General features: G+C 31.7%; 6 protein-coding genes across 8 annotated transcripts; all 6 read right to left on the bottom strand.

Moving 5' to 3' along the window:
• Positions 1 to 13846: 13846 nt before the first annotated feature.
• Positions 13847 to 18998, bottom strand: LOC109815352 (uncharacterized). Its single transcript, XM_020380063.2, has 8 exons — positions 18765 to 18998; positions 18373 to 18457; positions 18181 to 18249; positions 17892 to 18004; positions 16320 to 16431; positions 16106 to 16249; positions 15084 to 15258; positions 13847 to 14150 (listed from the first exon to the last, which is right to left on the bottom strand). The coding sequence occupies exons 1-8, from the start codon at positions 18817 to 18819 to the stop codon at positions 14013 to 14015; spliced, it is 891 nt and encodes a 296-aa protein (XP_020235652.1). The 5' UTR covers positions 18820 to 18998; the 3' UTR covers positions 13847 to 14012.
• Positions 18999 to 21346: 2348 nt separating this feature from the next.
• On the bottom strand, positions 21347 to 27672 carry LOC145952026 (uncharacterized). The gene is made up of 6 exons (XM_083064247.1): positions 27592 to 27672; positions 25130 to 25302; positions 24005 to 24125; positions 23347 to 23466; positions 21519 to 21650; positions 21347 to 21424 (listed from the first exon to the last, which is right to left on the bottom strand). Exons 1-6 carry the CDS (start codon positions 27670 to 27672, stop codon positions 21347 to 21349), a joined length of 705 nt encoding a protein of 234 aa, XP_082920373.1.
• Positions 23172 to 30953, bottom strand: LOC109815337 (protein PHOX1). Of its 3 annotated transcripts, none has more exons than XM_029274762.2 (5): positions 28803 to 30953; positions 28462 to 28696; positions 25130 to 25302; positions 24328 to 24446; positions 23172 to 23466 (listed from the first exon to the last, which is right to left on the bottom strand). In XM_029274762.2, exons 1-2 carry the CDS (start codon positions 30745 to 30747, stop codon positions 28560 to 28562), a joined length of 2082 nt encoding a protein of 693 aa, XP_029130595.1. In that variant the 5' UTR covers positions 30748 to 30953; the 3' UTR covers positions 23172 to 23466; positions 24328 to 24446; positions 25130 to 25302; positions 28462 to 28559. The 3 variants fall into 3 exon arrangements, with proteins under 3 accessions (XP_029130595.1, XP_082919846.1, XP_029130593.1); XM_083063720.1 differs by lacking the exon at positions 23172 to 23466 and adding an exon at positions 24230 to 24256; XM_029274760.2 differs by lacking the exon at positions 23172 to 23466 and having other exon boundaries at positions 24230 to 24446.
• Positions 30954 to 35247: 4294 nt separating this feature from the next.
• Positions 35248 to 41451, bottom strand: LOC109815336 (calcium uptake protein, mitochondrial). Its single transcript, XM_020380037.3, has 7 exons — positions 40973 to 41451; positions 40795 to 40862; positions 40002 to 40225; positions 39410 to 39493; positions 38858 to 39071; positions 36420 to 36716; positions 35248 to 36148 (listed from the first exon to the last, which is right to left on the bottom strand). The coding sequence occupies exons 1-7, from the start codon at positions 41442 to 41444 to the stop codon at positions 35933 to 35935; spliced, it is 1575 nt and encodes a 524-aa protein (XP_020235626.3). The 5' UTR covers positions 41445 to 41451; the 3' UTR covers positions 35248 to 35932.
• A 6335-nt stretch (positions 41452 to 47786) lies between these two features.
• Positions 47787 to 49173, bottom strand: LOC109815347 (uncharacterized). Its single transcript, XM_020380057.3, has 3 exons — positions 48340 to 49173; positions 48027 to 48178; positions 47787 to 47932 (listed from the first exon to the last, which is right to left on the bottom strand). The coding sequence occupies exon 1, from the start codon at positions 49060 to 49062 to the stop codon at positions 48475 to 48477; it is 588 nt and encodes a 195-aa protein (XP_020235646.1). The 5' UTR covers positions 49063 to 49173; the 3' UTR covers positions 47787 to 47932; positions 48027 to 48178; positions 48340 to 48474.
• Positions 49174 to 64224: 15051 nt separating this feature from the next.
• Positions 64225 to 69583, bottom strand: LOC145951894 (uncharacterized). Its single transcript, XM_083064069.1, has 2 exons — positions 68219 to 69583; positions 64225 to 67005 (listed from the first exon to the last, which is right to left on the bottom strand). Exon 2 carries the CDS (start codon positions 66267 to 66269, stop codon positions 64872 to 64874), a length of 1398 nt encoding a protein of 465 aa, XP_082920195.1. The 5' UTR covers positions 66270 to 67005; positions 68219 to 69583; the 3' UTR covers positions 64225 to 64871.
• Between the last annotated feature and the right edge of the window lie 2506 nt (positions 69584 to 72089).

The following is a 72089-nucleotide window of genomic DNA, read 5'->3' as shown; positions in this document are numbered from 1 at the left end:
ATTCACAAAAGAGGTTCATAGAATACAACTACACCACAACCCTAGAATAAAATATTTAGCTACACATGACAGGTGAAAACCCTAACATCGCACTTAAAATTATAGACATGGGAGAAAGATTTAACCATATAGTCCTTCCCTATAGATTTCTCTTAACCTCTTACAAAACCACAATTGAGAATCAAAAACTTAGTAGAAAGGAAATACTTAAAACTAAAGCTAAAAAATGAGATAAAAATGTGTTTATAATTTGTCTTATTTTTAAGAAAAATAAGAGCTTAACCCTCAGCATAACCGTTTTTAATTTTCACTATTTAGAGTTGCATGGTTGTGCTTAATTTTAACCACATAGAGTTTCATAATTGTGCTTCCCAACATGACCATGATTACTTTTAACCGAGGGCGAGTCCTTCAAAGCAGCACAATCATGCTTAATATTAACCAGGAGTGCATAATGGAATACATCCCAACATGGTCATGCTTACTTTTAACTAGGGAGTGCTTTAGGGCAGCACAATCTTGCTTAATTTGAACCAGGGGAGTGCTTCATGGGTGTGTTTCCCAACATTGACATACTTTGAGTTATCACGATTGTGTTGCATCCTTTAGCTCTAAATTAAGTTCTTTAGGCCCCATTTTACACCAATTCTCTCATTTATATTCTTTGTCACCTGCTTGCTACACATTTAATAAAAACATGAGTTTTTCCAAAGAATGTATGCATTAAATATGACAAAACATCGATTTATAGCATGTTAAAGTGCAACATATAGGGGGTTAACATAAATAAGTTGGGAATAAAGTAATTAAGATGCAATTGTATTTAGAAAATAGGTTACAGAATGGTGTAAAATAGATTTACTTAGCACTTGCATGTGTTATTACAAATTTAAAAATTATTTGAAACTATGAGTTACTAGTAACTGACATTGTTACAAAATGCATGGCACATTAGAAAATTGCTAGTTACTTGTTCTTAAGCAAAATGTTGAGGTTCTCTTGCATTCATTGCACAAGAAAGCAAAAACGTTAGCCAACATACTTGATTTGTAACTTTATAATTCATATGCATTTTCTTTGTCATTATTTTAATGATCATGAATTCAATAATTAATGCATTTTAATTTCCACTAATTATCAAATAGCTATAGATGCATATCAAAGGCTGAAAAGGATGTTGAGTTCATCTAGGAGGAAGTTTTCAAATTCGGCATCATATAAGTTAATTGCCAAACTCACATTCAAATATACTTTAAAATACATTCTCATTGATTATATGCAATTTGTAGTGCCTAGTTAGTGTGGGTATTACGTGATGAAGCATATGATCAAAATTTTCTTTATGGATATTTATGAGTCATAGAAAGAGATAATACATTTATAAACCAAATTGCTTATTTAAATTAATGAGTGTTAATTGATGAAGTGATTGAACTTGTAGATATTCAATAACCATGATCCACTAGTAAAAAAAAGAGTTGAATGACATTTGCACATATTGGATTTCACATTTTTAAGTTTAGATTGTTTATATAGTTTATATTTATAGAATTTATAGTGTAATTTAGATTATTTATAGTTTTTTAGGACATTTATATTATTAATATTGATAATATATTGCTAGTGGTGAGTCTTACATTTGATGACATTTGCACATATTGGATTTCACATTTTTAAGTTTAGATTGTTTATGTAGTTTATTTTTATAGACTTTATGGTGTAATTTAGATTATTTATAGTTTTTTAGGATATCTATATTACTAATATTGATAATATATTGGTAGTGGTAAATCTTACATTTGATGACATTCGTTGATATGAGCCCAACTAAGAATATCCGAGGCAGACGTCCTCCTAGGTGTCTACGAGACTATGTGATTTAATTGGGCTTAGGCCCTTTTTGTGTTTGTTGGACTGTTTTGATGCTACATGTTTTTTGTGTTCTTTTCCTTCCAAGAAGTCTCTCTAGGTCTGAAACTCTTTTTTAGGGTTAGTATGCATCATATATATTATCCCTATATTGTGGTGAGGAACCAATGAAAAATTTTGCAGTCTTATACACTTGTTTCCTTCTTAGGTTAATACTATTATGGTCTTTACGTATCAATTGGTGCTTTCATTGATCCTCATGCTCCCCAAACACAAACCTTGAGGAGGTTGTTCAGGCTCTCATGGAACACCTCAACAACATCACCCAACAGCATGATCAACGTTTAGACCAATTGTAGGCTACCATGGCTCACCGTCACGATGCTTCTACTAGTATTATTGCTACTCTAATTGAAAAGATTCAGGCCCTTTCCACCTCTCACCACAACCTCGGAGCCCCTTTACATTATTTTACCTAACACACGACTACCCCCTTCATCTATTTATTCCCATCACCCCAGATAACACTACCACCACTACCCATCTCCCGGGCTTTAGCCCTTTTCCACCTTTCTTTACACCTTTTTCCAACACCACCGACCCTCCCCACAATCCCTTTCACCAGTTTCCTTCGTTTCCCCAAACCTCACAACCCAACCCCATCATTTGTTTTCCCAAGCTCTAGCTTCCCCTTTTGAACCCCTGACCAACGCCTACCCTTAATTTCATTTTATATGAAGGGTTTAAATGGATGCATTTTAATCATACGTTTCATGATTGGGATTCTTTTACCCGTTCGTTGGAACTCTTATTCAGTCCTTCATCCTATGAGAATCACCAACGCATGTTACTCAACTACTTCCTCTTCACTTCCCATTAAACGTTTGACCCAAGCCAAACTATAAGAAGGTCGCGCTCTTGGTTTATGTTATAACTGCGATAAAAAATTTTACCCCAACCACCATTGTAAACCTAAACAGTTTCTCCTCCTCCTGCTAGATGATGAGGACTCCCCCACACCACCTGTTTTTGATCTGTCTCCCCCTTCTTTACCAAATCACACAACTTCCCATATTATATCCTTACAACTTTCTCCCCAAGCCCTTATTGGTTTAAAATAACCTAAGACCCTTAGATTTGAAGGTTCTATTGTTGGTCTTATGATTACCGTCTTGGTTGACACGGGCAGTTCCCATAATATACTCCAACCCCGCTTAGCTAAACACCTACACTTCTCTACTCACCAGATTCCTCATTTCCAAGTCATGGTTGGCAACAATGAAACCATACAATGTTTAGGTTTTTGCCCTAATGTGGATTTGAGCATGCAATCCCATTTATTTTCCAACCCTTGGTTCGATTATGTCTGACTTTTCAGTTCCTTCCATGACTTTTCACCATTCTAAGTCCCTCATTACCTTATTGGGCTCCCCTCACCTTTCTCCCTAATTAGCTTCTTACCAGTAATTTTGCCAATTCCTTCATCATGATGCTATCACTTTCATTCACCTACTGGCTTTTACAAACACCCCGTCTACACTTAATGACCATAACCACCTTCAGCCTTCTACATCCCATCTCTCCCGGATTTCCAACAAACCATTCTACCATTTTTTTCTAAATCTCACGGTCTACCCCCAATTTGTACACACGATCATCATATTAACTTGTTACCAAATTCTTACCCAGTTAACGTCAAACCATACCGTTATCCCTACAACCAAAAACACATCATTTCTACTATTGTTTTTGAGTTGTTACAAGATGGTCTCATTACTCCTAGCCACAGCCCTTTTTCCTCACCGATTTTATTGGTTCGCAAGAAAGATAATACATGGCCTTTTTGTGTGGATTATCGGGCCCTCAAGGATATTACTATTAAAGACCATTTTCCCATTCCTACAATTGATGAATTACTAAAGGAGTTGGGTCAAGCTATTATTTTCTTTAAGATTCGGGATATCATCAAATCTGAATGAATCCCGGCAACACTCATAAGATTTCTTTCTACACCCACGGAGGTCATTACGAGTTCTTAGTGATGCCCTTTGGGCTAACTAATGCTCATGCATCATTTCAAATGGCCATGAATGATTTGTTACGTCCTTATTTATGCAAATTTGTGTTGGTTTTTTTAAGATATTTTGATTTAGTTCTTCTGTTGCTGATCATCTTGTTCATGTTGATTTAGTCATATAGTTATTGGTCACTCATTCTTATTTTGCTAAGTTACATAAATGCTCTTTTACGGTGTCCTTCATTCACTATTTGGGCCACAACATTTCAGCCTAGGGAGTCCAACCTGATCCAGTGAAAATTCAAGCTATCCTAGGTTGGCCTCCCCCACAAAACCTGACTCACATGCGTGGCTTTCTAGGCCTTACAGGTTTCTATAGGAGATTCATCCACTCCACCATTATGCAGCTTAGCCCGCTCCTCTCACAAATCTATTATGAAATTCTAATCAATTTAGGTCGTCTCATATAGAATTGGAAGCTTTCAAAAATTTACAACAAGCCCTGACTACTACTCCAGTTCTAGCCTTGCCTGATTTTTGGGCTCCTTTTAATATTTAAACAAATGCTTATTTATCAGTTGTGGGCGCAATCCTTCTTCAATTCAACCATCTCATCGCCTACTTTAGCAAGAAACTTTGTCCCAAGCTTCAATCCTCATCCACATATGCAAGGGAAATGTATGCAATAATAGAGTTAGTAAAGAAATGGAGACAGTATTTAATCGGAAACATTTTTTCATATTCACTGATCAGCAAAGTCCAAGACATGTTTTCTCAAGTTTTTCAAACACTAGAACAACAGAAATGGGCTTCAAAATTACAAGGGTTTTCTTAATTATCAGATTTTATACAAACCTGGCAAACAAAATTGTGTTGCTGACGCTTTGTCCCGTATTCTAGATTCGCTGAAGCAACTACTATTGATCGTCTCCACCATTGCGCCTGATATTGTGAGCCAATTGCATAATTTCTTCTCCACCAACCCGGGGGGTTAGCCTTAATCCAGAAGCTCACCTCTATTCCATCCTCCATGCCCCCACTTCACCTTCACTCACGGCTTAGTGTTTTTCAAGAATCGAATGTTTGTTCCTGAAGTTCCTTCCCTACGCACAACTATTTTGCACGAATATCATGTGTCCCCCGTGGCAGGCCACTCTGACATCAAAGCGACTCTAGCTCACTTGGCCACATCCTTTTCTTGGCCAGGCATGGCCAAAGAGGTCAAACAATTCGTTCAATAATGTCATACCTGCCAAGATAACAAATCTGTTAATTCCAAGAAGCAAGGCTTTTTAACACCCCTCTCATTACCTTCCAAAGTCTGGAGTGACATCAGTATGGATTTCCTTACCTATTTGCCATCGTCAGCTAGCCACATCGTCATCTGGGTAGTCATGGACTGTCTTTCCAAGTACGCCCATTTCATCGCCCTGCCTTCTAGTTTCACTGCTGCATCCTTGGCCTCCTGGTTTTTGACAAAGATCTTTTGTCTTCATGGCTTCCCACAAACCATCGTCTTTGACCGTGACCAAGTATTTCTCAGCTCCTTTTGGCAAGAACTGTTTCGTCTTCATAGGACCCAGCTTCGTTTCTCATATGCATATCACCTGAAAATATATGGTCAGATAGAGGTCGTTAATCGTGTTTTAACGGCTTACCTTTGCTATTTTGCTGGAGATTTTCTACGCCAGTGGTATCTTGTCTTGCACATGGCAAAGTATAAAGTTTAGCAAAAAACACACAAAAGGAGGGGGGTTGAATGTGCGTGGAGGAATGTTTTTGCTAGGAATGGCTTCGTCTGACTCAACAGAGTATTAGTACAATACTATCATGTATTCAATAACTTTAGCTTTAGCCCCAATGATTGTGTTTTGCTACGCCTCCCACCACATCGTCAACTCTCCTTGGGTCGCTTTCCTTCGCAGAAGCTTCGCCAATGCTTCCAAGGTCCTTTTCAGGTGAAATGCCACATTGGCGCCATCGCATATTAACTTGCTCTACCTCCCTCGGTAGCCATTCACACCCGTTTTCCATGTCTCTCTTCTCCGGCGTTTTCACGGCGAACCACCTACGATCGTTGCCACACTCCAAGCGAACCCACCAGAACATTCTCTGGAACTCCCTCTCTCTTTTGACACAAATGAAGTAAATGCAAACCCCAACTGTTCGCACGTAGCCATTCAACTTCCCACTTTCGCGCCCCTCGAAAGGCCTGTGGCACCTTAGCCGTTAGATCAAGCCACGATCTGTGCGCCTCATACTCAGCCCTCATCCAGACCATTCCCTACAAGCATAAGTGCCACCTCTACTCTTCTCATGGACCTCAAGGACGAAGTCCAACTTCATGGGTCGAGCATTGAAACGAGCCCAACTAAGAATACCCAGGGCAAATGTCCTCTTGGGTGGCTATGAGACTGTGATTTAATTGGATTTAGGCCCGTTTCGTTTTTGTTGGACTGTTTTGAGGCAGATGATAAACACACCTCCACTCTCATATAAATACACCTCCTTTTTAAAAATATATATATAAAATGTCTAAATTACCCTTAAAAAAAATTTAAAATTTACACCCCCTCTCCTTTGAAATTGATGTGGCTGAGATTTGCCTGAAACAACCTATGGTTTGCAATCCTCTTAGGCAAGGGATGTTGAGGCTCCGGTATCACAGGCCGTAAAAAGAGAAGTAGTATAAAATATTAGGCATTATACTCTGACTCATATATTCCGGGAATTTTTTCTAGATCTTTCCGGCGAATGTTTATAATGGTCTGCTCATGAAACTTCGGGTACCTTGACTATCGATAAATGATGTTCCCCAGGAGCAAAGCCATCTAAGCCAAGATCGTCAATTCCTTTCACTACCAGCCGCCGCTCAACAGCATCGGAATTAGGGAAGGCGACACTCTCTTCCCCGCACCTCCTTCCCCTCACCCTACACCCCCCTTCTCCGCGCAATATATAATAAATAGGAGCAGCTATATATAGGTTTAATTACTGCTACATTTCATGGCTTCTCTCTCGTCCTCACCACTGTCCAACTTGCTACATCCACGATTCTTACATTGGGGTTCGCGTGGTAGTCCAGCAGCATCGCCACCATGTCCGGCGACACCATCTTCGCCGCAATGTGGAGCGGCGTCTTCCCGGCGGGGCCGGAGGGGTAGTTCACGGCGGAGGGGTAGTTCACAGATCCCAAAAACTGAAGCAGAGGGGGTACGAATTCCGAAGAGCTAGGCATGAAACATAGGAAAGAAGAAAACCTGAGTGAGCAATGCGAGCTGTTCAACGCCGAAGTATCTAGCTGGGTGTCGAGGGCGAGATCAACGGCGGAGGTGCAATGCGTGTGCCATTGAGCGGAAAGAGGTTTAGGAAGAAGGGGGGTGTGGGGTGCGGGGTGCGAGAAAGGGAGGTGTGAGGTGCGGAGAACGGAGGTGCAGAAAATTGAGATACGGAGAAGGAGATATAAATTTAGGAATTTTTTTTTTAAGGATAATTTAGACATTTTATATATATTTTTTTAAAAAGGAGGTGTGTTCATACAAGAGTGGAGGTGTGTTTATCATCTGCCCTGTTTTGATGCTACATGTTTTATGTGTTGTTTTCCTTCCAAGAAGTTTCTCTAGGTCTGAAACTCTTTTTTAGGGTTAGTATGTATCATATATATTAAGCTAAAAACTTATTTTGGTCCTTTATAATAATTATTTGTTTCAATTTAGTCTCACTTTTATTTTTTGTCTCAATTTGGTCCCTAATAAATTAATTGGCTGCAATATTGGACTTCTGTCCAAATTATTTAGACGGAGTTAACTGGATGCCACGTGGAAGTTACGTAGATGCCACGTGGATGTCAAATTTTGTCATGGATCTGGAACCAGAACGGCCCATTCTGAAATCGGAACGGCCCGTTCCGGTTGCACTCATGGTGTGTAAATTTTGCATCTAGAACGACCCATTCCAAATGCATTATTTAACACCAACACGTGCAGCAAAACGAGCTATTCTGAAAGCAGAACAGGTCGTTCTAGCTTCCAAAACGGGCCGTTCTAGATTCAGAACGGGCCATTCCAGAATGCCAACCAACATAGTGCACCAATGTGGTTAAAAAATCGAAAGCAAACCATTTACATATCAACAATTTTTTTTATCTAAAAAATAATATTTTAAAAAATAAAAAAGTATATTATAATATATATATATATATATATTTAAATTATCGTATGTATAAAATATAAATTTCGAGGAGTTATTCATTTATCTGATATTTGTCAAACTTTTGTACTTTCTATTTATTGTTTATGTTGATAAAAAAATTAAAATTGTAAAAATTTGTATCACATACTAAAAACATCTTTATATGATAAATAAATTAAACTTAATTTTTATAATATTTAACATATTTATTTATATGTTTTTATTAGTGTTAAATTATTATTAAGTAGGTTTTTAAGATTGTTATGTAACCAAACATTTTAAAAAATGTTTATGACAGATAAATATATAATATTTATAACGTATTTTTAATAAAAAAAATTAGGTTTAAATCTGTTAAATTATAATATAACATAATCTGACCTAGTTTATTTTCATCCTTAATCATAATTGTAGATATAAAAACTTGTAAAAAATAACTATAATATATATTTATACTTTTAAAAATTATATAGAAAATTTTTAATATTACAAATATATGAATAAGCATTGGCTTCACGATCTAAAATTTCTAGATATAATCATCGACTGCATGTGTGGCATTCTGGAACCAAAACGGGTCATTCTGGTTCTAGATGCATGACAAAAATTTGACATCTACGTGACATCTACGTAGCTTCCACGTGTTCCACGTAGCATCCACGTGGCTAACAGTTAACTCCATCTAAATTGAGACCAAAAATAAAAGTGAGACTAAATTGAAACAAACAATTATTATAAGGAACCAAAATAGGTTTTCAGCCTATATATTATCTTTGTATTGTGATGAGTAGGCAATGAAAAATTCTACAGTCTCATACACTTGTTTCCTTCTTAGGTTAATAGTATTATGGTCCTTTTGTATCATTCGCACATATTGGATTTCACATTTTTTAAGTTTCGCACATATTGGATTTCACATTTTTTAAGTTTAGATTGTTTATGTAGTTTATTTTTATAGACTTTATGGTGTAATTTAGATTATTTATAATTTTTTAGGATATTTATATTATTAATATTGATAATTAGATTATTTATAGTTTTTTAAGATATTTGTATTATTAATATTGATAATATATTGCTACTGTTAAGTCTTACATTTGTGAAATGATTAAGAAAATTATAAAATAAATGTTCTTAATATATAGATTAAGTTTACAAATTTTAAAGAAATTAGAAAACTATTTGATAATTTTTTTATTAATTCAAATTGATAGATAATCATAAAATTATTTTATATATTTATTTGAATTTATATAACAAAGTATTATATTGTTTTCTATTTTTGTAAAGATTTGTAAACTTATTCCATACATAAGAAGTTTTAATTTAATCGTTAGATCATTCAAATTTGATATAAAACATGAATCATTTAGTCGTGAAAATGAATCCCTCCTCATAAATTTATATATATTTAATCCCTTAATTCACACCTTAAGCACTTTGTAAGAAAAGAAAAAAAAAATAAATTGAATTTTTCTCGTGACTTAAAATCAACTTCTGTATTATACTGTTTTAAAAAGTTAAGTGAGAAAAAAGAAATATCTATATATATATATATAACTTCATAAACAAAACAATGTAAAATTGTAAAACGAATTGAATTCATCCGGTAAACTAATGATCTTGTTTAAATAAATTTCTTAATATGCTTATAAGAAATGAATGGACACATTATATATAAGTTAAATTTGTTTATGCAAAATTTAAAGTCAAAATTTGAAAAATTAAATAAATATTTTATAAACATTAGGATAAATTGTATTTTTAGTTCTTTTTTATTTATAATTTTGATTCTTCTATTTTAAAATAAAGATATTTAATCTCTTTATTTTTAAAAATATAAAATTTTAGTTTTATAATCAATTTGAGGTACGTTAATCATCAAATTTTAACATTGTATAGTGATCCATCATCATTTAAGTAATGTGATATTTATTAACATAATATATAAGAATAAAAATTAATAATAAAAAAAATAACTTACAAAAGATCTTGGTTAATTTATATTTATTTTAATAACTGATGGATACTTATTTTATTAATAAATCTTATTTTATGCTTTTTTATCTTAAAATATCACTAAATTTTACATCATTTAAATAGGAGTAAACGTTAAAATTTAATAATTAACATATGTCAATTTAACAAGAGGACTAAAATTTTATATTTTTAAAATTAAAAGAATTAAATATTTCAATTTTAAAATAAAAAAAGAAAAACTAAAATTGTGAATGAATAAAAAAATAGATGGACTAAAATACAATTTAACCTTAAAAATTATCTAACCAGAACCTAAATATTTTGTCCGAACTTTAAAGTGGTTCTTTGTAGTTCTATAACCCATGTTTGGTTGTTTTAGTAACAAACATCTGGAAGAATGGGGTTACATTTTAAGCCATATTACACAACTAATGCACTAGTCAACATATCTATAACTATTTGTTCGTAAAATAAACTATGTAGCGCACACACTCCATTATAAACTAATCGCATGATGCAAAATCTAATGCCTTAAAAACACTCGATCAGGGCCGTCGCAGTGAGAAGACCATTCAGACCATTATTTTAGACCTCTCAATAAATAAATATAAAGAGGGTTCAAATGATATCGATATAATTTTTACTAAGTGTTATACCGCTCAATAATTTTATATTAAATGTGAATTTTAAAAATCCAACTGTTAGATTGAAAGTTCATATCTCTTAGATCATATATATCAAAATTTTATATTAATCTAAGATGATTTGATACTTCATTCTCATAAAACAAAATTGACGTAATATATACATTTCAAAATATACTAAAATATAAATACTTTGATTACATTCAAGTTGTTGTTCAATTTTAACAAAATTTGGTATATATGATCTAGGAGATATGAACTTTCAATCTAACGGTTGAGTTTTCAAAATTCACATTTAATATAAAGTTATTGAGCGGTGTAACACTTAGTAAAAGTTACACCGGTGTCATTTTGCACCCTCCTCAATAAATATAAATATATATATATATATATATATATATATATATTAATTGAAATATTAGTTTTTTATTTAAAAAATTATAAAAGAAATAGTTTAATTTTTCTTTAAATTCAAAATAAAAATGACATTAGAATGAATATATTAATTAAATTTTATAAAAATAGTATTATTTGTAAAAAAAATATTTTGATGAAAGTGAAGGTGATAAAATCACATATTATTTAAAGATTAATATATTTTATTCTTATTAAAAATGTATTACTTTTTATTATTTTGTACATATATTAAATAATTTTATTTTCTTATACTCATAGTATATTTTAACAAATTTTAAAATATGAAATTAAATTAAATTTTTTATATCAATTCCAATAATAATCAACGTATATAAGGTGGATATTCTCCTTTCAGTATAATCTATTTTATACATATGATATTCTCCTAAATATACTGGTTAAAAGATATAAGTTGCTAACACTTATGCCAACTAATGTCAGTTAGTAAGCATTAATTTGATATTAGTAGTATATATTTGTTTTCTAAATTGAAAATATTAAAAGAAATATTAACAAAAGAAATTAATGTCTTATTAAAAATATTAAACTATATTAAAAAAATTATATCAATGTAATATGGAATAATTTAAATTATTTGTAATCATTGTCACTGTAAAAGAATTTTCTTAAAATTAATTTGTTTATATTCAATTCATATAAATTATATATGTTATGAGATAATGATCAAATCAATTATCACTAAGTAAAATTTTAAAATTATTTGATTATTAAAATTTAACTAAAAATTTGTAAATCAAAAAATTAAAATAAGTAAATAGATATAATCAAATATATTAAAATAGGACTCAAATTTATTTATGACCTCAAATTTTCTTGACACAACCCTACACTCGATACATAATACTCCTACGTGTCTTCTATTTTATAAATCATTGAGATACAATAAATAGAAACAAATAACTCGTTCATCGTAATTAATAAAAGTATTAAAAAATAGTTAGTTTTCATTAATAATACCATAAATTTAAATTTTGTTCTAATCACTTTGAATTAAATGATTTAAATAATAATTATATTTAATGATACCATCTTAATTTAAGAAATAACTTTTTTTTATCATTGTTAATAGATACTCCCTCTTTCCATAACTTTTGGTATTTTAGATTTTCTTTTCTTCTTAAAATTTGTAATGTTTCACGCATTCCAAGTAATATTAAATAACTTTTTTCACATATATTTTTATTGAACAATTTTTATTTTTACTTTATAATTACTCTTCTTAAACATATTAAATGAGAGTATTTTAGATTTACATTATGATATTAGAGGAATACTACCAACACATTTTCTAACACACTCTTCCTAACACACTTTTATTAGTTAGAATTTATTAAAAATTATAAAATTAAGAGAAAAAGAAAAAATTATTAAATAGGATGTAGACCCACCAAATTTTGTGTCTTTTAATAAATATCTATCAATTAGAATGTGTTGTTTACATTTCTCTTGGTATTAAATGTTAATTTGTTCCTATATATATAAAAAATATTTAATCCAAGACTAATGAAAGTAGTTAAATTAGTTAGTTGTAATTAATAACGTCACAATTTAAAATTTTATTTAAAAAATACTCATTGAATTACTCCTTCAGTTTTTTATTCATATTCGTTTTAGCACTATTTTTTTATTTCTTTTTTACTGTCATTTTTCTAAAATCAATAATTTATTAAATTTTTTTTCATTTTTATCCTTTATAGATAATGTATGTTTACTGAACAATATATTTATTCACTTCCAATGTACTTATTTCTTCTCCAACTACCTAAAGGATATAACAGAAAAATAAATAATAAATATTTTTAAAAACTAAAATATTAATAATTTTCTTAATTTGTGTACATAAACCTTAAACGTCAAACAAAAAAAATAGAGGGAATAACTTATATTATTAATTATCCAATAAATACATACACTTTTATAATAAATAAATAAATAATAAATAATTCATTAATAGACTCATAATAAGTTAAAAATATAAAAGATAATCATCAATTAATACATTTAAAAATAATCATAAATTTCTTATAAATAGGACCGAAATAAAACACTTCTTATATATAAAATCGAATGGAGGTAGTATTTATTTAGAGATGTACAAAAACCTTAATTATAAAAAATTATGAACCAACGAAGGTAATATCTCTTTAATCGTACGAACCTTAAATTTCAAAAACTATGAATCAAAGAGAATAATTTGCATGAGATGATTATGTCTTATTAATAAATTTAACAAAAATAAATGGTATCATTAGAAATTAACAATTAAAACACCTTAAAATAGATCTATAATTTATCTTGAAATAGATCTATAATTCATCTTAAAGTGTATCTATGTTTATTATAATTAGGACTAGAAAGAGTACCCATTTGTTTCTTATATAAAAGACTTCAAAAACCCATATAGAGTAATTTTTAATACTACTTCTGCTCATTTTTTATAATAAATAAATTATAGAGGTAGCACTTATTTTGTAAAACAAAACAAATTCAATAGCATTAGCATTACAAATGCAGTTAAGTTGTTCCACCGTATCACTGGCAAATGCCACCGAAAGCACCAACACTTCATTACCACAGAAGACTACATTAAAACAAAGCTGATTTTGACACAGATTAAGAATGTAACAGTTGCAACCAAAACATGATCAAATTACATGTTCATAGTCACAACGATCCAAGCATGTTAGCTAGGGACGCCAACCAGAAGTGTAAGAAATTTGATTATTTGACAACTTCCCCGGATAAAGATAAGCAATATATATGTTAGTGAGAATGATGTACAGACATGGTACATAATATCCAATTGTTCAAAAGCTTAAATATAAATAGTCAATTTAAAGAAAATGAAATTGCTGAATGCCACCTCAAATGAATCAACTGGAACTTGACTCGTCAATTTTTGCTGCTGCAGATGCATAACTAACACTACTATCCCTGGTACTTTTGCACTGACTGGACTGCTCATAGCGAAGAAATTTGACTTTTATCTTTGTGGAGCAATTCCTCAGCATCTGATAAAATTGCAAAGGTTGAAAGTAAATATAAGATCAACATCGGACAGATAAACTCATTTCATTGATAAGGTGCAACATATATGGATCAAGCAAACCATATACAGATATTAAAGAATTTCAATCTGCCCCCAGAAAAATTCCAACTAATATTGGTAATATTACATGAAGCAATAAATTTTTGGAACTAGGAGCTGGAGAAACTAATAAAAAGCCAGTTAAGTGTAACTAGTGATCACATTCTCCAATCTTGCCAGTTTCACAATAGATGCCTCAAACTAGTTCAAATACAGTACAATAGTGTAAACATAAGTGATGCTTCACCAAATCCTGAGATCAACAGTAATAATAATCAGACTAACTTTGAACAATTACCTATTGATGGACTCACAAAATGGTTCATTTCAGGCTGATCCTGTCAATCAGAGCTCAACATACAAAATTAAGGAAACTTTTGAAAGTTGGTTCATTATTTAGATTAACAAATAAAACCAGAATGAAATTGAAAACCAAGTCAATAACCTATGTGTTTTCCTCTAAAAAAATCACAATAATTTCAAACAATTCCCAACACCTTTGATCAATGAACTGCTAATTGGATTATTAAAGGCTTCTCAAGCATCAAAATACACAATTAAGGAAAACTTGTGCAAGGTATCGAACAGCATTCAAGGAGACAACATAGTACAACTGTACAAGTGATCTTTTTGCATCTTTAATACCACTTTCTGTTTTTGTTTGGAAAGGTGAAGGTGTGATGAAGTTCTCAAATAAATTAATCAACTCCATATTGTGTGATAAGAAAACATGATGTTATAATAACTAACAATGATTCGATAATATTATTGTTCTTTTTTTCAAGTATAGTGAGATTCTCAAATTTGGCAAGAGCTACTTTCATAAGAATATTGTGACAAATTATAAGGAACCTACATGAAGAAAAACACTAATTGGATGTCGTCCACAGATTGTATTGTCATACTCCAACAGATATTGTTTAAATGAATCTGGATCTCCTGTTTCTATGATATCCATGCCCATCTTGTCTAAGGCCTCAATAGATTTGTATATAGGCCCATGTTTCTTGTCATAGTGCATGTAATTGAATCTGACACAAAACATCAGTCAGAAGGTTATAGGAATGAATAAAAAACCTAAAATGCACAATAATCAGCATCTGCTTCAAACTAATGAGACAAGATATCCATAACAATACATAACCATGAACCATAAGCAGAGATTGTGTAAAACATTCAAACCAATAAGCATATATGTTGAGAAGCCATTGCGGTTGCCAGTCACCCTTCTCTTTGGAGCATCTTTGTTGTGTAGGGTGTGTTAGTCCCAAATAGACGAGATAAAGTCTAACTAGTGTTTCTAAAGTTTGGGAAACCTCCGTTTTTGTGGGATTGTTTGGCTCTAAATCAAAATTCTTAAATGGTATCAAAATCCATCATAAATTCATTGTTAAGTCACCCAAATTGCCACGCTCTAGGCTAATAGCCCTAGACATGACGGGTGTATTGGAAAGTTGCCTTAATTGCAATCACCCCTTACCCGCCTAAATACAACTTCTTTGGCAGACCTTCATTGTCCAAGGATTGAGGGGGGTGTTTGGCCCCACATTGACTAGAGACAAGGTTTAAGTGGTGCATATAAAACTCGGCAATACTTACCTTACAAATCAATTTGTGGGATTGAATTAAGCTTGAAGCCCAAATTCTAAGAATATCTTAACAAGAACTTCCATAATTACCAATTAAGCATGTTATTTGAACAACATAAATCATCTCACAAGTAATGTCGAATATATAAGCCTAAATCAAACACTACCGGACTGTGAATGTTTTTATATGTGTGTTTGTTAGCACATCTCGGAACAACTATAAGAGCATACTTTCATAAGATCTTTGGGGATGAGGAAAGGCAGATGATGGTGTAAAAATAGAACATACCGAGATCCCCAGTGGCAAAAGTCTGATGAAATCGAGAAGAAGTTGTTGGGATTATCTACATATTTAGCAAGAATCTGCCCATACATAGCTTCATTTTCAGCACTAACAGCACCAACTAAAATGGGTACAATTTTCACCTGGTGCCTACATCAATATTCAAATTCAGTCCCTGTTACATAGTTTCAAAACAGTGCGCTCTGTATAACAAACTTACCCTTCAAATACTTTGGCAAGATATGGCAGGTGCATTTCCATGCTATGTTCAGCTTCATCAACACGAATATCCATCAGTTCAAATTTCCCTGTAGCTTTAAGCTCCTCGATTACTGGAAAAATAACAAAAGTTAAATGTGTGCTGTGAGGAAAGAACGGATCAAAATGCAAGTCAAATGAAATGAATCAGTTCTCAGAAAGTCAATTCAAATAATCTACCAGCTTCACAACTCAAAGAAAACCAACATCACATAAATTTGACTTTGCATGTCAATATCATAATTTATTTCCACTTTCACAATTCATAGATTACTCATCATATTATGCAAAGAAAAGCTTACCTTCACAATAAAATCACACATTCTAATTCTTGATAAGAATATAAGCAAGAATGACCAATACAGTAACAACAAAAGCCTTGTCACACTAAGTGAAATCACCTATATGGATCACACAATGCCATTTGCCATGGTAATTATAGACCAAATGAAATACATTAATATAAGGTTTTCAATAATAGATAATGGTCTATGGTGATAAGCCAAAAATTCGCCATAAACACATGGCAGATAGTGTGGCAGCTTATGGCAGACAAAAATAATATATATATATATATATATATATATATATATACACACATACACAGACACACATTAAAGACAAAAACAAAAATAAATAAAGAGTTTTAGGAAGCACTAATTTAATGTTGGGTGCTCACTGCTTAACATTGTGCTATAAGTGAAACAGAATTGGGAACAACATTATAGATTTAATAAAGAAAACAACATAACAGAGAACATGATAATGAAATTCTAAAATACAGAGAACTAAATTCCAAAATTTTGAAAAACAGAGAACAAAAACATTGAATAGATGAAGAACAAGAACAGTCACACAGAGAATGAGAGAGAGAGAGAGAGAGAGAGATGAGGAACATCTTAAGAAATGAAGAAAAGATGAAAAACAAACAAAGAAAAAGAAAGAAAGAAAGAAAGAAATGGAAGGAAGAAGAAAAAACAAACAGAAAACAAAAGGAACTCTTATAGGTCGGCAGATTTGCTTGCCGGAAAACTTTCCAGAGCTGGTGGCCTAACTTTCCAGAGCTGGTGGCCTAAGAAGGCTCACCGTAGTTTTTTGTTTGCCACTTAGGAGCTTCACAAGAGAGAAAACGAGAAAAGAAGGAAAAAAAAAAAAAAAAAAAAGGATGAGGAGTTCTGCCATCAGCACCACAAAGCTATGGCCATGGCAGATATGGGGGGTGCCATGGTGGATATGGCAGACGCTATCATATAACAGGAAATAACGGATAGTGAATGGTGGAGGGGTTCAAAAATGCCACATTATACCCTTGCGGCAGCATCATAACGGTTATTTGATAACATTGCATTAATAAGGTTTTAAACTTTAGACAACATCATGTAATTGAGCAGGAACATCTCAGTTGCATTGACTGGACAAGCGCCCCAGCCACAAGGCCATGATTGCAAACCACATTGGCCATAATTGGCCCATTTCAGCCAACAATATAAAACACAATTAAAATCCTTTAAGATTTTATACAGTTAACCAGTACCTTCCAAATCTATAGGCAGGTCCCCTATGGGTGTCTTGTAGACAGTTGCAGTTGAAAGCGCACATTTTGGAGTGTAATAGTGGTGAGAAGGACCAAGAAGGAACACGCGCATACTGAAACCACCATAAAATACAACAAAGAAAAAACAACAATAATCCATAAGTTAGCAGGAACAACAGCAGCACAAGAAAAAGGGCAAGGAAGCTAATCATGTTTCCACAATCAAGGAAGAGGGCACACAAGAACTTGAGAGCAGTAAGAGAAGGAAGCAAACAAGAAACAAACCCACATGTTTGATGGATCAATGTTTCCAAAGGCATAAGCTGCGGCTCTTCCTGAATAGGAATAACCTGCATGTCTAACATCGTAACATTCCAGTTGCAGCACAAGCACACATTAGAATTGTTACTTTATCTCAAAAACCAAAATCATCAAAACTCAAAAACCAAAATCATTTAAGGAAAAAGGCCCTTTCACTTACGGTGCTATCACTCCCCGCACATCAGAAGACTTGGTCAAACCACACGACTGCAACCACCCTTCAAGTTCCTCTGAAAGCTGCTTAGCTGAAAATGAAAATTAAATAATGAGAATTAAAAGAAAATTATTAAAGTGGGACTTTCCTCTCTGACTGAGAAGTAGAAGAGTGATAATAACTGATGAGTAAACCAAAAGAATAGAAAGTTGAGAACTTTCACTGTTCTGGAAGAAGTTCCAAACAATCAAACCGTTTATTTTATTAAAAAGTTTCGACCCAATTGCGTAAATCGAGAGAAACAACGATTGAAAGATTAAAAATCCGATCTTTTGAACCTGATCAGCGAAATTCAACTCGAAATTGATGAATCGTGAATGTTAATTTGAGGGACTTACGATTGTCAGTGTACCAGGAACCAGCATGGGAGGGTCTCCTGACCTTGGTACCCATGATTGAGGATTTGAGTTTGCGATAAAACCCTAGAATTGAATAGAAGGGGGTGAAGGATTGAGCGAGGGTGTATGTGACACGCTTCACGATTCGTTTCTTTCAAAATGGTTACTTGGGCAACAAAGTGACTGACTACAATGTTCTTGTAAGCTGTTTTATTCCTGTTTCTCTTTTCCAGTGCTGCTCCAAGTTTAAAACAAGTTGTTTTTAGAAAATTTATGTGCCCATGAAGTTATTTTTTTTTATGTTTTCTTATAATACCTTAAGATTGGGTTTAGAAAAGTAAGATAGATTAAAATGTATGGGATTTTAATATAGGGCGGTGTGGTATGTGAAAATAAGAAAATAAATTATTAAAATGTTTAATAATATAATTAGATTTTCTAATCTAAATTTTAAAAGCAATTCCTAATTATAAAATTAATGAATTTCTTTCATTATATTATTATGCATCTTGTGGTGTTAATACCTAAATTTGTTTTAACTTTAACAAGAAATATCTAATTTGATTGAGTACAAATATGAGTACGAATAATACCTGAACTATTAAATCTGGGATTGGGATGAGGATTGGTATATACTTACTTGTCCTATACTCCTACATGTATTTGTTTTAAATTTTTTAAAACACTTACACTACCCTTAGTCCCTTGCACAATTTATGAATTTAGTGGAGAAGGTGGAATTTGAATCCACTCAACTAGCTTCATTGCTCGTCCAATATCCATGGACTCAAACTTCTTCAAAATGAAATGAAAATGGTGGAAAGGATAAAGGAGTGTTTACCTTCAAGAGAAGGACAAACAAGAATGATGAACTTGCTATAAGAAGAAATTTTTTAATAAAAGTTCTTAAGAACAAGGTTCTTTAAGAAGAGAATTAAGCTTTTGAAGAAAGAAATTTAGGAGTATAATTCTCATTCACATCAAAAGTGATGAATTACAAGTTGGAAATATGTATATAGAGTTTGTTAGCTTGTTGTACAAGTTAAACTAATTATGGTTACATGTAATCAGGGTTATGTTAACTTGTACTCTCAAGATAACTAACTCTAGTTATATTTTCATATTTGAATTTCTCTCCTAAAAATGTCACTATCCTAGATCTAAAAGAGTTAATGGAAACATGCTACATGGCAAGGTACAAAAGGTGTGACTAGAGGTCAACATCCTAAATCTAGAAGAGTCAATGGGAGCATGTCACATGGCAAGATGCTAAAAGTGTGACTAATATGTAGAATATGTGACTTGTTGGAATTTGTATGAACTATGCGAGCAATCGACCACCTAGTGGACATGCACTTTGAGCTTCACAAGCTCCTCACTCTCTTATGGTCAAACAAACTCATTAAGCATATATCTAATTACTAGTTGCACTTCCTAGAATATTAATTATATCCCTAAAAAGAAAATTACAAGAAGATAAAAATTTTCACTATTTGATCCAAAAATACAATATCAACAATAAGAACATATTTACAAGGAAAATATATATAAAGAAAATTATGCACAAAGAATATATGGACTATGAAATTAACTTATAATTCAAAAGGAGTTTATGTCTTTTACCTTTATCATGAGTGTACATTCCTCTTGGATAAGGAGGCATAGAATACATATGATGAGCTACAACAATGGTCAAAGAGCCTAACATAGCTAGGTTAATAGATAATTGAGCATGTCATGAGGTTGTTAAGATCTTATATAATATCTTTTTTAACTTAGTCCTTGTAATAGGACCTTTAGGAGGCAATATGTCATCATACTCTCCCTCTTTAAGAGGTAGGAAATATTTCTTTTACACTAGTTAATAATAAAGATAATATGTTGTTGTGGTGTCCATATTTTTCAGACTCTTTTACCTTTTAACTAATATTTACAACTACCTACTATTGCAAAATTACATTCACTCATTTTATCATCTCTTTATTATTATTATTATTATTATTATTATTATTATTATTATTATTATTACTTTTTAAAATAATAGCAAGGCACGTAGTACATTATTTTTCCTAGTCATAATAATAATAAGGCTTAAATATGTTTTTAATCTCTTAAATTTAAAATTAACTTTTTTAATCCTATAATTTTAAAAAAGTATTGTTATAGTTCTTATACTTAATTTTCTTTAGGGTGTCAAATATTGTCATACAAAATTTATTTACTAGTATCTTTATTAATGAAAATATAACATTAAATCCAATTGATATTATATAATTGTCTCAATTTGTCACTTTTAGATATGTTATTAGTGATCTAAGAAATTAAAATAAATTTTTTGAAAATTATATAAATTAAAAAAATAATTTTAAATTTGAGGAACCAAAAATAAATTTATACTAAATTTACACTAAATATGAGGGATTAAAATATATTTAGGCCTAATAATAATAATAAACTACACAAATGGATTTAGTATATAGCAAGTTAATTTTGTATATATTGACCAATATTTTAATAAATACATAGCAATGAAAGGTACTGGTTGTATAAAATAGTGAAGCATCATCAATTAAGACCATATATCAAGCATGAGATACATAATCCTTTAGTTGTAGAGGATTTGGAACCACGGTTGCAAACAGAAGGAACTCATTGTCTTGCTGCAACATGATCATCTCATCTTCATTTAAATAAATCCAAACTTCAATACCTTTTTCGCAAAGGTGAGGATGACCAAATTGTCCAGTGACTCACCGAAACAAGACACCCAAATTGGCTTTCCTCATCCCAAATCAACACATATAGACCAAAATTACGCCAACTCAAATAACAATGATAATTAACCCCACTTGGGCTCACTGCAACCCTCGAAGTTGTTTCCATTACCTGTTTTAAACTTTCACAAAAGCTAACAAGCTCTCTTTCATCTTTGAAGCTTTTCACAAAGTCACAGTTGATAAATGTCACTATTTCTCATAATTCAGTAACCAATTCAGTTAACTCATTATTTACACTTATTAAAGTCATAGCCAACCAAAGAAAGTTTCCCATACAGAGTTTGGAAAATCAGGAAAATTAGGAGATGTCATTCGATGCATGTTTACTGCATGAATTACCAAAGTTGGCCTTGGAAGCTTTTGAAATACATTTGCATATAGGGATGCTACCACCTCCACTCAAGCAGGTTTTTGCACAGTTGAACTTGACCCTTGAGCCCTAGCTTCTTTTTTAAACAAAAACCTCCTCGTAGCAAGCCTACCCTTGTTCAAAAATTGGCAACATAAATGCATTGCATTCTTGCCTTATGGGCATGCATTATTTCGAGGGTGGTGTGTAAGTTGGGAAATTCAAATGCATGTTGAAACTCACCGATATGAGAGTTAGAACCCCAATTGTTAATAAGAAACTTGCACCTGCTCCATCTACTACCATGTGAGATATCAAGGTACTTATCACCATGCCACCGCATGCAAAACAAGTCATTTTTGTTATAATTGTGTACCCTTCGGCTAATACTTCTATAATTGCTTGCTTTGGAAGAAGTTTGTAGATTAATGATGATAAATTAGGTTGGTTGAAAAATTCAACACGGCAACAACTTACTTTGGCCTTGGTATAATGAACTCATTCATTGTTGCAATTGATGGTAACCTTGTCTTTAACCCTTCCAACAAATGGGTAAAATATAGTCAACGCATGTGATAAAGATTCCTTTATTTGTTTTGTTCTTTGTTGTGTGATCATATCAATGATTGCTTAAGTATTCTGATCAGTGGAGTAAAAAAGCAACATTGGAATATATACAGAAGGCATGAGCTAGTCTAAGATTGAGAGCTTATCGGATTTTGGGTGTGTTGTTGTTGGGTAAGAGGGTTTGATGAATTCGGAGGAGATTATTTCGACTTGCATATTCCCGGTTGGTGCAAAGGTGATTGAGAAAGAAAATAGTATAATCTATTCTCTCACTCTACATGCATATATAAGAAGTTAAATTGTCAAACTAGGTTTCTTTTATTTTTAATCTGTTATTCATTATTGCTCTTAATAAATTTGAAAATATATTTTTGAATGTAGCCGTGAAATGCTCCAACATTGTTTTTCCTCCCACGACTATATCTTAATTCATCGAGTCAAAAGCTAATTTTGCTTATAATAACCGTTTGAGCATTTCAATACTAATTGATGTTTTTGTGGACTCAATTCTTAGCTTTTTAAATAGATACTAACCATAGGTGAAAAAATATATATCGAAAATTGTTATTCTAAGTAGATTGACATTTAATCTTTAATCAAAGACAGAGTATTTGCACTTTTTTTTTTAAATTATTCGGTATTATTATTTCCCAGATTTCTATGATTCTTTTCTTTGCTTTAAATAAATAAGCAATGAAACCACGTCATAGGAAGTATCAAGAAACAAAATCTCGTCTTATAAAGCTTAGACTAAAAGCTCTCAGTTTTACTGGCTCTTCTCGTCCACGAAACCAAATGCTATTTACAGAACATACCGAAACGCTTTTAAATTCTTCCACGGTTACATCCTCCTACAAACCTACACATGACAACGTGTCTTCGTGCATACTCCAATCTTAGCGATTTCCCTAACAACTTCATGGGTGCAAACTAAGTTGTCTGAGGCTTTAGTACAAATGGTACAATTCAAAACCAGCTCAAATTGATTCTTTCCACCCTCAGCATGTAACTACAATATCACAGAAAAGATAAGCTCAAAAAGTGGGCCATAGGTGACAACTAGAAAAGAAGTACCAAGCAAGTCTTCAACCATGCTAGTGGGGATGATCCTTTAAACAAATTTTTTTTTTTTTATAAAGATAGTAAAGATTACAAAAATGGTCGTAATAAAGATTGAATTTAAGTCTTTATGTTTCTAACTATCTCAATTCCTCTCCACCCAACCACTAAATTAACCCTAATGATTTTTAAATGACCTTTGTTGAACATACTTATACCCAAATTATTCATGTTTGTTGGGCTTTTCAATGCTTACATTCAATTTTAAGAATATATCGTTTTGGTAGTGTCCTGGTAATCACTATTACTTCTGGTTACAGATTGTCATTTGGTTCAAGTTCAAAGTAATTTTTGGTCTTATTTATGTGAAACAGTTTGAAAGCAATTTTAAGAAGACAAAAAATGTATCCAATGAAAACTATAAAAAGCCGTATCATGTCTTCATTTACAATTTGATCATTTCAAAAATTTCTTTTAACCCGTTCTACCGAAATGCCCAAGGATTGAAAAGCACCAGCAACTTCACGAAGTATGGGGGAAGCAGCATCAAATGCTGATGAGGAGCAGTATGGACTCGAGTCAAATGGTACCCATTCCTCTTCCCCTTCCCTGAATTTTTTTTCTTTCAATTTTTTAACTAATTGCCACAGTTAATTGCACTATTCAGATCACAAGATAGATAATATGACATATCCTACCTTTAAGAGAATAAATTCATTCTCAAATCCTGCATTCATTTCCTGGAAGTGGAAGCAGAGAAAAGTTAAACATGATATACATCCCAACAAATAAGACAAATTCTGATTCCTACCAAGTCAAATTCATCTTTCAAAATTTTAGAAACTCTTCTTAAGGCATCTCTTGAGTAATATTCCCAAGCTTCACCCGGTTTAACACACATCAGCTAAAACCATTTCATCTAGCTTGTTCCTATACAAAAGAAAGTTGCATTAGTTCACGAAATTTGATTTCTCAAGATCTGCAAAACAAAAAACGTTACAACTTGATATATTCCATTAAGGAAGACAAGGTCTTATTCTATGAAATTGCTATTTACTTGATAAATATGACAACAATCAAATACAAAGATTATCTAACAGAAAGAAGAAAAAGAAATATGATACTTACATAACAAGATAAACTAAAAAATTGTGAAACAAATTAATGATGCAAAATTGAATTGAGAACAAGACATAAGGAAATGAAAAATGCAGGATATCTGCTCCCAAATATTTAATGATATGAGATGGAATAAAATGCCAGTTGAGAGAGGGAAATGGGAAGGTGCACGCTGTTTTGAGAGCTTCATACAATTTATACAGACTAAAAACAACTACAGAGCATAAGCCCCCACCCACAACCTAAAAAGAATGAAGGAAAGAAAGAAACACTGATCTAAGTAACCAAGTTATCGTAATTCAACTATAATTTAAGTATATCTCAATTTTTTTTTTTCGGGGGGAACCTAAGTAGTAATTCAACTGTAATTCACCATATTGATCCCTTTATTTAAAGGGAAGACAAGAAATTTTCCATTCAGCTTTTCATTGTTATCGCAAAACAAGTTGAAATTATGAATGCTCAGATATCCTCTTAAGAAAAAAACTGTTTACCATGGTATTCTCCTTATAGTAGACAAATCAGGCATTAATCTTGTTTCACCAACGGCAATTAGACCACACCCGTCTGCAGGTCCATCCATATGAGAAGCGAATCCCATAGTCACAAATGCTAAAGCAATCCCATTCTTTGCAACAATTTCATTGAGGCGCTTTTTGGGAATCGCCTGAAATAGAATATGACTGCATCTCAAAATGTAATTTAAAGAAATGAATTCCTAAAATGTCTACATTGATCTTTTATAGGCCCCAGACAACCAGAAGTTTTAAGTGCCAAAAAGGCATAAATTTCAACTCCCGGTATGTGCACAAGGAATGAAGGGCTCAGCATCAAAACTTCTAACAAAGTTACTCAGCTGAATATTCTATATTACGAGTGAGAAAAGGATTAAAGAGGTAAAAAAGGACAGCAAGAAGTCACGAACATTTTTCTGTGATTTCAAGGCTTTTTGACCATTGGAGGGAGTTTTTCAAACTAATTACCTAAATGAAACATTTTTAAAACTATTTACATCTTTGGAACTGTTTGTTATAATGTCATTATGGATCGTAGCAACTCAAGTGACATGTGACAAAATTTTTTAAAAAAAATTAGTGGAGCCCTTTTAGTCATCTTGAAGTCGTTGTCATTATTGATTGTAACGACTTGCTAAATGACACCATGTGTAGACAACGACTTTTTATTTTTAACTTTTAACACGTGGTACGTTCCAACTGGAGGTACGTGTGGTCACAATGTGTGTCGACTCATAATGACTTGAAGTCCATTATAAGTCATAGCTACACTCTTTTTTAAAAAAAAATTAAAAGTATTATCATTTGTTTAAAAAATAATATTTATCAGATAAATTAATAAAATTGTTACTTAGTTATTTATTTATATTCTTTAAAAAATATTAAATAAAACCTATTAACCTTTTTTTAAAAATAATATTTATAATTTTTTACTATTTTTTTTCTGATAATAATTTATTGATATTGTTACAAAAAAGTTTATAAAAAATTCTTTTGATTTATTTTTTAAAATATTTATCAGATTAATTTTTAAAATTTTTAATTAGTTATTTATTAATATTCTTTAATTTTTTTAAAAGAAACCTGTTAACATTTTATAAAAAAAAAAGTATTTTCATGTTTTTTTAAATAAATAATATGTTTCAGATTATTTTTTAAAATTTGTTATGTATTTATTTATATTTTAAAAAATTATAAAAATAAAATCTGTTTAGGATTGAATAATTTGTAATCTTAAATTAATTTTTTTTTGTAGCTAACATCCCCTTTAAAAATTAAAAAGAAATATATATTTTTGGGTCGCTATGATCCATAACTACACTCTTTTTAAAATTTTAACACGTGGGATGTTCCAACTGGGGGGTACACACAGTTAAAGTATGTGGCGCTATGGTTCATAACGATTTGAAGCTGCTATGACCCACAGCTACACTTTTTTTTTTAATTTTAACATGTGGCGTGCCCCAATCAGTGGTACACGCGATCATAGTGTGAGGTGTTATGCCCCATAACGACTTCAAGTCACTATAAGCCCTAGCTACTTAAAATCGTTATAACCTATAACTACTTAAAATCGCTATGGCCCATAGTTACTTGAAGTCGTTATGACCCATAACTGCACCTTTTTTTTATTTTAACATTGCCATGTTGCAACTGAGGGTACGCAAAGTCATATTGTGTGGTGCTATGGATCATAGTGACCTTTTTTTTCACTTCAGTCAACTTGTGTCGTTACAACTAATAACGACTTAAATTGGGTCACTAGAGGTTGTAGGGACCTTAACTTCATGGCTCTCATGGCTCAAAAAAAAATGTCACATGTCACTTAGGTCATTATGACCCATGGAGACACCGTAGCAAACAACTCCAAAGGCATAAATAATTTGAAAACAGCCTCATTTGCATAAAATGTTTGGAAAACTACCCTACAATGGTTAAAGAGCCTGATTTCAAATTATGTTCACATTTGAAGATAATGACTCAGTCAATGGGGGAAAATCTCCATTCTATTTTTTCACTTTGAGACATAGAACCAGAACTAAGTATCACATGTGTCTATAAGTCCAGCAAGGGGTTATGTAAACCAGCTACATAACGAGTGTCAGCAAAAGTCTATCTGAATTGCTGAACATCTTGATAATCTTGAAGTTCAAAATCAGAGTGGACAGAAGTGATAGGTTCTGGAATTGATGATGATAATGACTTTGAAAAGGGGTTGAGGCATTGTAAAGATTAAAAGATGAAAAGGAGTGTGAAAATGGTAAGGGAGGTTTGAGGTTAAAGAGGAAAAAGGGAGTGAAAAGGGTACGAGGAGGTTTCAGGTTAAAGAGGAAAAGGAGAGTGAAAAGGGTAAAGAGAGATTGGAGCTTTAAGACTTCGTCATCAAAGTTCCCAACTTCATCAATAAACACCGGACGTCTTTTACCCTTTTCGTCTCTAACCTCACATATACATTTACTCTTTACACTCTCCTTTTCCTCTTTAACATCAAATTGTGATTCCATGAAAGACGCAGCTATCATTTGTCAATTAATTGTAGTATTCCAGGATATAGGTCAGCCACATACACGTATAGTTGTACAACTTGTATGTATAAAAGCTTTCAGAATTTTTTGTTACTATCTTTTTTACCGTGAGTAGAAACATTCACTATACGTATCGAGGGCAAGACTTGGCATGGTGCGCAACAGTAAAGTTACTGCTTTTGTGACCTAGTGATTAGGGGTTCAAATCCTGGAAACAGCCTCTCTGCTTGTGAGGGTAAGGCTGCGTACATCTACCTTGTCTAGACCCACCAAGTGGAAGCATTGTTTACTAGGCTTCCCTTTGAATCTCTATTCTAAATACATAAATCAGGATCTTGAGCTCTCAACTTTGAGAGCCTAACAACACAAAAGATAAATCCTATCATGAGCCAGTCCAGAAAGATACTCTTACAGAACACACTTTTTTTTGGTTCATCCCTGGAGTATCCACCGCTGACAGCGGTGACTAAGCACCTCAAAGGGTGGGATAGCTGGCCCCAAGATTTAACACGGCTGCATACACAAGGCAGGATTCGAACCCCTGACCTTGCTTAAGCGTGGATCAACCCCTACCACTGAACTACACGCTTGGAGTTAACAACAGAACACACTTGGTATACAATTCCATTGTTCATGAAAATAAAAAATCAAAATTTCACTTAGAGGAATAAACGTGTAAAACTTTCAGATTCTACCAAATCTCCCTAAATTTTCTAGACAATTTAAAAGATCTTGTGCAATAGGAACATGCAAACAGAACTGTAGTAGAAGCACGGTCTTACTTACCTGTCTTGGAATGGAATGAAGAAGCCTTCAAAAACTTATAAAGAAAATAGAAGCACTAATATTGCCTCTATAAAGAATAACAAACACAAGAAGAAAACTCAAAATTGCTCCAGGATGTAATGGAGTTTTGGAACACGCCGACGAAACAATGGTTCAAGTCGAAATGATGGGACATCAAACTGCCACCCATCATACATCTCATTCCATGCTTGCACTATCTCATCAATTTTGAACCCTGGCATTATGAGAATTGGTTTGTTAGTTCCCTGAAATATTTGAAACTTAAAAAGGAGTTTGAAAAATACACAAGGCACGATGGAATATATTTTCCCATTTCATACCTTCCATTGCTGTTTCATTAGAACAGTGGTTCTTTATCATGACCCCAATGTCAGTGGAAGAAGCTCCAGCCAGTTCAAATTTTTCAACAGCAACCTCCAAACATTCCTCCCATGTTGGCAGGCCTAGCTTATACTCCACAACAGAGCGCTCATAGAGCAAGGTTCCCCACAAAAGATATACCTGCAACCTCATCCTCGAAGCCTGCTCTTCAGCTTCATCAGCAGAAACATCCCTGAAAAGACCATGCAAACCCATTTTCTCTAACTGCTCTTTATACTTGTCTGATTTGGACAATCCATTCAAACGCCGCTCCTCAATCTCCTCCCACATCAACATGCCTTTCTCCATGTTGTCCTCCGCCTTGTTATAGAGCTGCAGAACCTCATCCGAAGGTCCAGCTTCCAAATCCTTCTCGTTTGCAATCAAATAACACCAGCTGAGCCTCGCTTGCTCAAACTGCTGATGCCCAAGTGCAAGACGCCCCTCATAAAAATCCGGTTTGATCTTCACAGCCTCTTCAAATCTCTTCTCTGCATTCTTGTACTCCTTCTGAGCCCACTCATACGCAGCCTTAACACACTCAAACAAAGACTCCTTTGGCCCATCCTCCATCAAATTCACCCGCTTCCTCGCCCTTGACATATGCACACTCCCCCAATTGAACAACGCCAAAGCCGCCATCTCCTGAAACCTATCCGCCGCAATCTCAAACAGCTCCTGAGCAGCCTCACTGGTCACCGCTTCCTCCATGGCCTCCGAATACAGCTTCATCCCAACCTCATGAATGTCCAAATACACATCCGAATCAAACCCAACATGATTCTTAAACAGCCTCGCGAACTGCACAAGCCAATCCTCCACAGTAGTACTCATCCTGCCTTCATTCTCAACCCGCTTCAACTTCAGACCCTCCCCCACCCCCACCCCCACCTCATCATCGTCATAACACAGCTCATGTTCCGGCTCAACCTGCGAAACAAAAAGCTTAATCGACCCAAGCACATGACAAGTCTCCGCCAACCTCAATTCAGCAGTACTAGTTATAGTAACCAAATCCCCCTCCCTATCTCTATACTTGACAAGAACACCCTTCAACCCAGGAAACCTATCCTTTATCACATCCCTCACAAACCTCATCCCACAATTCACAGGCAATTGCGCCCACCTTATATCCTCTCCATATACCAACTTCACAGTCCTAGTAACCACCCCTTTTTCCTCCTTCTCTTTTTCTTTCTCCTTCATTTTAACATTCTCCTTCTCCTCAATTATGACATTCTTTGACGACCCTTCATCCTCACCCTTGAAATCCTTCTTTTTCTTAATCTTCTCCCTCACCACCTTCCGGAGGCGGGAAGAGGCGCCGGCCTCCGGCTGCTGCTGCAGCGCGGCGAGGGCGATCTCGGTCTCGTCGACGACGATCCCCTTCTCATCTATGGTCTTCCTCAAGCTATCCAAAACCTCCAAGGCGGTGGAGTTGTTAGGCTCCCAATTGAGGACGACGCGCACATCGCGCATGGCCAAATCGACGCGGTTCAAGGCCTCGTAGCACTTGGCGCGCTTCAGAAGGGCCTTGCTGTACCTGGGCGAGACCTGGAGCGCCATGGTGCACTCGCTGATGGCGCGTGGGTACTCGCCGAGGCCGAGGTGCATGTAGCAGACGGCCATGTTGGTGCGCAGGTGCGCCACGTCGATGTGGTTCTTGGGCAACAGCTTGAGGGCCTTCTCGTACTTGAGCATCGCCCCCTCGTGGTCCTTCCTCTGGAACAGCCTGTTCCCTTCCTCCCGAAGCTCCTGCGACATGTTTATGAACATCGCCGTGTCCTCGTCCAGAGCCTTCGACGACCCCCGCTTCTCCTCCCATGACTTGGAGTGCCCGTGGTGCCCGTTCGCCCTCGCAGGACCTGCCTCCTGATCTTTCTTTTTCCCCGTCGGCTTCCCCATCTTATGTTATGATGCTATGATTATGCCTATCTCGTGTCGTCAGGAATCAACAAGGCTAGGCCAATGCTTTATCATAAAACCAACACAGCACAAAAGCATGTGGATTGTGGAGTTCCAACCCTTGGGGTCATGCCATCTCAATTTTCTACCCTAAAATACGGAGGAAACCACGTTCTTGGCCCCCACTTCTTTCTTTACCTCCAATATTCGCATTCAATCATTATTTTATTTTTCCTTCATTCTAACGTGTGGTCTCCACTTCTTTCCTCGCACTCTTTTTTTTTTTTTTTTTCTTTGGTTACTATTTTCCTTACATTTGACGACTTCTTAATCAGACCACACGCGCCAATGGAGATACATAGATACTTCTCGACCGTTTTTTGTTATTGTCCTTTCTTGGCGGTTATACGGATGAGGTTGCTAAATTTAGCCTAAAACTCTATTTTGGACCCGATATTTTTTTGTTTTAATATAGTCTTTTTTTTATTTTTTATCTTAATTTAGTCCCAAACTAATTAATTAGTTTCAATTTCGTCCCATATTAATTAATTAGTTTCAATATGGGACTTCTGTCCAAATTATTTAAACGGAGTTAACTTTTGGCACGTAGATGCCACGTAGATGCATATGTGAATGCCACGTGGATGATAATTTTTTTGAAAACACCTGGGCCCAAAACGGGCCGTTCCGGTTTCATTTTTCTTTATATATAAAATATTAATAATTTTATAAAATATATATTATTAATTATATTTTAATTATGTTGTTATATCTAATAAAATAAATATATTAATATTTTTTTATATTTTATTTTATTATGTTTATCTTATTAATTTTTATCATTTTATTCCTCTAATTTTAAATAAGTTGCAAAAAATTATAAAGTGATACTTAAATATTTCTTCAAACAGAAAGAGAAAAAGAAAAAATTATTACTCTATTTATAACACAATTGTATTTTATAAAAATAAGTAATTCTAAAATTTTTACTACAAAAAAAAATTTTTCAAAATTATTATATTTTTTAATAAAATTAATAAAGAATATTGGTTTAGTTGCATTTTTTATCCCTCAAGTATTACAATTGTGCAGTTTTGATCCACAAGATTTTAATTGGGTAATTTTAGTCCTTAAAGAATTTCAATTCGCGATTTTGGTCCTTCAATTTTTAATTGAACAATTTTAGTCCCTCGAATATCATAATAGTACGATTTTAGTTTCTCCTATTAAAAATTAATAATAAATATATATCATTTGATACATTAAAAAAAATTATAATATACGGTAATTTAAATAAACAAACAATTATATAATTTTAAAACATTATATATATATATATATTAAAATTTTAAAATTATTAAATTTTTAATGAGAAAGACTAAAATTGCACAATTATGATATTTGAGAGATTAAAATTGTTCAATTAAAAATTGTGAGACTAAAATTACACAACTAAAATCTTTTAAGGACTGAAATTACTCAATTAAAATCTTAGGGATCAAAATTGCATAATTATAATACTTGAGCAACCAAAAACACAATTAAGCAAACAATATTCTATTATCAGTTTTGGAACGGACCGTTCTGAATCCAGAACGGCCCGTTCTGAAACCAGAACGGTCCGTTCTGTTTTCATAACGACCCATTCTGCTGCACTGGTGGTGTGTTAATTTTCGCATCTGGAACGGCCTGTTTCCGTTGCAAAATTAACACACGAAAAGTGCAACCAGAACGGCCCGTTCTGGTTTCAGAACGGGCCGTTCTGGGTCCAGGTGTTTTCAAAAAAATTGTCATCCACGTGGCATCCACGTATGCATCTACGTGGCATCCACGTGTCCAAAAGTTAACTCCGTTTAAATAATTTGGACGGAAGTCCTACATTGAAACCAATTAATAATTTGGGACTAAATTGAAACCAATTAATTAGTTTGGGACCAAATTGAGACCAAAAATAAATGGGGGACTACATTGAAACAAAAAAATATTATAAGGGACCAAAATAGGGTTTTAACCCTAAATTTATTAACTATTTAGGAACATCTTTTCTATTAGCTATTATCATTTATAATTTATATTTATAATATATACTTTTTAGGTTAAATACTTTTTTGTTCCCTTACAATGTTTTTTTTTTTTAATTTAGTCCCAATTTAACTTTTTGTCTCAATTTAGTCCTCAATAACTTAAATTAGTGCAATTTGGGACTTCCGTCCAAATGATTTAGACGGAGTTAACTGTTGACCACGTAACATCTACGTGGATGCCACGTGGATGCGACGCCAAATTTTTTGAAAAAAACCTGAAACCAGAACGGCCCGTTCTGAAACCAAAAACCCCATTCTGAAACCAGAACGGCCCGTTCTGGTTTCAGAACGTCCCGTTCCGGAACTCCATGCTTTTTATTATATTTTTTTTATTATATCTATATTAATAAATATATAATAAATAAAAGATACAATAAATTAATATTCATTTATGAATAAAACTAAAAAAAATCAAATAAGATAAGACCTTCCAAAATATTTCTTTGATTTGAATTTATCCAAATCAAAATCTTGACTAAAATGCCGCAATGTATTTCAAAAATTGAAAATAAAATTCAGGGTTTAAGGGTACCTCCTCAAGAACAGGTTGTTATTGTTGGGGTACATCGTCAATGACTTTAAGGAAAAATACTGTTTCGTTTTATCTTTGACTGTATAGTGACAATTTAGTAGTAAGTGGTTCACTCCGGTTTGACTAACAATGAAATAAAACTTGTTACCATTGTCCTTAGTGATACACTGCATCATCTTTAATAATATACTGTATAGCCCAAATGTTTAGCGATTGAAGTTATTAATCCTCATTAACAATATTACTAAATCTAGTGTTTGAAATGCTTTATATTTTCCCTAAAAAAAATGCTTTGTATTTTGGTTTTTTTGCACGAAATTCTGGACCAAAACGGCCCGTTCTGGTTACACTGTTGATGTGTAAATTTTGGACCTGGAACGGCCCGTTCCAGGTGCAAATTTTACACACCAATAATGTAACCAGAACGGGCCGTTCTGGTTTCAGAACGGGTCGTTCTGGTTTCAGAACGGGTGGTTCTGGTTCCAGGTCAATTCAAGTATTTTGGATCCACCTACGTGGCATCTACATGACATTCACCTGGCATCCACGTCGCCACCAGTTAACTCCGTTTAAATCATTTAGACGGAAGTCCCAAATTAAGACAAAAAATTAAAGTGAGACTAAATTGAAAAAAAAAACATTATAAAAGATCAAAAGAGATATTTAACCTACTTTTTATTATTTGCCCATTGACTAATATCATAAGAGTTTAATATTTATGCATAGAAAATGTAAATAAATAAAAAACTATAAATTAATTAAAAATTAATGTTGGCGTGATTTTAAAATAATTATCATAAAAGTTAATAAATTTATCGTATAAAATTACATGTAACATAGCTTTCTTCTCGTTATAAAATACATCACTATTATGTTTTAAGTTCATATTAAAAAAAAAATCACCTGCGCCTAACTTATTGCGCACTCCGACTCGTGTCATGCTGTGTTAAAGGCACTAACACTTTCCAGAAGTATCTGATCATCACCAATAAATTCAAGGTCTCCTCGGACTTAATTTGGGTAGTGCAACTTCACCATAATTTGACAGAGGAACTTATGTGCCGAGTTTCTGACCAAGAAAGGTGCCTCACATGACTGATTTTGTCTACTGGATTTGGCCCACTCCACTCACCAAGCTCTAATGCATTGGGTGTTCAATTTCCTAATGGTGTACTTTTTCCTCCCTTTTCTTCTGCTCGTTTTTCCTCATCTACCAAAAACTATATTTTTCCCATTATATGCATTTAGTAGTTAAATAATAGTGAATAGTTTCAATTAGTAAGTGTCACTATGCAGAGTTGGACTCTGATTTCATCAAGTAAAGGGCTATAAAAATGTGAAACAATATAAATAAATAAATAAACATTTTATTATAATATTAGTATTTAGTGTAATGATTTTTTATGCTGTAATTTATTTACATATTTTTATATATGATAAACTTGTTTATTTTTACATTAAATATTTTAACAGGCATACCCCTAAGATTATTTTTTATTAGTTAACGTATTTTTACCCAAACGATACATTAAAATTAAACTCATTAATGATACTCCCTTTACACCATATCTTTTTAATTGTTTCAAGATTAGTGCCGCTCTTATAAATTTTCAGGGTGTTCAGGTAAGTCCTTCGCACACCACCCTACCAAATACTTAGTCACATGTTCAGAAGAGTAAAATGGACAGTTGAAAAAAAAATGATACCGAAATCTACAATGCAGCTCATGATTTTTAGTTAGAAAAGAAGATTAAATACATGTACTAATTATACCTGTGTATTGTTAGAAAATTAATTTCCAAGTTCGTGTGTACCAAAAAATACTATTGAAAGAAATCAATCCCTTGAAAATATTAGTCTGACAAGTGACAGAGATATCCCACATTCACAAAAAAATAATCATAAATATCAATAGATATGGACCCAAAGAAATAGAGATTATTATATATTTGATACAATGAAATTTACTCCCTCACTTTTCCCCTCAAGGCTATAACATCTCACTGTACTCTAATGTAAATTACTAAAGAGCTTATAGTATTGCAAGAGGCATACCCATAGGTAGGTATTACAATACATCAACATACACCGCAAATACGAACGATTGTAGGCATTCATAGAAGTCCTTTAAAAATTACATGGAACTGAATGATTTCTAAGTACAGATTAGGGTACATACTTACATGGCAAAGCCCAAATAGTTCCGGGTATCAAGGGTATCAGCAGCCAAACCCGAAACCAAAAGCATAAAGTGGGGAAAACTAGATATTTTCCCCACCTCAGTGACACATTGATTTTGCAACATACTTGTTTGATATTTCTAAGCTATCAAAAAGTAGGTTATGTGTGTGCTCATCTTTTCTTCAAGGGTACTGCAAAGTGAGGTGATATCAGGAAGATCTGTGTTTGACATAGAAATGTATCTTACGGGAAACTTCCAGTCCCAGATCAACAGTCACTGCTCACTACCCACCTTTACCTTTATTTTTCTCTTCTGTTCACCGGCTCCAACTCCAATCTATTCTGTTATGTCTGATCTTGAAATGTTTGTGAAAGTAACTTTTCTAAATCAGGAAAACAACCATGAAGATGAGAAGTTTTTACTACAGTTCCAGCAGCATGACAACAAACCCATTATTCCTGTCTCCACGGGTTGTGCAATGTCCCTCTCACGCTTGTGTAGTACTCTGACAAACTCATCAAAACTTAGGTTTCCATCCCGATTTGTGTCGAACAAATGGAAAACAATGTCAACCACATTGTCCGAGAGAGAAATGCCGCATACCTGAAATTATATCAGGCAAACAAAATAAGAATTTGCTGTCCTTGCCATATAATCTACAAAATCTGGCGAAGGAAAAAGAAAATTAGAAAAACATTGTTTAATCTAAAGTCCATACTCCACACATCATATAACCCAAAAGGTTGCTGGCAGAAAATATTTGTAACATTGATTAGATGATATGAAAATTTAATCCTCTATAAGAAATGACTACTCATAACCATGAGTCCACTACAAATATGTTGAGCAAAAAGTCAAAAGATAGATGCCATACATGAGATGCTGCTCGTTGAAAATCGTCTCTTGTCAATAGACCATTTACTTCTCCAAAGCTGAAAAGGGCCAATGAAAATGGTAATAATTTTTTCCGTAGCTCTGCAAAGTTTTTGAAGTCCTCAAATGTGATTCGTGAATCCTTAAAACGTGGATCATCATCCAATCCATCAACCCGTCCAAGCAACCTGCCTAGATTACTCATGTCAGCAGAAGCAACCATGGAGAGTGCAAAGTCCTTGGCTGATATGGTTTGTCGAGATTTGTAGTCATAATGAGCAAACTCCAGCCTCAGAATCTACAAAAAAAATATTGCAACTAACCATCATACATAATCACTCCTATAGAAAATGAAACTTTTTCAGCAAATGGAAAAGAATAATCTTGTGTGTATAAAATTTATGCAAGCACCACATGTCGCAATCTGTCAGGTAACTTAGTAGTTAGATATAATAGGTTGGTTAGTTAGGCATTTGTTAGTTATATTAGTTAGCTATGTGAGATAGTTTGAATAAGGGATGTACCTGTAAATAACAAAAGGGTTGAGAGAGGGGGATCTTATCAAGTTGGAAACATTTAGACTCTTAAGGGCAGGGTCTGTCAAACACCCTGAGCATTTGTATAACTCGTCTCTAGCTCTGTTACCAGTGTGTGGTATACACATTTCATTACTTCTCTTCATCGATTTTCTCTATTTTCTTCTCTGTCCTGATCATTCTATCAACTGATATTAGAGCTCCGATAATAGAGCTATTGATAGGAGCTATTGATATCGATTCTTTAAAGAGGATTCCAGAATTTGAAGGAAAAGAAGCTTATGGTGACCAATTGATGTGAAGCAGCATTCTGAGGCCACAGGAATAACCGAGGAAGAAAAGATACAGAGGATTGAAAAGGCTATGCAATGACATGCATTCAGCTAGCCCATTACACAAAGGCAACTCATTTTCTAGCCTGATGAGCCAAACCCAAAAGACCAAGGAGAAGAATTGGAATTCTGGAAGAGGAAATTATTTCTTTTCCATGTTATTCAGTCCAGCCATATAGAGTACAGTGGGAGCAGAAGAAGCAAACTGGAAATCACAACAATTGAATTTTTCCCATCTCCTAATTGGCAGGGTTCAGAAAAATAAGGCAAAGGACCTTGATAATCATCAGCTACAACCATGTGCAGTTGGCTAGAGAGCAATGGGCTCATCTCATTATTAACTACAGAACAGAGGCTTGGATGCTATGTTTCTGACCAACAAGCATTGGAAGATATTGGAGGCACTCATTCGTGTTTGAACCATGAGGGCTAGAGGTTTGGATTAATCATCATGCTTCAACTAGTTGGAACCCTGATGGAACCGCTATTCACCTTGAGGACAAGGTAAATGTTTAGGGGGGAGTATTGTTAGGTAAACCCCATTAGTATTTTGTTACAATACGTTAGTAAGTCATTAGTTAGTTATGTGAGATAATTTGAATAAGGCATGAGCCTACAAATAAGAGAAGTAGTTGAGGGAGGGAATCTTATCAGTTGGAATGGTTTGGTTGGACTCTAGTGAGGAGAGGTCAGGGTCTCTCGAATACCTTGAGCATCAGTGCAATTCATCTCTGGCTCTGTTATCAGAGTGGTACTAAAGAATAATACACATTTTGTCACTTTTCTTCATCTATTCTCTCTATCTTTTTCTCTTTCCGGATCCAGTTCTATAACATACCTACCAAGCAAACTTCCAAGTATTTTCACTATCCTTGTGCTAGCCTTTCCCTTTCTAATATCAAAATAGATCTAAAAGATAGCATGCCAGACCCACAAGCACAATCACCATATCCCAAATAGTTCCAAAGAATTATTGGTTTCAAAACTAGTTTGAATGCTTCCTGTAGTATTTAATATGACTAAGGACCTTAAATTCACAAACATTAAAAGTTCTCTCAGATTAAATGTAAAGCATTTCTCAATTCTTAATTTAATGCTACTATCACATGTCACAACTCACAACACAACTACAACTGCCTTCACATTAATGATATTTCAAACATAAAAGTATAAAGATATGTTTCAACAACATGCATAATTATGCAATATATCATAAGTTTATCAAAATATGTGGAGCAGAAATGACACGTAGCCACTTATCACTATCCTTCAAGCCAAAACACCAGAAATCAAAAATCAAACTTTAGATTTTACTATTCCCTGCATTTGGGAAGGGGTGTTTAAAAAATGAATTTACTAAGACAAAAAGACAAGAGCTTACAGTGCATTTGGAGGATAAGGAATCCTCCCTAACATAAGAGAAAAACACCAAATAAAAAGAGATAGAGGGAGCTAAGAAGAAGAAAACTTCAGTGGAGTATAGTTGCCTAACTCCTCAACATATCATTCCCTACAAAACAAAAATAAATCAAACCCCATAATGACTGTGATTAAAGCAACTAGAAATTTACCTCATCATGCAAGTCTCTCAAAAATTTTACGAATTTATCATGCTGGAGGCGTCCATTTCCATCTTTATCAAAAAAGAATTCCACCAGCCCTCCATCTTCCACAGAATCATTCACCTTTAGGCCAGTTCGCAGTCCATCCCTGTGGTGAACACCCTGTCGATGACGAGATCGCATCAATGCCATTACTTTTTTGAATTCTTCCTTATTTATCTCCCTGTAAATGGGGAAAACAAATTGATGTCATCAAGAGAGAGGTATAATAATGGAAAGGCAAGCAGCCACAGGGCAGTAAATCCAATTCATAATGTAGCTAGAATTACAGTGTAACATTTTGTGTAGCCTCAAAATTGATGTCATCGCCACAAACTAATAGCAATGACCTCATGCTCAAAAAATGATTGATTAATATAATGGTTAAAATGAATAAAAGGCAGACTATACTGTAAAATAGAGAATCACTATTTAGTATTTACAACAAATTAACTCGGGCAATAAATACATTGAGACGACCAAGTGATACTTCACTTTCAAAGGAGTAGCACGAACACTTACCCATTATTGTCGACATCAAACATTTTAAATGTCACTGAAAAGCTTGATTCTGGGATGCTGAGTAGTGTAACAAAAAAGATATACCTGCTCCAGAGAAAAATAACAGCATTAGGACACACATTCGCACAGACATTAGGAGACAGATTGTAAAGAAATTACGAACTAGAGGAAAAATAGCCAAATAACCTTAGTTAAAGAGGCAGCAAGCCTCTTTGAGGAATGCTTGATCCTCAAATTGAATTCTACTTAGGCTGCTTTGCCAGATTTTACCCTTTCCCGTAACAGAGACATTTTGTAACTAACATGGAAAGAGAAGAAACACAGGGCATGTTTAGTTTGAGAAAACATTTTCTGTTTTCATTTCCTATTGTCACAAAACTCAACAATTACAAAAACATCATGTCATCACCTCATTTTTACTATATGTTTCCAAAAATTGGCAAAAAAAACCGTGAAACCATGTTTTGTGAAACCAAACATGCTTTAACTCCATAAAATAAATAGTAACACACCTTACTCCCCAATCACAAAAAATCTTGACAGAGAATGAGAGAACACGACATTTAGAGAGAACACAAAGGAGCTAACTCACTCTTTAAAAGATATAAGTCCGTCATTGTTTACATCAAAGAGCATAAAAAATTCAGAAGGAGGGCAGCGTAGATGGCCCGGCCTCCTTTCTCCTTCGAGGTATCCATCTCTAACAAGGTGGGATTCAGATGGAGGGAAAACAGGAACCACTGCCCGCATTAAATCTGCTGGTTTCATCAGTACTTCTCCTTCTGGACTACGATCAGATGCAAAGTATTCAAAAACCTTAAGCCAAAGAGTAGTAGACATTGTCAATGCAGTGATCATTCAAAAGCATATTACTTTATGTAACATGAATCGAGTAATGTTATATTCTATTACTAATTCTCCTAATTCCATGTAAGATAATTATTGATTATTAAATGAAACGGGAAAGTTATCTGATATCTTTAAAAAGTAAAATGCATTCAACGCTTCCTGCACTTAGTATGCATTCAACTTTTTTCTGGACTTCTCTTCTCCTTTAAAAGAAGGGCTACGCCAAACACATTTTCTGGAAAATTATTAAAACATTATGCACCTTATTTTTATAAAAGAAGGAAAAATAACTTTTCAAGACATCCGAACCATATAATAATTCCTCTCTCTCTTAAGATAGAGAAGTGAAAATTGGCATACAATTTTTACTTAAAAATTATAGTCTTAACCTTAAAGTAGCTATTAATTTTAAAAAATAAATAAATAAATAATAATAATAATAATAATAATAATCCACAGTAATCACACACAAAGTGAACATAGTGCATGTAGGAAGATATTATCCTGTTACAAATTAATTAAAACACAAAAAGCACCTTTTCAGGAGGACTTCGCAACCGAATGCGCTTCTCATAGTTGAAGAAAATCTTTCTCCTGAAGGCATCTGCACCAACAAAAAAAAAATATTATCATTATTCACAAAACTAGAACCACCAACTTAACTTATTAAAATAAATAAATATTTGGTGGACCTTAAAAAAGAGAGAAACTTGCCTCCAACTAGCGAGCCACCGTTTATTTCAGGGAAGGAAAATTTTGGAAAGAAGGAACGACGTCGGTTTGGGTCCTCGAGAGTCGGAGTTGACCAGTCAACGAGAGAAGAGATTGAGCTTTTGAGCAGAGCTGAGTCAAACTCGGAATTGGGCGAAGAAGAGCAGAATCCGTACAGAAGAAACCCTAAACTGGTGCCGGCCAGGACGGTCGAAATGCACCTTAGGCCGAAGCCGGTTCGAACCGGGTCCGAGGAGTTCAGGAGCGACGAGGCGGGCGAAGAGGTGGAAGAGTGGCGGATCTGGAACCGTTGGATTGAGAGGCGTTGGGCGATGAAGGGTGAGGATCTGCTCCTGAGAGTGGAAATGGAGGACATGGCGATAGTGGTGTGTTTGGTTGTGTGGGTGAACTCGAACGGGTAAGTAATGAAGGGTTGAGAATTTTCTATGAAAGTGACACAGATTAGATATAACATATAAGCGTTTATGTACGGAAGGAAAGTGTCACGACACGACACCGCCCCTAGAATATTTATCAAACTGCCGCTCTTTTTCTAACCTATGGGAACTCCGGTTTGGGACCCAACTTCTCTGTGGGTTCTGTTTTTGTTTTTTTTTTTAATTTAAGAATGTGATTTTATAAAAATATTTATTTTTATGCGTGTATTTGGATGATAAAAATATAAATTAAAATAAGAAAAAAAATGTAGTTATTATCGAATAAATTTTTTGTGTTAGATTGTTATTATTTTATTCTTCAAAAAATATTTTATTATCTATTTTGACATTGGTTAAGTTGTTATTGTTGTTTTTGAAGAGGTATTTCAATAAATTAAGAAGGAAAAGTGTTAATAAAGTATTCTTAACATTCATTTTTAAGTGATGTACGAATTTTAGGCATATTAAAATAAGTTTTCTAATTGACGCAATGGAGCAAGAGTAGCATGGATCTTCTTTCTAGCATCAATGTTATGACCATAAATTTGTTAGCATGGTTAACATTACTGCATCTGAGGTATTATTCATTTTAGTACTCATCAGGCTATCACAATTTTATTCTTAAAATGGTGTTTTGATGGGTTAAGAAAAAAAATAGTGTTTATAAACTATTTTATAGTCTAAAAAACATTCTTAACTTTAATAAAAAAAAGCTATTTAATGTAATTTATTTAACATTAGTCTTAAATAAGGGTTTAATATTTATGTGTTATTGGTGTAAAAAAATTTACACCATCAATCGATCAAAAATTACTATTTATATGACTTTTAAGCTAGTTATTATAAAAGTTAATAAATTTATCATAAACTATAGGTTATAATTGGATGACGATGTAAAATTACATTATACTATTGAAGAATATAGTTTTTTTTCTCTTGTTTAATATGAACTTTAATAAATATAACAGGGTTTATGCCTTTAATATTGTACCGTGTGACTCTTTAACTGGCCGAACGAGCTAAATTGAGACTCTTCACACTCTGTGATGACTGTGCACCATGTGACTCTCCAACTAACCAAGCAAGTCAAGCTTATAGTCACTAATAGGTTGTGGAGCGAATTGGATCCATGGAGTTGGCCAACCAATTTTATAATTTTTGCGTAAATTTGATGGTAGTCATAAATGTGATTTATGGGCTCATTATAGTGAATAAAGATAGCACATGTTTTAGGCGATCATAATCATAAACAATGGATTCACACCTCGAAGATGGAACCAACATATATAAAGAGATGATGATTTTATGATAGTTTAAGGTTACACTCACTAAATATTTTGGGCTTGGATGGTAGTTAGTCTTTACTAATCATCCTATATGGGAACAAATGTGTACAAATTAAAAGCTGATTCTATTTTTGTGATGGACCGAAATGAAAATACTTAAAAAGATAATCTTAAGATAGTCGATAAAATAAGTTATATAATCTCAAGTAAATATTATCATTCTCATCTTCCTTAATTTCATTATGAACGGATGTAGAAGAAAATTTTAAGAGTTATTATCTCAAAGGAATTCTAGTAGATTTAGAAGAAAGTTAAAACTTAAAAAGTTTTATCAAAGAAATACATGTAAAATTTAAAGATCAAACAATCTAATTTTAAAGTGTTTGGTTATCATAATTTAAGATACGATTGTGTTTACTTCTCTAATGATCAAAATAATTTAATATATTTGGTTATAGATGATGGTTTTTATTTATGGATTAATTTTATTCCAAAATGAATAATTAATCATGATTGAAGGATCTCGTATAGAGATGTTAAAAAAAAATTGTACCTGTGAGTATTTATGGATAAAATTCACAACAGATAGAAAATAGATATTGTAAACGAGTATCCGTGAATAACTGATACGAATATTTTTTATACCCTTAAGTTAATGGGAGGGTATGGATATCATAGTACCTGTATCCACTAATATTCAATTTATTTTAACTTGTATGAATTAAATTTTATTTAAATTTGTATAAATTTAATTTTATTTGAACTTTATTTAGACTTATAATAATTAAGTATTGTACTTTATTATATTTTATTTTAGTTTATGTGTAATCAAAATATTTTATTTTAACAATTATTATCTGAACTTTAAGTTTATGTGATTGAACATTTAAAATTTAGTTTTTAAATCTACTTATTGTCATTAGTATAATTTTGAAGAATATTTGAATTTTAATTTTATAATTTTCAAACCTTTTTTATGCTGATTTTATTTTTATTTTAATTATAATCTTCAAACTTTTTTTATGCATATTTTTATAATTTTTAAAAGAAAAATATTACAAATAACTAAACTGAATGATTAAAATATTTTGTTAAATATTTTTAAGATATTTTTTTAGTAAATACCCGTGAGTACCCGTAGATCTATCCATGAATATTGAGAAGAAAAAAAATATACAGGTACCTACTCAACGAATACCCGCACGGATATGAAAATGGGTACAAAGTGAATATTTATCCGATAGAGAGGGTAGCGATAAGCTACTATCCATACCTGTCCTACCTCATTGACATCCCTAATATCATTATAGTTCTCCTTGTATTTCATGAAGAACTTATATTAGGTGTACAATTCCTTATTTTCTCCTCATATACTCATCGATAATATGTCATGATTTGTATCTATTTGATTTTAGGGTTAATAAATTATATCACTTAGAAAATGATCATTGCAAATTCTTAAGTAGCATCCTTGATTTGTTTCATCTTACTTTGTCATGCTTCCTTGTAGAACTTGGTGTATGTTGGTGCAATAAATGTCAACATTAAATGTGTTTCATCAAATTGTCATCGATTAAGATTACTTATACATTTTTGATACGAAAGGAAAATAAGTATTGCATGTATTATTGTGTGCTAGATGAAAATGACTTTTAATTGACTTCACACACTTTGTCATGTATGCTTGTCATTTTTCTAATGAAAATAAAATCATTATTCCTTTATACATTACAAGTATCAAATAATATTTATTTCTTCAATCTATTAAGGAATAATATAAAAGCAAATGATAAAAAAAAATCAAACATATTAAATGTGACATTTAAGACATTCGTCTTAAACAAACCATTTGTTTAATTGGAAGAAATATTATACATTTTACTGTTAACTGTCATCTTTGACTATAATTTATACAATCATCTTAGACAATTAATCTTTTTATGTATTTACAAAAATGTATAAATTTGTTATCATTAAAACATAAATTTTTAGGAGTCTTAGATTATTTTTTTATTTAACAATTTTTTTTTTGTTAATTATGTTTTTAGTACTCCACATTTAGATCGTATATTTTTTTAGTCTCCCAAATTTGAAATCTGTACTTTTAGTCCTAAAATATATATAAAAAATATTATTTTAACCTCTCAAATTCAAAATTGATAATTTTAGTATGTAATTTTAAAATATATTGTTTTAATTCCTCATGATCAGTTATATCATAACTGTGAGTAACATATTAACAAGATCTAAAATAATAATTATAGTTATTTTTAAGACTAAAATCATAATATTAAAATTTGAGAGACCAAAAAATATATATAAAAGCAAATATTATTTTTTGAAATTATAAGAACTAAAAATATAAATTTTAAAATTGAAAAAAAAATATATCCCAAATTTAACGAACTAAAAACTTATTTAAAACTTATTTATATTTTAATTCTCTATTAATGAGTTGTTTAAGCCTTTTCTCATGCCTACCCTGGGTACAAACACAAAAGGGCAAAATCATCATTGTATTGCATTTATTCAAACGCGTCATAAAATGAAGATTAAATGATGTAAAACTTTGACTTTTAAAATCAAAATCTTAATATTATAACATACTTATATAAATAATTTATGTCAAATCCTGCCCTAGTTTGGAATAGATTCTCTCATATTGCATTTCTCATTGCTCCTATCTCACGTTTCATCATATAGAATTTAACGGCTCAATTTGCAACTCAAGTATTAAAACAAATCTCACTTCTCTCAAGGGAACTTGCATAGCGCAAATTACTTTTGTTTAGCGTCAATAGTACATAAAACATGAGTTGTTTTCTAGGACTCTCGTGTTTAGCATCCAAATTTTGAATATGTGTATATCTCAAGTTTAGCACAAAGTATTTTCCATGCTGTGCTTGAATGAGGGATTTAAGAAATTTAAAATTTTTTATATTTAAATTATTTTGATTTTAATTTATATTATTTTAAAAATATTTTATTTGGATAAGCCAATTTTAAATTTTTAAATTTTTAGTTTGGATATATGGTAATTTGATTCTACCATAGTAAAACTAATGTTAAAAATATATTCATATGTTAAGATTTTTAAATTAAATTTTATAAAATAAATATTAACTGATTTTAAAATATTTAATAATTTTAAAAATTAATATTAAATAATATTTAATAATTTTAAAAATATTTTTGAATATTCAATAATTAAAAGAATGAAGATATAAGATAAAATATATAAGTGAAATAAGAAAAATAAATATGAGAAATTTCAAATTCTTACTATTTTTTTTTAGAATTTGAAATTCTACTATTTTAAGGAATTTCACAAATGTTTGGATTTCAAATTTTTTGTAAATTTTCCATTCAAATAAAGCATTTCACCTCAAGAAATTTGATATTCTTCAAATAGATGAATTATCCTATTTAAATTTCCCATCCAAACACACTCTAAAAGTACATGGAGAATGAGTTGTTATCTAAAACTATCATGTTTAGCATCCAAATCTTGAGTGCTCTATAGTACTCTATGTGGATCTTAAGCATTCAAACTTTGTGTTAAAAAAAATTAACAATTGTCATAAAGACAATAATTAAAAAATTAAAAATAGAGGGATTTTATTTGTTCAAAAGTGTAGCAACACATTTTTTATATAAATTTTAGACTTAAATATTGTATAGGTAGGGGGGTCGGCCACCACCCTGTCGGCCACTGAATGGCAGAACGGGGCAGCCGAATGCCAATCGGCCACCTGGATCGGCCTATCGTCACTTGTTACCTTTAATCAAGTAATTAGGGGTTAATTAGTTGATTAGGGTGTATTACCTAATACGGTAAGTATGCTGCGATGCCCATGGGGTCCGGGGCTCATAAATGACGGTATAAATAGCTCAAGACAAAAGGTAATGCCACTGTTCATTAATTATCCTAGAGATTCGAGCTTGTCCTGACTTGAGCGTCGGAGTGCCTTTTGCAGGTACCAACCTCCTCTTCAGCGTATCGAATTACTGGGTCGGGAGTCTCGTTCGGCCTTCGGACTACTAGAAGACTTAGTGTGCCCATCAGACAGGTACAAATAAATTTTTAGTTCTTTTAAATTTAAACTAAATTTATTTTTGGTTCCTCAATTTAAAATTGATTTTTTAGTCTCATAATTTTAAAAACATTTGTTTTAGTACTCGAGTCATCAATAACATCTAAAAATGATGGATTAAAATAATTATATAATATTAATTAAATTTAATGTGATATTTTGTCAATAAGAACTCTAATATATATATATATATATATATATATATATTATGTGACAGTATTTAATAAATTTTTTAATAAAATTTGAATATAAAAAACTAAAATAATTTTTTAAAAAAATTATAAGAATTAAAAAGACTAATTTTAAATTTAAGAAACTAAAAACATATTTAAAACTAAATTTAATATATTTTTTTAAACATTTTCACCTTAACCTAATAAAGAGAAGCAAAACTCTTTAATTTAATCAAAATTTAAGTATATCAAAAAGAAAATTACAGTTTCAATAATATTACTACATATGAAATTTTAGTACTACTTCTTTTGTCAATAAACCTCAAAATAATAAATTTTAAAATAAACGTTATATTAATTTTAATGTAATAATAATTATAATTTTATATATATTTTAATAATAATTTTTTCAAAAAAATTATAAAATAAGCATTATATTAATTTTAATGTAATATTAATTGTTTTTTGTTTATACCATCATTTTAATAATAAGTTTTAGAAAATTATTATTGTATTACACTATTTTTAATAAAAAGATAATAATTAATAATATAATTAATTTTATAAAAGTATTATTCTGTTTCAATTTATCTATTTATTTATTAGTATGTGTGAAAGGTACTCGAAGGAGTATTGTGTTGCATCATAACTGCATTAAATGCGATTTAGTTATAATGAATCGCATCACACGGCAGCCAGCTGTCTTTATCTCACGAAAAGATTGTTGCACTAATATTCAACATAACATTTCAATTTTCCACTTATTTCTTTTTATAATATTAGTCGCCTTCCATTATTAGTTGTTACTTGTTAGGTGTGTTTGTTACCCTTTTTTTTTTTCTTTCCATTTTGTAATATTAAACTCTTTTAATTATTATTTTTTTCACTTAACTATTTTATAGATGTCGAATATGTGAGTTCTTCCATAAAAAAAAGAAATCCGTCGTTCTGGAATAGCACCTGCACCAAACACCTGCACAACCAATCTCGCAATTAACCAAATCAAATAAAACATATTTAATTAAAAAATAAATAAAGGCATCAAAAAATGGATAAAGAATATATACCTTGCACCAAACGCAAAGCAACTGGACCAAAGATAACGGAGAGTCAACGGCGGCGTCAAACGCACCACACGGCGTCACTACGTGACCAACGGAACGTTAACGGCGAGCGTAACTAACTCATCAATCATCACTCTCACTCGTTAATCCGAATTCTGAAGATCGAAATTTCGCAGATCAAATTAAAATTGTGAATTGAGATTATCCTTTAATTTTCTAGGTTTAGTTTTTCATAGTTGAATTTTAATTAACTAGTAAAATTGTCCAAAATTCTCCTTCCATAGCAAATGTTATGTACAAAAACCAATTCACCGACCGAGTCGAGTCTCTTAGATCTACGCCGTAATCTTCCAAATTTTCGTCGGATTCCGTCATCGGCGGCGGAGAAGAGAATATTCCGGCGATTCAAAAATGAACCTGTAATTGGAAAAAAAAAAAAAAAAAAAAGTATTCATAGATCTTCTACAGCCATGGACATGATTGAAAGACGACTCGGTCTCGATTCGAACGCGGCTCTTCTCCTCTGTTGGTGCGACGAAGGACGAATCAACGCAGTGAGGGCGCGTTTCACCCACTCGCCTTCGACTCCTCCGATTCTCACAAGCGAGTTCTTCATCGCGGACCGGCGCATGTTGAGCCGGTTCGACGGAAACGAACCGGACGGCGCGTGGTGGTTCTTGTGGAGGCTGCAGCGGAACGAACCGGGATGCGTCGTTGGGGAGCACATGCACGTTCTCTTCTGAGCCGTGACGTGGCCTTTCTTCGCGATGACGTGGCTCGACACGGCCCGGTTCGGGGATATGGAGCGGTCGAGGGAGAACCGGACCGAGGAAGAGGGAGAGGGCGCGGCGCTGTATATGTTGACACGTGTCGGGGAAGTGGAGCGGTGAGGAACGTGTGAGTGAGGCTTGTTGAAGAAGTTTGAAGAGGGTGTATGAAACGGTGCGTTTGACGTTGAATAGGAACAGAACTTGTTGTTAGAAGGCGAAAGAGAACGAAGCACTGGTCCACTGGATTTTGTTCTTGAAGAACTCGCCATTAAGAAAGAACACGAGAAGAAAAGGGTAAAAAAGTAAAAGGGACTTTTTGTATTCTTCTTCTTCTTCTAAGCCCCCTTTGAGGAGTTGGTTCGGCAAACCTAGCGAGTCTCGGAGGCTGCTCTTATAGCGCTTAAAAGAAGGTTATGGTCGTTGTTATTTTCAAGTTCAGGGGTGTTTCCGTAATTCAGTTAACTTAACCATGGTTAAGCGAGGTTGGTTCTGTCTGGTTTAGGTTCGGATCTAACGGCTCGTTGCAACCGTTCATCTACATCGAGGAGGTTTCCTCGGCTACTTCGGTGACCGACACGTGTCTGGTATTAATATTAATTAATTAGTGTTAATGTTAAATTAATTAACAACTACGCTATCCCTACCATTTGAATAATCTTGCACACGACGCGGGCGTTAAGGCTTGACCGTGTTGCTGCGATGCATAATTAATGGGCTAACCACTTCCATCTAATTTCGTAACAAAATACGAATATACGTATAAAATACTAATACCAATACATTACGATTTCTTTTTTATTGTATTTGATTTGATTTGATTCCAAGCGTCTCCAAGTTTGGAATATGAATGGTGTGACATGACGTATCTCTCGTGACAAGTTGTAACGTTAGGTGAACATATCAATATATTGCATATTTACTAATTTTCCTTTTTAGGTGAATGACATTATTGTGGTCTTTACGATTGGTGTCATGATTAAATTAAATAATTAACCCATCTATTTATTTATTTATTTTGACACCAACCCATCTATTTATTTAAGCCTTCAAAATTATACATGTAACAAAAAAAAAAGTATGCATAGTAAAATATTTTTATATTCTCATTCAATTATAAATTATTATGTTTATTGATTTTGTTAACTTATTTAATAAATAGTTAAAAATATTATACTAATAGTAATTTGTAACTAATTGACAGGTGCTTATATTTTATATCACAAGTACATAGTTATTAAATTCAAAAATTATTAATACACTATATTCATATAAATATGAATATTTTATATCATTAACTAATTAAAGATCGGTATCATTCAAAATATAATTATTATTATACGATTTTTAAATAATTATTATAAAAATTAACAAAATTACCATATATGATAATTTATAGATATTTATAAAACAAAAGTCAATTGTAAATTTGTAATAACGGTTAAAATAAATAAATAAATAAATAAAATGTAGACTTAATTATTCGTGTAGTAATCATATCTGCATAATTTTTACTTTTTAATGTTTATAAATGTGGAAGAACTAAAATTAATTAAAAAATATATATGTATAAGAGATCAAAATGAGTAATTTTAAGATTAATGATTAAAATGTAGAAGTTATACCAATATAAATATAAAAATAATCAAACGTAAAATCTACAGAACTAAAACTGGATTTGGTTGAAGTCCTCGTTAAAACAAATAAAATTATTGTTTTTGTCTTCTAAATTTGTCGATTTTTAAGCTCCTTCTTATGTAAAAAAGAAATTCAAATTAATATACACACTCATTTTGTCTAACTTATCTAAGTGGAAAAAAGGTTAAATTAAAATAAGAAAAAGTCATTATTTTAAGTAAAAATATTAGCTATTAGAAAGAAAATATAAAAGAAATAGTCATCCTTTATATTTACTAGAGCTGTCAAAACGGGTAACCCGGCCCGGCCCGGCCCGGCCCACCACGGGTTGAGCCTTTGGTGGGCCAACTCAACCCGGCTCGTTTATTGGTGAGCTGGAACAAATTGAGCCCGGCCCGGCCCACCACGGGTTGGTGGGCTAAACGGGTTGGCTCACCTAATTTGAAAAAATCACCTAATTTAAAAAAATGTAATCAAATTTAATGCCCAATCCTGCAAAAATAGTATGCACATAAGCTTTTCTAGAGAAAAGTAAATAAATTCCTACACTAATTACATAATTTGAAGAAAAAATACATAAAATTGAGAACCTATGATGGTCTATGAAGTTTTATTTGGCCCAACCCAATAGCAGAAGTTTTTTTTTTTTTTTTTTTATGGGCTGGTGGGTCAGCCCGGCTCACCACGGGTTGAACCCGGGTGAGCCGGGTTGTTAGTGGGCCGGGTTTAAAATTGGCCCACACTGAAATTTGCAAATTTTTTTTAGCCCAACCCGGCTCGAACCCGTGGTGGGCCGGGTTGGCTCACCGGGCTGAGCCCATTTTGACAGCTCTAATATTTACCAAGTAGCAATTGTCGAATCGTGAATTGAGATTCATTAACTATTAGATCGTAAAAGCTTCAACAAACTTAACTTATGATTTTTAATGATTGAATTGGTGAAATAAGGTATAAAGTAAGAGAAAAAATTGTTCAATATAGTAACTTTGTTTTAAGTGTTTTTTATCATCCTTTTTGTTAATCGTTTGTAAGTATTGACGTTTAGTGGATATTGGAAAAAATTCAAGTCTCACATTAACTAGAGATTAGGCAATTAAATAGTATATAAGTGGAAAATAACTCTCACTTTACAAGCCAGTTTTGTATGGTTGAGTTAGGCTTAAATTTACTATTCTAAGATGGTATCAAAGCTATCCTAAATTCTTAAAAATGGGTCACCCACCATTGATACATGCATCATGAACATGAGGGGGTGTATTCAAGTCCCGCCAAAAAGGGTCACCTACCATTCATTGATACATGCACCATAGGTATAAAGGAGTGTATTCAAGTCCCGTCAATCCTAGATCATTAAAAAAGGGTCACCTACCATCCACGTACCAAACCCTATAGTGCTAGACGTGAGGGGGTGTATTGGAAAAAACCCAAGTCCCACAGCAGGTTTTGTAGAGTTGAGTTAGACTTAATTCACTATTCTAAGAGTGTATTTGATTAATTGTAAGTACTATTTATAATAGTATATTGTGTCATTTTAACAAATTAATTATGTTTATATAATTAAAGATATTTTTAGTATTTAAATTTTTGTCAATGGTTGTTTTTAGTCTCTAAACATTATTTTATTAATTTTAGTTTACCCCAAAATTTTTGTCGAATTTCTCTTTTAGCTCTTAATTTTTTTCGCAGCTAACATTTTGGTCCCTGACATAAAAAAAAATTGTTCATGAAAAAGAATCCTAGAAACTAAAGACTAAAAAATTACAAAAATTTAGAAAATAGAACATATTTAATTCATGTTAATAATATTAGCTTAATAAAAAAATTGGTTATAAATTAACCATGAATGATAAGTGAATAGAGATGGCAAAATGGGCTGTGACCCGCGGGCCGGTCCGTTGGCTCGCAAAAAATTGGCAAGTCGGGCCTATCATTTCAACCTGTCAACCCGTTGGGTCGAATGACAGACTGACTCATCACAACCCGCCAACCCGCATAAGGATGAAAATGATCAAGACAAAAAAGTAGAGACAACTTCTTCCAAGGGAGTTTCTAATGTTCTTGTTTTGTGGACTATCAAAAAATTTAGATTATTAGTAATTTGTAAGTTTATAATTTGGTTTTAATTTTGGTGTAACTGGACTAATTTCTATTTGATTTTATTTTAAGTTTGTAATTTGCTTTTGTTAAACATATATTATGTACAATATGTATGTATTTTTAATTTCATATGGTTATATTTATTTATTTGCAGCATTTTTTTTATTTAAACATAAAATATATATTTTTTCCATTTCTTTTGCAAATTTTTTTGTGGTATGCGGGCTAACCCGTTGACTTGCTAGCCCGTCCTTAGGCGAGGCGAGCCAACGTTCTCAACCCATTTTTATTGGTGGGTTAACTTGACCCGTCCTGTTTTGGGCAGGTCATTGACAGACCGGGTCAAAATGGGTCAGCCTGACCCGTTTTGTCACCCATATAAGCGAATATTATAACAAAATTATAAACAAATTTTTTATAATTAAAAAAAGTTATATAACCTAGTTATATATTCAAAATTCAATATATAACTGGTTACAAGCAAAACCAACTTAGAAAGAAAGAAAAAGTTGTAACCTTTAAAATTAGGTTTAATTAAATGCAACACAAGTAAAAATTAGTTGTAAAAGTTTATTAAGTATAAAATTAAGGTTAAAAACTATTTTAAATTTTCGAAACCAATATTTTAGCTATAACTAGTTATATAATTAATCCTAGTTATAACCAAGAATCTCAAGATTGCTTCGATGAAGGCCTTTTGTTCCATCATTCTTCGTCCCCTCAAATTGTGGGATTCATATATAGTAGTGATCATTATGTTAGGTAAAAATAAAAAAGAAACGACAATTAATGCAAGGTTTTGTGGGAATGGGGGTTTGGGACTTGGGAGGTGTCTAAGACATTGGAAAATAAGATCTTGTAATAAAAAGATGATTGTGAGAGGGAAGAGTGGGCAAGGAAAACTCTAGAAAATAAGATAGAGAAAAGAGAAAAATAAAACCGTTGAATTTTTTTAACATTTAAGATATATTAATTAGTTTCTCATAGCATTGATGGTAGATATGTTTAAGCTTGTATTTGTTAGAGAGGAAAAAAAATATGAGTAATAAAGTGAAGAGAAATAAAAGATAAAGACAAATAGATAAGAAATAAAATAGAAATTTGATTGTTTAGTTGAAGAGAAATATGTGAGAAATATATATATAATATATATATATATAGGGAGATTATAATAACATCGGTGTAACTTTTACTAAGTGTTAGACTGCTTAATAACTTTATATTAAATGCGAATTTTGTAAATTCGACCGTTAGATTGAAAGTTCATATATCTTAGATCATATATAAAAAAATTTATATTAATCCAAGATGATTTGATACTTAATTTTTATAAAACAAAATTGACGTAATATATTCATTTAAAAATACACTAGAATATGAACTCTTTGATATGAACTTTCAATCTAACGTTTAGATTTACAAAATTTATAATTAATATAAAGTTATTGAGCGGTGCAACACTTAATAAAAGTTACACCAGTATAATTATAACCCCCTTGTATATAGGGAGAAATAAATAAATAAAAAAGGTGAAAATCTATCAACCAAACAATCTCTCATTTTCACTATTTCAACCCTACTTCTTACCTTTTTTCTTTTGTACCAAACATGTTTTAAGTATCACTCTATGGAATTTGTTATTGACCAGTGTGAGGTACAATGGCTCATCTATTTCTTAAGCTGCAACCAATTCATGTAAGTGACATAAAAAGATCCAACCCTCTTACGTACGAGGATCCTACCTCTTTTAGGCTTTATAGTATAGTACTATCGCTATCTCAGTCTCTCTATGTATAAAATATTTTTTACTTTATTATTTGTCTTTTTTTTAAAAAAATAAAATCATATATTTTCCAATTATCTATTACATTAATTTTTTTTCTTATATAGTAAAGTTAATTAATAAATAATTTTTTAGGAAAATAATAAATTCAATAAATTAATAAAATAAAAATTAATAGATATAATTTTTAGATGATTCATATTATATTTTTAAATATTAACTAATTAGGGAAAATCAATTATAATTAGAAAGAGCTAGGCATGATTAATTTAAAATAATGACAAAGTAAGGTTGGACAAACAACTCAAATTAGATTAGATTTATTTATTTGATTTCTATAGATGATTGTGTGCATGTTTTGAGATTGAATTATTGTATTGTCTTTGTAATTTTGTTCATGAATTATGATTCAATTAATTTAATGATGAGTTGTTTGAGGGTTAGGAATATGATATTTAGGGGTTTTAACTTTATTGGATGTATGATTAAGGGTTTCAATGTGATTTGTTTAATTATGAAATATTATGGTACAAACACATCTCAAAATTTAGAGGATTTTTCTCGATGCAAATAATCAAACAGGGTTTCATTTGTTGGGTTGAAAAGTAGACATTTGGGACTCAAGATTTGCATAAAAATGTTAAAAAGTGATTTATGTAATTCATAAGATGAGTCTCACATTTTGTATGTGAAAAGTTACGTCTGTAATCTGTAAGCTTTGTGAGACCCTTAAATGATTGAATTAGGTTTTGTGATATTCATAAGAATCGTAGCCTTGGATGTTAGTTTTTCAATAGCGTTAAAATCACCCAAAAAAGAGGTATAAAACTAAAGTTATGATCAAATTAGTGAACAAATATCAAACTATCATAATTAGGCTAAATTACTATGATTTTTTAATTTTTACAAATAATAGATGGTAAAATCAACTCTTGAAGTCAACATAAAAGTTGTAAATAATTATCTTAGTATTTTAATAAAATTAAGATCAACTTGATAGTATAGGTACATCTCTAGATAACACGCTTAGATCACAAGACATCATAAAAGCTTAAGATAAGAGTAAATAATTTGTGGGTTGTTTTATTCTTTAAGTTCCTATATGTTATATGAGTAATGATAATGTATAATATTATGATGATTGATGATGATGATATTTGAGGTTCGACAATGATGATGATGTTATGATTGAGATATTATGACAATGATGGATGTTATAATATGTGTGGAATGAATGATTGAGAATGCATGAGAATGATGATGTGTATATGAGATGGAATTGATGTATGAGAATTATATTGATGTATGATGTGTTGAATTAATGAGTAATGTGATGGATAAATTCAGTGTTGCGAACTGATAAATGAGAAATTGAATTATTATATATTCTAGGAATATTGATGATGAAATATGATGAATAAGTCTCATGCTATAAATTAATACTCAAGGAGTTGAGCATCCATATTGTGTTGTTGTATTAAGTGTATCAAGTCTATGCATTCATACTTTATTTTATAAGATAACATGAGTCTATGCAAGTGAGGTATCATAGGTCATCTACTTGTGTCTCAAGGGTGTTATGGTGAAAAACTCTCTAACGAGAATAAGAGATTATCATGACTAGCTGTAACACTTTAACAACCCCTTGATAAACACCCCCTAGTTGAAATGGTTTGGGGAGATCTTTATTGATGGATGGTCCCTATATTATTGGGTGGGATGGTCTCATTCCATTACTCTTAAGCAATTTTGTATACTCGATAATGATGAAGTAATTGATACCACATGCATATAGAGTTAAGAGCACATATTACATGAGTCTTAAATATGTTTATATATATATATATATATATATATATATATATATATATATATATATATATATATATATATTAATAGATTATGGTGAACTTCTTACAAATTATATTAATGAAAAAGGTCTTATTGTCATTTTCTTTAGTATAATTATTATATTTATAATCATTTATTTATCGTAGTAGAAGAGTGTGACACTTACTACACGAATATTAAAGTTTACTCGTTGTATATATGCAGTTTGCAGACATATGTTACCAACCAAATATCATTAAATACTTTTAAATAGTCATTTTATAGGTTTCTGAATTAAAAAGGTTGTTGAACAGAAATGAATGTTTCTATGCAACAGTTGGAAGCTTTATACAACTTCCAACCATATTTTTGTCATTTTTTATAAGCTTCAGTAGCTGTTGTACCAATTTTTTATACATTAACTTATGTCTTTAGACTTTGATAGGTAGAAGTTTTTTAATTGATCTTTCTTTATCAAACTTTTTGATTTTTTATTTATTTATTGAAGTTCATAAAAAATGGCAAAATATGCGCTAACCTATTTAGGGATACAGTATAGGTATAAGTACTAGCGAACCAATATACAACTCAGGGTATATGATTTGAGTTATGAGTTTTTTCCTCATTCTAAATTTATATTTTGAAACCACGTTTTCAGTTTTTTAATTGTTGTTGACTTGTTGGTCTAATGACTTTTTTTAATGTAATATTTATGTATATATATATATATATAACTATTATTTTTTAAAAATAATTTGTCTCTACGGATTCCACGTATACTGTGCCTACACGTACTTATTATCATTAAAAAAAAACTAATAATTAGACTTACATTTGTATACTTATTTCGTTTCTTGTACCTTTCTTGTTTTGTTATATTTAAAAAGTATTGTATATACGGTGTGAATATAAAAATAAAGGAATCATATGTGTATATAAAGTAAGTGAAGTATATGTATTTTTTATTTTCAATAAGAAGAGTATAAATATAATTAAGTCTTAACTTAAGAAATGTTGGGCCAATATTACGATGAGTGAAGTGAGATTGAGCTAAATTTCTTTTTTAAGTCCAATGTTGAAGTGATGTAGATACAAAAAAAAAAAACGGTTTAAAACAAAACATCATAATATCTTGAAAAGAACAATCTCGTTAAAGATAACATCTCATATTTTTTATTCAAATTAGTAAGATAAAATACTTTATATTTATAATTTAATTAATATTTTTTATTATTACGAAAATAAAAACAAAAGCAAAACAAAGTTACAATCCTAAGAAGTAATTCAATTAATATTGCTGTAATAGATAAATATTTAATGTGCATTATTATGGTACAAAATAATATTTCTTTACTTTAACGTCAAATTATGAAATCATCCATTTTTTGTGTGTGTAGAATCTCATTTTTACTAAAAACGAACCAAATTCAAAAGATTTTACACCTCCATTAGCTTAAAAGTATAGCATATGCATATTTATCAATGAATTTTCTTGAAAAAAAAAACACATTCTAAAATACCAAATAATTTTTTTTATAATTGTTTTCGCTAAATGTGATTTTGTGAATTTTCAACGAGAAATCAAACACACACGAAATCCTTGGATATCATCATAGTTCGATTCTATTCACAATTCACTTTAGATATCCTAACTCATCCAATATGAAATGTTTAAGAACTTGACTATATAATATACTAATAGTACGTACGTATAAATGTTTTTCTATATATGTAGGTGATGTTCTCCAATTATAAATTATCAATATAATATATAATTGTGAACTTATAATCTTACCGTGATTAATTTAAAAATTACTTCCAAAATAATTTCTAATTAGTTGATACTTAAAAAATTTCAATATTGACATTCTATTAAAATTAAACATTTTATTGATACGTACCAATGTAAAAAATAAAAAATAAAAAATTGTGTACCTCCGTGATTTTTTTTAGCAGCTGCCTCCATGAATTTTTAAAAAATATAAGTAATATAAAAGTAGATGGGTAATCGAAGATATGAGTTATACCTACACGAGGGTACTCCGGTAATTTTGCTACTCCTGCTAGGTCTTCGTCTTCTATAACGTATCCCAGGAAAAGATAGGGGTACCTGCAAAAAACACTTTAATGCTTAAGTCAGTCCTCGGTCTCAGAGATATCAATGCTAATCAAATTGGTAATTATGAAAACGTATCTTTGTTTGTCACTATCACACTTATTTATACTAACCTTAATGGGCTTAGGCCCATATGTAGGCCCATATGTAGGCCCATAAGAGAATTCATTAGTGCTTATCCATAATAAACAGGTTATGTATGTTATTGTAATAAGCTGAGGACTCCTCGGTGTAGTCATATTGAGGACTCCTCGGTTCTTTCTTATATTTAACCTGATACTCATACCCTTATCTGGTATACGAGTGGTTATAAAATGAAATTTATAGAAAAAATAAAAAATTGTGATTTATATATAAAAAAAAATAGTCACATATAAATACTTTACGGTTATGGATTTTACCCTAAACTAAATACTTATATCACAAAGTCAAGGAGTAAACGACACCTTAGTATGTTACACTTGGGCGGCTAGGTTTGTGTGTATGTGGGAAGATTGTGGAATATAACAATGTAAATTGTTGAAGAAAGAGGTTGTCATTATCACGAAAGAGACTGAACTATCATATATATAACCAAATTGGTTGTTTTAAAATTGAAGGGATAACAATTGACATTCATTATTGGTTGTGTAGATATCTTATATTATTCAACAATTTTATAGCTGTCTCAATTTGATTGTTAATTAATTAGTTTCGGGCCATTTACGACTCATTTCGATTATACATATCAATTTATCATTAGACTTAATTAATCTCTTTGACCATGTGGCAGACGAAAACCCTATCCGAAACAATATTAATTAAAGTTATTAAGGAAAACTTTTGAGCAGATTCAAAAGCCACTTTAAGGATAGTATATCTCTACATAGATGTATATAGGTCTAGATTGGGAATTAAAGTGTTTGGAAAACTTGGGCAATGATTGTTGGTTTCCATGTTCTCTTCACTGTTTTCAGTTTTGTTCTTTAAGTTTTCACGCTAGAAACATCTTTTGGTGACATTATTTATTGCTATATATTCTACGCGAAGTTAATGAGAAAAAGATGGATCACCAACAACAATGGACATTATCAGAGGGTAATTGATCATAACTAGCTAAGGGAAAGGGACCATATATGGTTATGAGGTACCTATATATATTTGGATGAGGTTGGGGTTGATGGAAAGGGAAACACATAAGAATATAAACCTAAGGTTGTGGATGAATAAGGTGTTAGATATACTAAAATTAATGTATACCAATGAGAATCATCTAATATAACAACGGAAGAAGGGAGACAAACACAGTTTCATGAGTTTTTGGTGGGGTTCCACAATTAAATAAAATAAGCCAGTTGTGTATTAGTATTGTGACAACTTATATGTATGAATGTTCATACAATGGTGCATTTTAATAAATAGTAAAAAAACCAATTTGGTGAGACGCACAAAGTGTGTACTATTTTATTGGTAGCACTCATTCTTAAATAACTAAACGGATAAATATGTAAAAAAAAGCTTCTAAATAAACGTACTTTTATCTTCTCCGAACTAAAAATCAAACATAGTCAAAGAATTATCATTAAAATATTTCGGTGCAAACGATGTTGTAACTTGTAAATATACTTACATAAATAGGTCTCGTATTCTTTGTCTGATTAGTATTGCATTAGGAAAAAGTCGTAACTATTTTTGTTAACATCAACTATGAAATTAGAATTGTAAGTAATTTACGATTATCTATACCAATAATAAAAACAAATAGAATTTTCTCATATATATAGTATTACTTTATCTTTTATATTTTATTCTTAATAATTATACATAATGTTTAATAACTATATAAATTATTAAAATAGACATATTATTTTATTTTATTATTTCTTTTAACGGAGGTATGAAGAGCCTTTTATTCCACCGGTAATTATAATTTCAATTATACATCAGTAATAGTTTTGAATCATAATTTTTGTGGGCATGTAAATAATTAAATTTGTTCAAATCATAACTTCCGTGATACGTAAAGAAATAAATGTAAATTAATTTATTTACATTTATAATTTTAAGAGCATCTCTTATTTAAAAAACTCAAATTGTATTTTTAACTCTCTTTTGATCCATCCTTTATTGTTAAATGAGATTTAATAATGTTCTGTTATTCACTAACTTATGCTTCAATGCTTTAATTCAACTTGAGTTATGTATAATATCGAAAATACACCAGCTTTTCAAATCCAACTTTTAGATTGTGTTTGATTATCCGTTTCAAGGTATTGGAATGTATATTTTTAATTTTTAATGCATGAAATGTAAAAGCAACAAGACTTTTTGTTGGTCGAAAAAAGGAATCAAAAGGATACTTGCGAAAGGAATGTATGTATTCGAGGGAAGGTTGAGTAATTATAAAGTAAAGAGAGGCTAATGGAGGTTTCTTGAGCAGTTTGGGACAGTTGCACCGAGGAGGTTATTAAGCTAGTAAGTCAAAGAAATAGAACACGTGAAATGAACGGTTATGAGAAATTATACTTAAGCCACGTAGGTTGCGTAGTGAGCAGCGATTATGCCACGATGAGCTTGCACAAAATCAAACCGCTCTTGATTAGCTCTATAAATATGAGAAGCAAACTACTTCACAAGGGTCGGAAAATTGTACTTGAGAACTTTCACAAGCACTCACTGCCTACGCATATGGCTTCCGTGTACAAGATTATTGTTGGGTATGACTTATTGGCCATATTTTCTTTCTTTTTCTACGATTAGTTTAGTTTCGTTTAATTCCGTAGTTCGTAGTTCATAGTTTGTTATTCTTAAAATCAGTATATTGTAACTCGACAATTATACGAACCAGATCATGATTTGTATTGCCAATATATATGTTGTTCACTTAATGTATTTGAATATTTACATGCATGAGAACTGTTTTATGATAACTATTGATGAATATCTAGAAATCGGTACATGTTGATTTTAGTTATTTAACTCAGTTGTCACGTTAAACATTTGTTGTCACACTAAGCGTCTTGACAAATTAAAATTTCATGTACCTAAATTGAAAAGATGACACTTTTGCTAGTTTAAATAAAAAGAACTCATAAACAAATTTTTACCACAAACACTTTTGTTTGAAGTTAAAATGAATTGAGTTGAATTTACCGATTATCTAAACACACACTTAATTTTTTTCACACCTTATTTGGGACATGGTTGAGCCACTCACCTCGACCATGAAGTCTCAGATTATATAAGCCTTTTCGTGTACACTCTAGAAACTCTAAACTATGTGCATAACCAAAATCACATTGACCTACCAATTTGGATTCACTTAACTTCTACACTTTGCATCAAACTTATCGAGTCATTTATCTTGAACATGTGGTTTTGGGCGAGATATGAGATATCCTACCCTTAAGACCACGTTGAACAAATTCTCATAATTTGTAGAACACTTACAATAATAATTATAATGATTAAGATTCATAGGTTGTTAATGACATTAAAGATTCGAAACCATTTACAAGATCCAACCAAGAAGTAAGAGATCTTTATTTGAAAGATCACGCTAATATATATAGGCTCTCGAGGCTATGGAGGAGACATACTCACTGAATCCATATTTTCACTTACAAAATCGTTTTCCAATTTTTAGGCAATCGTGGCAGGGGTTGCTTATATAGGCAACTTCTATAATAACTTAATAGAAACTCAATAAAAACTCACTTATTCCGATGATTTTTTCAAGTTTCTTAACATTAAGAACCATCATATATAAGCAATCCCATAGAAAATTTTAAGTTACATATATAACCAATCCCATTGCCTTCACTATGGCTCTCCATCTTTCATCATTTATAAATCATTAAATCACTTAACAAATTTTATTATATATCGAATATTATATTATATATAATATTACTGATTAGGTTAATTAACATTTTTTTATCTAATACTAATCTAGTTTAAAATCAATAAATAACAATTTTGTTTAATAAAAATAATTATTTTCTAGTGAACTAATTATATAATTTATTATTTAATATATTTTTATACAATAAATATAAATATACGATTACTTTTGTCTTTTATTTTCTTTATAACTATGTTTTCTCTTTTTTTTTAATATTATTTAATGTATGAAAATTTATTAAATAATATATATATATACATATATTTAAACTAATTAATATTATATTATATATTTATATTTTTACTATGTTTTCTCATCTAATAAATATCAAATTTACTATTTCATATAATAAATTTGTAAATGAAATACTAAATTTTTTAGTAATTTAATTATATGATTTATTATTAATATATTTTTAATTCAATAAATATAAATATATAATGTAAAATAAATTAATATTTAAATAATATATACTAATATTATATTATTTATTTTATATTGTATGTTAATATTTATTGTATAAAAATATATTGCAAATAAATTATAAAACTAATTTACTAGAAAAATTATTAAACAAATTATTATTTATTAATTTTAAACTGAATTAGCATTAGTTAATTTTTTTTAAACAATTAACTCAATCAATAATGTTATATATATAATATAATATTCAAATTATAATAAATAAATATTAAGTGATTTAAATGATAAAAATATAGTATAAGACATTGATTCTAGTCCTTACAAGTTACTTTTTTTTCACCATTTTTAAAATCTTATATTTTCTTCTCACTTCAATTTCCCACACTCATTCACATCATTAATAAAGTGTAATCTTATCGCTTAACATAAGTCATTATATCATCACAAAACTGTCACGTCATTAAGGCATGTCAATATTAATGTCACATCATTATCAATTACTAGTTTTAATTGTCAAAGCAAACCAAAGGTGTGTGATTTAAAAAATTATGGGAGCAAAATTTTGTAATTAAAAATAGTGGGACAAAAAAGTTGGATTGGATGTAATAAGAGGACCAAAAGTGTAATTTAAACAAAAAAAAATCAATTCAAATGGTAATAATGGTAGTGATATATAGAATAACAAGTTATTGTCGTGGTAACAATGACATAAATATGGTGATGGAGCTAACAATAATAAATGATGACAATATTAGTGATATGGTAGTGAATCAGTGATAATAATGATAAAATCAGAGGTCATTTGTATAATCATAATGATTATGAGGAATATCAATAAAAGTAACAATAGTGAAATAAATTGATGGCAAAGACAATAAAGTGGTGTTAGTTGCAATAACAACAAGTATGACAGTGCTAAAGTAGTGATAACAACCACAATAGTTAATAGTATGAATAGTGGAGATAGTAGATCCTAACATGCTAGGTATAAATTGACAAAAGTTATTTGTTTTGGTCTTTAACTATGATTTAAGGTAGATAGATCACATTTGTTTTGAGGACCTATACAAAAGTTTAAGGAGTCATATTCTAACATAATATTATTAACAATTACATGTAACACCTACAATAATTATATAATACCATGCAAGAACCAAAAACAATTGTTCTAAATTTTATAGGGATGAAAAACTATAAAAAAATTATAAAGACCAAAATCAAAAACATGCTTGTATAGAGACAACTAAAAATATAATCAAGTCTATGTTTTAATACAATTAGATAGTGATAATATAATATTCACACACACACATATATATATATATAAGGGATTAAAGAGTGATTTACCCTATATTTTTACATATGAATAGTGTAATACTTGTATCTCTCATATGGGAAAGGTGTAATTTACATTAATGATATTAAGTTAAATGACCTAAATTATATATTTTAACATAAAAAAGAAAAACAATATAATATCTTTATCTCTCATAAGAGAACATAACATAATTTACTATTTTTTTAATACATGTATGATGGCATCCTTACTTGCATGAACTTGAGATGATGAGCAAGGAGGAGGACGCCTTCTCCAAGGATCAAGTTCTTCAAAGGTGGACCAAGGTTTTAGGGTGGATGATGATGGAATGGACGAAAATGAAGGTTGGGTAGAAGGTGTTTGAGGAAATGCTTGAGAATGGTACTCTAGGGTTGGCTCACTTCATGATGATGAAGGCCACTTCTAGGGTTGTTTCTCTCAAGGTGGAGATGGTAGGGTTTGGCCGAAAATAGCCAAGGGTGACTAAGGAAAGATATAAAGGCACTAAAGGCTCTCTTTATATTCAATATCCAAAGTATTTACAAGGTGTGGGGTGTTGGGTATTTATAGGAGGGGAGGCATCTAGGGTTGCATTTGGAGTAGGCAAATGCATTCCAAATGAAATGCAAATGAACCCTAGATGCAACTTGGTGGCCAAGGATGGAATCTTTGGCTTTAGATTGGCTATATCTAGGTGCATGATAAGACCATGCAACCTTTGCCCTCCACTTGGGCCTAAGCCTTTCTAAGACCAAAAATAGATCTAATGAACACCAAAAAAATGCGTCACCCTTCTAGTTAACACCCTAGCCCAAAATTAAAAACCCTAATCATCTAGAGCACCCCATAATACAAGGGTTAAAAGGGAAATACAAGGGAAAATAAATTCTAAGTCCTAAACACCCCAAAATACAAGGGTAAAATTGGAAATACAAGTAAAATAAATTCTATGATTAAAAAGAACTTAAGAGCTAAGGTCCAAAAGTGGCCTCACTAACCCATTCCTCTTGCCTCCTTTAATATATCACCTCTTGGTCTTCTCGGCCTTAGTGTTATTCCATCATTCCCTCCCTCTTGAAAAGGATTTGACCTCAAATCAAGAGGTTCCTCATGGTGGGCATCATGACCAACAAAAACATAAAAATAAGCATTAGAGGTAATAGTATATGATAGAAATGGAAAGTGTATCCTAAGAGGAGTTCTACTAAAAATGCTAAAAAGATTATCTAAATTAAAAGGAATATACTTTCTAATGTTAAGGATAGGATCCTCCCCACGGTGAAGTATAGGTGTATAACTAAAACCTAAAAAGGTAAAAAGACTAAAACTATTGCACACTAATGTATTAGTCCTAAAAACTAAAATATCTTGTTGGAAGTGCCCAATGTAATGACCTAGGTATGTATTGGATAATAAAGAAAAATTAACTAAAAAATTATCTAAACAACTTTGTATTGCATAATTTGTTAGATACATATGAGAAAAAGGTGTTAAGAGGAGTCTAGGAAACTCATATAATCTAAGTTTGTCTTGTAGGAAAGTATTCCAGTTAAGTTCAAATAAGTTTGAACTTCCTTCAAGATCAAAAATAGAAGATACAACACCATGAGATGTATCCAACAAACCATACAAACCAAAAGTTGGGTGCTTTATGAAGAAAACTAAAGTAGAAAGAGTCTTAAAGAAAGAAGGCTTATCTTCCTTGGGCACCACCAAGGAAGTAGCACAAGAAGTGGGACTAAGTGAAGTCCACTTCTTCTTCACTAAATCTTGAAGTTGAGATTCTTTTTCTTTAAAAAGGATTTGTTTTTGAATCTCCACTTCATGACTAGTGGCAACGTGAGAGAAAGAGTTAAGGTCTTGATGAATGAAGAAAGTCTTTTTAAAATCATTTTCAATGGGAAAGTGACTCTCTTCAAGCATAAGCCCTTTGAAAGAAACATTATCCTCCTTACTCTTCTCTAAGAGTGTTGGTTGTTGTTTTTCATTTTCTAGCCACTCTTTAACTTTCTCTATACTTTTCTTTATTTTTTCTTTCTTTTCTATTTTCTTTTCTTTTTCTTTCCTTCTAAGTTCCTCCTCTCTTGTTGTATTTTCTTGCTCATGCATACTCCTAGGAACTCTAACTTCTTTGCCTTTTTGAGATATAGTTGGAACAATCCTAGGTTGGGATCCACTAGTTTCTCTCCTCTCAACTAATTTTGCAAGTAGTTGTTTTATTTCCTCATTATTTTTTTCAAACTCTTTTTCTTTTCTTCTCAATTCTTCCTCTCTTTTTATATTTTCCTCTTCTTTTTTTCTTAGGTACTCTTTGAGTTGCCTAATTTCTTCCCTAACACTAGACCTAGTACTACAAGAGTTATGACCATGGACACTAGAATGATCACTCATCTTTGATCCAAAAAGGTTTTCACAAAGTGTTTTCAAAAAGGTTTGAAAAAGTTTTCACAAAGAGTGAGTGATAAAAGGGTTTTCAGAAAAAAGGATTTTCAAGGTGCAAGAGAGGTATGAAAAGGCCTTAAGTGTACAAAGTGAACTATCAAGGGAGATGGACTACCAAGAATCACTTAAAAACCAAGCCTTTTCAAGTAAAAATCACTAAGCCTTTTCACACTTTTCTCACAAAAACAATTTTCACAATACTAAGGTGTGTGATGTGCACGCCCCCCTAGTAGGCAAATGAAGCCTTCTAAACGAAACAAATAAACAATGTAAAGTCCTAGGCAAATATACTACCAAAGCTTTAAAGCATGCAAATGAAAGCACTTAAAGCATATGCTAGTCGGTTTCCTAGGTGAAGGTTTTCAAATCACCTTCAAACTACATGAAACTACCACCAAATTGAAAAGGTTTAAAAATGGCCAATTACAAACCAAAAATGAATGAAACCAAGGCCAAAAACACAAGAGGCCGAAATTTAACAAGAAAGAAATAAGTAGAAAAAAAAAGGAAGTCTCCAAGTCTTCAATTCTCCACCCCTTCACAATGAACACCCAATGTTAGTCTTGAAATGGTGTTTGCACTCTTTGAATTGGTGTGATCCTCCAAAGTTCCTTGAACTCCAATCGGACAACCCCTCCACTCAATCCACCAAGAAAGTGTGTAGTGTTTTAGAAGTTTTCCCCACCTAGATCAAGAAGAAAACACAACCCAATAGTACAAGAGGCCAAGAAAGAAAAACTAAAAAGGCACAATTAAGAAAAGGCTAAACTCAAATGGAATTTATGAGACAAACTTAAGAGTAGAAGAAAGACTCAAAAACTGAAATTAAGGCACATTAATAAAAGGAAAGCACACAAAAGAGTAATTCCTAGAATGGCACTAGAATAGAATTTAGCAAGTAGGCTTAAAAGAAAAATTATGCACTTAACATGTTTGATTTATTGTCTCATTCGACCATTAAGTATTGTCCAATGGTCCAAGAATTAACTCCAAGTGCTATGGTATGAAAGTTGGTCCAAAACTCCACAAGTCTAGCAAAGGTTCCCTTTTTCTTGTTTTTGGTTTCTTTGTTCTTTTTGGGCTTGTCCAAGTCTTGGATTTTTTTTTTGTTCAAAGTCCAGCCACTTTTCTCTTTTTTCTTTTGAATTTTATACTATTCCTTTGCTTGGGTTTTACACTTGTTTTTGGTGGTTTTGTTAGCAACTTTTTGGAGTATTCTTTTAGCAACTTACACTAGCTCAATGAGACAAAATTTGAGTGTTTTTCTGAAGTTTTTAATAGCCCACGTCCAGCAGCAAAGATAGGCATATTGAAATCAATTTCACACTCAAATTATCAAACATCATGTAGGCATACAAGTTCACTAAGGAATACACAAAAAATTGGCCGAAAATTTGAAATAAGTATGTGTAAAGGAATTAATCACACATGATATTTTAAGTGATGTAGAACATGCTAGAACTAATTAGCATGCATGATTGACTCTCTAAAGCACATCAAGGACTCACGGCCATTTTATCAAACAAGTGGCATGCATGTCATTTTTTGTTCATTTCAAAGGCTAAGCATAAAAAACTTGGAATTTCTTTCAAAGTAGTTCAAAGAGACAAGCTTATGACAAAACCGGATGGATTAAAAAAATAAAAACATTAATGTATAACATGCAGCCCAAAATTTCCAGCAACTCAAAAATTTAAAGAAAAAAGCAAGAACCTAAATAAGAAAGCCTAAAATGCCAAGATGATTCACAAAGAACATATGGTATGAATCAACACATGAGAAGAAATTTATGGATCATCAAAATATGGCAATTAAGATGATTGATTTAGGCACACTTAGGAGACATGTAAGGAAGACATGACATGACCGAATATTTTTAGAGATAAAGAGATTGTTACCCTTGAAGAACCAAGGCTCTAGATACCACTTGATGGCATCCTTACTTGCATGAACTTGAGATGATGAGCAAGGAGGAGGACGCCTTCTCCAAGGATCAAGTTCTTCAAAGGTGGACCAAGGTTTTAGGGTGGATGATGATGGAATGGACGAAAATGAAGGTTAGGTAGAAGGTGTTTGAGGAAATGCTTGAGAATGGTACTCTAGGGTTGGCTCACTTCATGATGATGAAGGCCACTTCTAGGGTTGTTTCTCTCAAGGTGGAGATGGTAGGGTTTGGCCAAAAATAGCCAAGGGTGACTAAGGAAAGATATAAAGGCACTAAAGGCTCTCTTTATATTCAATATCCAAAGTATTTACAAGGTGTGGGGTGTTGGGTATTTATAGGAGGGGAGGCATCTAGGGTTGCATTTGGAGTAGGCAAATGCATTCCAAATGAAATGCAAATGAACCCTAGATGCAACTTGGTGGCCAAGGATGAAATCTTTGGCTTTAGATTGGCTATATCTAGGTGCATGATAAGACCATGCAACCTTTGCCCTCCACTTGGGCCTAAGCCTTTCTAAGACCAAAAATAGATCTAATGAACACCAAAAAAATGCGTCACCCTTCTAGTTAACACCCTAGCCCAAAATTAAAAACCCTAATCATCTAGAGCACCCCATAATACAAGGGTTAAAAGGGAAATACAAGGGAAAATAAATTCTAAGTCCTAAACACCCCAAAATACAAGGGTAAAATTGGAAATACAAGTAAAATAAATTCTATGATTAAAAAGAACTTAAGAGCTAAGGTCCAAAAGTGGCCTCACTAACCCATTCCTCTTGCCTCCTTTAATATATCACCTCTTGGTCTTCTCGGCCTTAGTGTTATTCCATCAATGTATCAATCCATATATATTAAATATGAACGATTATTATATGCACAATAACAATTTAAGACATGTTTTTAATTTTCTACAAGATATTTTTTGAAGGTTTATTTTAACTTCTTATATTTTACAATTTTATTTATCATATTTATTTATAAATCAATTCCTATATATTAAATACAACTAGTTATTTATAAGAATATTTTTAAATATTTTTTTTGTCAAAAATATTTTGAGATTCTTATAGTTTCTTATATATTTTAATTTTAATTTATAAATTTAATTTTAATATTTAAAAAACAAATTATCAATAATTAAAATAATAGTTATTTATCATAAATCTAAAATAAAAAATTTTATATTTAAAAATATCCATTCATATAAATTTTAAATATAATCTATATGTTTAAATATACTATTTATTTATATATAATAAAAATATATTAGTATACGTTCAATAATATAATCATTATATAGATTAATAATTTTATTATTTTATTAAATATGGCCTTTTTTACTTTAAAAAAGTTTTTCTTACACCATATCTTTAAAGTTATTCTATGTTATTTGGTGAAATATTTGGTTGCATTTTAAATTTTAACAAAATATTCTAATTAAAACTTTTTCTCAACATAAATGTACAAATTTAAACAACTCATATTATTGTCTCACACGAAAAGCAGAGCTAAAATTCCGATATTATTAAGACCAATATGCAATTTTTTTTTTCATATGTAACATAAATGATAAATGTTTTATTTTTAATTATCTATGAATACAGTTCATGCAGTTTCAAAGCTGAACAAATATTAAAATTTTGTTAATATTATATTTAAATTAGTTTTAGTGCAAAATTATTATTATTATTATTTAGTTCATTAGAGGAAAATTTATTCACAATAACTTTAATTGATGTATTGTGCTGAAATTCAAATATATGAATTCAAAATTTATAAATATGGAAGGATTTGACATTAATGTCGACATAATTTAGAATTGCTAAATTGAAGAGAATTATTCAATCTAATTTTATTGATTTCTTTTCTGTATTATTTAATTGATTTGGTTTTAAAATTTAAATTCCATTAAATCTAATCTAATCTAAAATAATTTAAATTGCATTGGTGTTAAGAAGAAAACATTAGAGAATTAAGCCACCATATCTTAAAACTATAATCAGATGGCCTAAATCAGTGGAGTGATGAGAGAAATTGCCTACATCTTGCCGGTGGAACCGCCATTGCCCTATGTTATTGTAACAAACAAATTTTGCAAGAAAAATTAAAAAATAGGCCGGGCAAATCAACAAAATTAATAAGGATTATAAGAAAGATTAAATAAAGAAATTTTCTTAAATATTTATCTCAGGTTATTCTCTCTCTCTCTATATATAACATTATTTTTATCAAGTCTATCATCACTCTTCCTCTATAACTCTTTTGTTTTTTTTTCTACGAGTGAGAATCATGTTAATTCAGGGAAGAAGAAGAAGGGCCATTAACCAAGAATCACCTAGCATCTTAGAAACACCAATTCGAGCTTTGAATGCTCAAGGTGAAGAGATGCAGGGGACAATTGTAGATGCTACTTATATATTCGATTCTATGGACTTTGGTCACAACGACAACATAGTTAACAATGGTGGAATTTCAAGATCAATTGAGGATAATACTTATATCTTTGATTCAATGTTGGATCACAACAACAACAATGGTGAAGTTTTAGGAATGATTCCTGGAAATCAAGACTCTATTAAAAATCTTGAAGTCATCAGAATTCAAGAAAAAACAGGTCAATCTAGAGATTCACCATCGTGTTCCATATGTCTAGGGGTACTTTCAAATCGATCAAAAGCCATTCGCATGCCCCACCCTTGTTTTCATATCTTTCATCAACATTGCATTATAAAGTGGCTCAAAATTAGTAACACATGTCCTTTGTGTCGTAGGACTATCTAGTTACAAAACTATCCAAGTATTTTATTTTCTTTTTGGGTAGGGTAAAAAGTTGTTATATTTTGTTTTTGATGATTAGTGAATTTGTTGAACTATGATACAACTGGTATATATATGATTTTGAGGAAAGAAAAAAAAAGGATAAAATTCATTTGTGGAATACATACTGTGTGTATGTAGTGTATGTATCTTGAGATATTCATGCCCAAATTTCTATTATATTTCTTCTGGATGATAATGGATGCTCTTCTCCTACTAATTTTTATCTGTAAGAAGAATTCTAAAAGCTTATATCATGATTATGAAAATTAATTTTCTATATTTTTTTTGTATTACATAGTCTTTTACTAATACTCTTGTAACTACACGAGAATATGTAGATAATTTCATCATTTCGAGTCATCATCTCTCATCCTCTTATTCTTTTTTCGTAGCTTTCTTCTTGAGTTTTTTGACCCCACTAAATTAAAAAAAATTAAAAATACATGAAATAAAATTAAAAAAAAATTATTCACTAAAATAAGTGATTTTTGACAGAGTGGCAGACAGGTGGCATAAAAAACGCAGGGACCTAAGACATTTTCAGATGGCGCCTCAGCCCCCTGTGTCTTCAATTAATTACGTGGCAGGGGCATGGCACACGTGAAAGAGTGAAGGTGCAGGGTTGCAGATGGCGCCTCCCCCCAAGACGCCTTCTTCACGTGGCAGGTTAAAAAAAAATAAAAATACAAGAAATAAAATAGAAAATAAAATTTTACCGTAATAAGCCATTTTGGTCACGTAGAATTGGACACAGTAAGCGCACGGGGTGAGAGATTTTGTGGAATCCAAGCAGGCCAGCTTTCCGAACTCGTCGAGAGTCCCTGCGCCTTATATGCGTTTCAATAAAAGCCAACATACAATTATATTATTTAGTGTTTTTAATTGAGATTTTAAAAAAAATTAATTAGTTAATATGATTAGAGAAAATAGTAATTATAATATATTAGTATGTAATTTATTTAAGTTTTATTTAATGAAAAATATAAAAGTAATAATTACAGTAAG

This window comes from Cajanus cajan, chromosome 9, assembly GCF_000230855.2.
Source record: "Cajanus cajan strain Asha chromosome 9, NIPB_CcT2T_4, whole genome shotgun sequence".
NCBI classification, from domain to species: Eukaryota; Viridiplantae; Streptophyta; class Magnoliopsida; order Fabales; family Fabaceae; genus Cajanus; species Cajanus cajan.
The sequence above is the reverse complement of the archived record's forward strand: the minus strand, read 5'-3'. Positions and strand labels throughout refer to the sequence as shown.

Coding starts and splice junctions, on each gene's coding strand:
- LOC145951894 (XM_083064069.1), bottom strand. CDS start 66,269: ATGAGTGATCATTCTAGTGTCCATGGTCATAACTCTTGTAGTACTAGG.
- LOC109815347 (XM_020380057.3), bottom strand. CDS start 49,062: ATGGCGAGTTCTTCAAGAACAAAATCCAGTGGACCAGTGCTTCGTTCT.
- LOC145952026 (XM_083064247.1), bottom strand. CDS start 27,672: ATGATAGCTGCGTCTTTCATGGAATCACAATTTGATGTTAAAGAGGAA. Junction 23,467..24,004: donor TTCAATCCTTGGGCATTTCG/GTAGAACGGGTT, acceptor GTGATATTGTAG/TTACATGCTGAGGGTGGAAA. Junction 21,651..23,346: donor GGGAAATCGCTAAGATTGGA/GTATGCACGAAG, acceptor AGTTTAAAACAG/GTAATGGAAACAACTTCGAG.
- LOC109815337 (XM_029274762.2), bottom strand. CDS start 30,747: ATGGGGAAGCCGACGGGGAAAAAGAAAGATCAGGAGGCAGGTCCTGCG. Junction 28,697..28,802: donor TAATGAAACAGCAATGGAAG/GTATGAAATGGG, acceptor TCATAATGCCAG/GGTTCAAAATTGATGAGATA.
- LOC109815352 (XM_020380063.2), bottom strand. CDS start 18,819: ATGGGTACCAAGGTCAGGAGACCCTCCCATGCTGGTTCCTGGTACACT. Junction 18,005..18,180: donor AACATTGATCCATCAAACAT/GTGGGTTTGTTT, acceptor TGGTGGTTTCAG/TATGCGCGTGTTCCTTCTTG. Junction 15,259..16,105: donor TTTTGCCACTGGGGATCTCG/GTATGTTCTATT, acceptor GTTTTGTGTCAG/ATTCAATTACATGCACTATG.
- LOC109815336 (XM_020380037.3), bottom strand. CDS start 41,444: ATGTTATATCTAATCTGTGTCACTTTCATAGAAAATTCTCAACCCTTC. Junction 40,863..40,972: donor CGGTGGCTCGCTAGTTGGAG/GCAAGTTTCTCT, acceptor TTGTTGGTGCAG/ATGCCTTCAGGAGAAAGATT. Junction 39,494..40,001: donor GGACTTATATCTTTTAAAGA/GTGAGTTAGCTC, acceptor TCTCTGGAGCAG/GTATATCTTTTTTGTTACAC.